General features: G+C 45.3%; 7 protein-coding genes across 14 annotated transcripts in view; 5 read left to right on the top strand and 2 right to left on the bottom strand.

The window, feature by feature from the left end:
- Positions 1–512, top strand: part of CSGALNACT1 (chondroitin sulfate N-acetylgalactosaminyltransferase 1) — a 41,517-nt gene extending 41,005 nt beyond the window's left edge. For both annotated transcript variants that reach the window (XM_015625344.2, XM_015625343.2), the window contains one exon: positions 1–512. This exon is cut by the window's left edge and continues 974 nt beyond it. The gene's annotated coding sequence lies outside the window, so the exon portion shown is untranslated.
- A 3,109-nt stretch (positions 513–3,621) lies between these two features.
- SH2D4A (SH2 domain containing 4A) lies at positions 3,622–13,503 on the bottom strand. The gene is made up of 9 exons (XM_015625348.2): positions 12,953–13,503; positions 12,038–12,197; positions 11,360–11,522; positions 9,218–9,283; positions 8,663–8,798; positions 7,225–7,441; positions 6,690–6,820; positions 6,066–6,286; positions 3,622–4,553 (listed from the first exon to the last, which is right to left on the bottom strand). Exons 1-9 carry the CDS (start codon positions 13,125–13,127, stop codon positions 4,461–4,463), a joined length of 1,362 nt encoding a protein of 453 aa, XP_015480834.1. The 5' UTR covers positions 13,128–13,503; the 3' UTR covers positions 3,622–4,460.
- An 8,463-nt stretch (positions 13,504–21,966) lies between these two features.
- On the top strand, positions 21,967–23,168 carry AP5S1 (adaptor related protein complex 5 subunit sigma 1). Its single transcript, XM_015625667.3, has 2 exons — positions 21,967–22,204; positions 22,604–23,168. Exons 1-2 carry the CDS (start codon positions 22,047–22,049, stop codon positions 23,028–23,030), a joined length of 585 nt encoding a protein of 194 aa, XP_015481153.1. The 5' UTR covers positions 21,967–22,046; the 3' UTR covers positions 23,031–23,168.
- A 125-nt stretch (positions 23,169–23,293) lies between these two features.
- On the top strand, positions 23,294–30,091 carry LOC107203477. The gene is made up of 16 exons (XM_015625662.3): positions 23,294–25,170; positions 25,245–25,370; positions 25,475–25,572; positions 25,670–25,796; positions 25,909–26,003; positions 26,089–26,269; positions 26,380–26,486; positions 27,315–27,414; positions 27,529–27,760; positions 28,445–28,596; positions 28,779–28,907; positions 29,002–29,099; positions 29,206–29,332; positions 29,410–29,504; positions 29,580–29,760; positions 29,839–30,091. Exons 1-16 carry the CDS (start codon positions 25,026–25,028, stop codon positions 29,949–29,951), a joined length of 2,106 nt encoding a protein of 701 aa, XP_015481148.2. The 5' UTR covers positions 23,294–25,025; the 3' UTR covers positions 29,952–30,091.
- Positions 30,092–30,412: 321 nt separating this feature from the next.
- LOC107202731 (sulfotransferase family cytosolic 1B member 1-like) lies at positions 30,413–32,583 on the top strand. Of its 2 annotated transcripts, none has more exons than XM_015623651.2 (7): positions 30,413–30,589; positions 31,098–31,249; positions 31,478–31,606; positions 31,695–31,792; positions 31,972–32,098; positions 32,177–32,271; positions 32,347–32,583. In XM_015623651.2, exons 2-7 carry the CDS (start codon positions 31,102–31,104, stop codon positions 32,581–32,583), a joined length of 834 nt encoding a protein of 277 aa, XP_015479137.1. In that variant the 5' UTR covers positions 30,413–30,589; positions 31,098–31,101. The 2 variants fall into 2 exon arrangements, with proteins under 2 accessions (XP_015479137.1, XP_033369598.1); XM_033513707.1 differs by having other exon boundaries at positions 31,101–31,249.
- A 581-nt stretch (positions 32,584–33,164) lies between these two features.
- On the top strand, positions 33,165–49,583 carry LOC107203168 (UDP-glucuronosyltransferase 2A1). Of its 3 annotated transcripts, XM_015624772.2 has the most exons (9): positions 33,165–33,257; positions 36,853–37,747; positions 39,498–40,087; positions 42,585–42,627; positions 44,131–44,279; positions 45,514–45,645; positions 46,080–46,167; positions 46,783–47,002; positions 48,238–49,583. In XM_015624772.2, exons 2-9 carry the CDS (start codon positions 37,012–37,014, stop codon positions 48,512–48,514), a joined length of 2,235 nt encoding a protein of 744 aa, XP_015480258.1. In that variant the 5' UTR covers positions 33,165–33,257; positions 36,853–37,011; the 3' UTR covers positions 48,515–49,583. The 3 variants fall into 3 exon arrangements, with proteins under 3 accessions (XP_015480258.1, XP_015480255.1, XP_015480257.1); XM_015624769.2 differs by lacking the exons at positions 39,498–40,087; positions 42,585–42,627; XM_015624771.3 differs by lacking the exons at positions 33,165–33,257; positions 36,853–37,747; positions 39,498–40,087; positions 42,585–42,627 and adding an exon at positions 43,272–43,290.
- A 1,543-nt stretch (positions 49,584–51,126) lies between these two features.
- The window catches only part of YTHDC1 (YTH domain containing 1), a 20,807-nt gene continuing 3,909 nt past the window's right edge, over positions 51,127–68,024 (bottom strand). The window contains exons 2-18 of one of the 4 annotated variants that reach the window (XM_015624765.2): positions 67,886–67,987; positions 66,962–67,290; positions 66,490–66,844; positions 65,149–65,238; positions 64,580–64,633; positions 63,879–63,973; positions 61,949–62,057; positions 61,731–61,848; positions 60,738–60,822; positions 58,684–58,850; positions 56,116–56,198; positions 54,688–54,724; positions 54,556–54,595; positions 54,391–54,453; positions 52,788–52,922; positions 51,934–52,141; positions 51,127–51,543 (exon numbers count right to left, since the gene is read on the bottom strand). In XM_015624765.2, the coding sequence (XP_015480251.1) occupies positions 51,494–51,543; positions 51,934–52,141; positions 52,788–52,922; positions 54,391–54,453; positions 54,556–54,595; positions 54,688–54,724; positions 56,116–56,198; positions 58,684–58,850; positions 60,738–60,822; positions 61,731–61,848; positions 61,949–62,057; positions 63,879–63,973; positions 64,580–64,633; positions 65,149–65,238; positions 66,490–66,844; positions 66,962–67,290; positions 67,886–67,987 (2,120 nt within the window). In that variant the 3' untranslated portion in view covers positions 51,127–51,493. Of the gene's footprint in view, positions 52,142–52,787; positions 52,923–54,390; positions 54,454–54,555; positions 54,596–54,687; positions 54,725–56,115; positions 56,199–58,683; positions 58,851–60,737; positions 60,823–61,730; positions 61,849–61,948; positions 62,058–63,878; positions 63,974–64,579; positions 64,634–65,148; positions 65,239–66,489; positions 66,845–66,961; positions 67,291–67,885; positions 67,988–68,024 lie in introns of all 4 variants that reach the window. The other 3 variants (XM_015624767.2, XM_015624766.2, XM_015624768.2) reach the window with 3 other exon arrangements.

A 68,024-nucleotide genomic window follows, 5' to 3' on the forward strand; every position in this document is an offset into this window, starting at 1 on the left:
TCTTCTCTGTGTTCAGTGAACCAAAAGCAATGAGCCACATCTGTATCATGTGAATAAGTTAGTGTTAGTGTTATTTCTGCTTTAGAATGCTGTATGTATTTCAAGATTTATTTTTAAATGAAATTTGTTTGCCTTGGGAATTATTTTGCTATACTTCAGGTTTTCTACTTTTCTAGCCTTAGTAGGAAATAGTACAGCCTTCCAATGCTTGGAAAATTCTCTGCAGATCTGTGTTTCTGTGGATGGGAACTGGGTTCAGATAAATGATTTTTCTACACAACCTGGGCACTGGAAGGCAGAAGCTTTATCATGCTGAAGAAAAGGAAATACATATCAACTTGCAGTACTGATTTAGTAGGAGGCTTTAAACTCCAAATGCCAGATACCAACAGTGATGAACATTTTCTGGTTTTATACCAAAGTATTTCTTCTAAACCAAATACAGAGTCTTGCCCAGGGTATGGAAAGTTTTTTGTAATTAACAAAATAAATTTTTGTGATGGACTACTGGACCCTGCAAATTCTCTTATGATATTATAGGTACTAATTGTAAAAATTAGCCATCTTCTTAATAGTTTTCGTTGCAACTGCCTAAAACTGTTGAAAGTCTGAGTTACTGCTCTTGTAAAGCATTTTCTTTTAATGCTGACAGCTATTTACCATTTTAATATATACTAGCCAACAAAAACTGCATGGGCTTGTAAATCCCATTTTCTCACCTAAATGCTGTTTCTCTGAGCAGTCTCTTTATTTTATAGATTCAGATTAATTCAAAACTGAATCAGATTCTAATTTGATTTTTGGCTTGTAAAAGCTGGGGAGAAGAAAGGTAGCACTGAACAATAAATGAACCACTCTTTGTTGTGCAGCTCTGCAGTAGAAAGAGCACTATGAACCTCTTTTGAAAGCACTGTGTGCACGTTCTGCAGACAGAGACCATGCTGCTGTAAGTACCTTTTCCTTGGACAGGTTTATATGTGTTTGTCTTTTGTTGGTGCAAAGGATCTGCATTGCACTTGGCTTGCAAATGACAAAGTGTCCAAAAGCACAAAAAGGATAGAAACTTTGTGTACTTTAAAACCTCAAGCCCCAAAATACATCACTTTCGATAGAAACTTCAGCAATCACTCAAGTAGATCCTCCAAAGAACTGTTTTGTTCCCAGAACACGTGAGAAATTATTTATAAAGGGCTTTGTATTGATGGAGTAACTTTACAAACATTATGCAATTGGAGGAGACAGGTATGGCTTGTTGAGTGCATATGAAACTTGGTAGCTGTTTCAAGGCAAAAGTTGTTCCTTCTGTCCCACTTAAACCTGAACTTTAAACTGGGTGTTGTATACTATGAAAGTTTCGTAATCATAGCCTACCTCAAGCTTCACCTTAACTATTTCCATGATGGTTTTATTCAGTGTTCCCTGAGCCTCATTCATAGAGCAGGACTAGACCAGATGATTTCCAGATGTCCCTTCAAACCTCTATTAGTCTCCAGTTCAAAGCACTGGGCAGCTGTAAATTCAGCACTTCATTACTTGGGGTACCTTTGCAAACACGTCATCTGGATCCTGTGTCAGAGTTTCGCAACTTATGTTTTTAAATAGCACCTTTGTGATTTTCATGTGCATCCTTTTCCACTCAGATGCCATTCCTCTTACCAGGAATAATACTGTCTATGCAGTTTCCGTTCCTTGGCTGCACGAGCCAGTTTTGCAAGAACTGAGATGGTATCAGTGATGGAGAGATGCAGCCATCAGTCATTTGCCACATCTGTGATGTGCAGGGCAAACAAATCACAGCAGAGATCTGGCAGGGCTCACCTAGAGGTGGAGACTGCACTGACAGGAGAGGTGAAGAACAGCATGAGAAAGGGAAGCTGCTGTTACTTATGTTTCTGTCGGCCAAGTGGGGCTCTAACTGAGTCTTCCAGCCCAGTGAGAAAAAGGTGAAGTCCAAAAAGAGCAGCCAACAGAATAACAGATTTTGTTATGAAGGTCTCTATCTTCCCTGTGCCCAAACCAGCCTGTAATCTTTCTCAAAATGACAACTGATTGGATCTTGGTTGAGGAGGGGCTAGAGATGGCCCTGTGCAGGTGGGGAGGCCATCCATCCAGGGACTCCTTGTTTTGCTTTTTGATGACTGCAGCATGCTCTGGCTAAAGGCATTGAGCAAAACAAATCACCATGCTCCTCCAGGATTCATGATCTCTCTAGCAAGCAATTTTCAAATTGACTCCTCTTGTAATCCTTGCACTGCATCCCTTGAAGAAGGAAAGATTCTACAGAGAAACTGCCAAAGTCATGTCATCACCCTTCATTCTCAACTGCTGCAAGACATCCTCGTTCCACAGACTTTCAGAGTAACTGGATTTCGGAGCAATGGAAGAGCCAGCCTTAAGGGGATCTGTTCTAGAAATGTAGCTGCCTTTTCAGTCAGTGCAGTAATCTAAATGTTCATATTTCTTGCCTCACAGCAGAAAAGTGGGTCTTTGAAAAACTGAGGCATGACTCAAACATGTGGGATGATGTGAACACGTATAGTGGTTTTTCCTGGGCTGTACTGAGACAATATTTGCAAATAAGTAATCTAAAGGCAGTGAATCTACTGGTCCACTTGTCAGCAGGTTCAAATCCTGAGGAGTTTTACTAAAGACCTTCGAGCTAAAATTTATTATGTCCTGCTATGTCCTTGCCAAATCGGCCTGCATATTATTTTGCAAGTTAACACCCTTCATCTCAAAATGCCTTTTTAGACCATATTTTTCCCTTGTCTTTACCAGCCCATAGGTCTGCAAAATACTTCACAATTTGTCTCAAGGAAGATATCAGCTATGGCACATTCTTCACATGAAAACAGATGTTTTTCTGAAAGACCTTCCATTTTTGACCATATTTTTAAAAGAAACAGTTCATAAAGAGGGAAAGAGATATTTTTTTCGCCCCCTACAAATAATCTATCATTCTTTCTCAGGATTGATGCAGATTATATTGAAATTATCTCTCTGATACATGTGATATATTGCTCTAGAAGCTCATTAAGTCATTTGCAGAGGCAGAGTGTCTACACTCAGAATTTCAGTTTATATTAAGGCTTTATTTCTAGCAAGTGACACCTGCTGTAACTGGAGTGCAGTTATCCCCTCTTTCCTGGAATGGAAACTGCTTATCAGCATAGCTGTAAATTTTAAGACCAGATGATCACAATTTCTTTAAATCTGTATTCTGCAAAACCCAGATTAATGTAAGGCTGAAAGATCTGACTGCTCCTTTAAGTTGAGTAGCCCTGATCTAACAGAAAAAAGGGAACAGGTATAAACAGGTAAACAACTGAAACAAGATCAACTCTTGTTCACTATTTGAGGATTGTGCCTCTAAAAAATGATGTTTGCAGATTCACACCACAACCCTCAGCTGCAGTTTGTCATGTGCAACAACATGAGGGAGCCTGGATGAAGACTAATTTGTTATGTGATTCTGTCCAGGCTCTCCCACAGTCTCCAGAATGATGTATTTAAATAGCATTGTAACAGATAAGAAGAGAGAACATTATGTTGAAAGAACAAGTTCTATGATGAAGTTTACACCAGATGCATCTCAGTAATCAGGACACAACTTGCAATAAATAGCTACATTTTGGAAAATAGCATTCTTTACTGGCAAAAACTCTTCTGTAAACTGCATTAATACTGATATAGGTGTTCCTTCTTACATTTTTAGGCTCTTTACATGTGCTAGTCATTCACACAAATGCCTTTGTCCCACCTCCTTTCTTTTTCAAAAAGGATAATCCCTCTCAATGCAGAAAGGCCTGTGTGGGAGTTAAAAGGTTAAAAGAGTAAGGATTCAAAAGCTAGAGGAGTTTTAAAAATGCACTCTTCATGGAAATCTCTTGTCACAGAGAGCACTTTTCACTGAAAGGCACTCAGGGTTTGCTTGGATGTTTGGCTGAACATCCTTCCTTCCAAGGACACAGCATTTTATAGAATTAAGCTTCACATTGTGCAAATTATATATCAAGATCAATTCAACTCTCCAAGTGGTTTTGTGCCTTCAGGAAGGTATAATCTCATTCAATTGTAGGTACTAATCTATTTCCCAGATGGCACACAACCTTGCATTCAAGAACAAAAGGCAGAAATCCTGCAGTAACATACAAAATACAGAAATCCTCCAAGTAACGTACAAAACCCACTGAAAATCCATGGCAGTATCTCCCTGTTCAACTGATTACTTCAGCAACTCATTTTCTCCATCTTGTGGGATGTATTCAGGTGCTTTGCAGCTTGCTGGGCTGATGCATCCTGTAGCTCACAACAGTACTTATCCTCCTACTATTTTTTTGTGAAGGATACAAAATAGAGGCACATATGGTTTCAGGAACATATCAGCAGCTCTAGTTCCAAGTTCAGTTCCAAGTTCTTTGTGAACACACATCTGGGGCTGCCCAGTGAGATGGGGAGGTTTACTGAAAGAGAGAGATGTAATCTGGCTCTTGGTCCTCTTGGCCACATGGGTAAAGCAGCAGCTCCTTCCCCAAGGAAGTGATGGGTTCATCCTGTTAATATAGGATATGATCAAACACCAGCTTTCAAACAGACCCTGCCTGTCTCAATTTCACGAGGTGGACAGCAGTCTTCCTGCCTCTATTATGGTATGGATGTGTTCCCACCACTGTGTGATACAGCTCAATTCCCTGGAGAACTCAGGAAAGGGCCCTCTGCCCTCTGTCTCCATAACACACTCTGTGTGCTCTGTGCCATAACTCAGTGACACAACTCTGGCGGTTCTAGGAAAGAGCTGTGCTCATCCCTGAGGAAACTACAGCTTCTCTGACATGGAGTGGTGCCCTGCCTAGAAAGTGCTGGAGCCAGGACTGTGCAGCATGCAGGTAAAGCAGAACCAGGGATTGTGGACTGTGCTTTTGGCTGTTTGTGGGAGGGACAAGGGTGGATTCTGGACAGAGCACACACCCTCTACTTAGACAAGTCCTGTTCTAAGCAGGGAATTCTCTGATAGTACAGTCTCTTCTTCCACTGTCATTCTCCATCCTAGCAACAGATGCCTGTGGGGACTGCCTTCTTCCATGGTCACCTGGTGGTGACAACCAGAACAATGTGGCATTTTGGCAGAGTGGGTTCAACTGCCCACATGTGCTGCAGTGCAGGGGGTCTGCAGGATTCTTTGCAGACTGTGGGCTTGACTCCGTGTTTTATGTAGCTATGCACAGCCAGGCTTTAAATCCTTTAGCTCTGGTACAAATAGCTGTATAACTCTTGCTTCGAATACTTTCAGCCTGAACTGTAAAAACCACGCAAGAAGCAAGTTCAGGCAGTCCAGGCAGAGTTCCATAGAGCAAATGAGCACAGCTATTGCTCTCATGTCCAGTTTTGTTAAGCCATGTCTGTATTAAGCTAGGCACTTCTTTAAAGGAAACAGGGACTTTAAATGAACCCATGAGAAAAATTATTGTTCTGTCTCTGGACAGATCCTACAGTAAAGAAATGAACAATCCATCTGGCTCTCCTTGAAACCCATGTAACTGCAGTCAGTGCTGGTAAACACCACTGTTATTGTTGCAAGAGCCTAACAACCTTACTCCTTCCCTTCTATATTTTTACCTTTGCTCAATACCACCCTTTGCCTGCTTTGAGATTATAAAGATACCTTGCTGTCTTTTGTGCTGAAGCTGAAGGTAAGCAGGTTTTCGTGTTTACCCAACTTGCCCCTTAACCACAGAGGGAATACAAAAGAAAGGAGTTTGCATGAGTATGCTGTCACCTCTCATCAACATTTCTACTAAGTAGTTTGTAAGTAACTTGGGCCCTGCATGCAAGGTATTCTTTGTGCTTGAGGGTGAGCAAGCCAAGTCTAAGATACCTGTGATATAATAGATCACTTGGGCTGTACCAGTCAGGCTGACATACCCTTCTGGAGCAGCGCACAGGATCCCCAGCAGCAAATAAAATGGATCTAGTTACTTACTTCAAAACAACTGAATCTATTCTTTCTTATTTCAAAGTGTCCTGAGGCAATTAAGCAGTTAATGAATGCATTGCTAGTTGTTCACCTTGTGGTAGTCTACAAGGTCAGCCAGCATTGAATGTTGCAGCTGGTCCACTCCCAGGAAGCTGTAGGAATCACTGGAGGCATCAATGAGGAAATGTTTACATCCTTCCACAGACCGATAGGAGAGCACATAACCTTTGATTTTCTCACTGACCCGGATCAGAAAACTCCCTGGCACTGTTTTATTCAGAAGCTCTTCTGCTTTCTTAGAGGTTAGGATACCTATTCAAAACCAAAACACAAAACTGAAGAGAGAAAAGCATTTGTGCAGGACTGGACAGAACAGTTCTAACAAGAAATCTGCTCTAAAACCAGTCCATGGCACTTCCATCACTTTCACTGTTTTCTTGCCCAGTAGCCCAGGAAGGAGAGTGCTGCCATTGCTAGTAACAGGCCATGGCCAACTGCTCTTTGTTAACTGTTACACTCTTGGCCAATGATGAATGATAAGCGTGGAGAGCTTGAAAGGGCTGTTGCTGTGTTATGAGAGAGAATGGTATTGTAGTTGTTGTATGTTGATTCCAGTATAGAAGCTTTACTCCCAAGCCCAGCCTGTGTTAGCAGCCATGTTAGCAGAAAAAACTCCTTGAACACTTGGGTTGGGTTGGAAATTCCCAGGACTCACCATGGAACCAAGGTGCTATTTTGTCTGTAGTTTTCAGATAGCCGGCTCGGAGAGGGAATTGCTCCTCTTTGAACCACTTTATGATGCTTTCTTCTGTGGAATTGGAGATTGTCCTCTGGACTCCCTCTTTCCTGTTAGAAAAGACCTCTGGTTTGTGCATCTGATTCAAATGACAGGTTTTGAGTCCCTGTGCAGGACTTATATTTTGCTTAGGATTTTAAGACCAGTCCTAAACAGGCAGCTTACACCAGTTCAGGTGTATGGAATATGGTTTTCAGTGGTCTGTCATCATAGCAGCTCTATGTGTTCCAGGCTTAGGACACTCTACCAACCAAACCAGTTACCCTCCAGGAATGAACACTTGAAGGCCTCATCACACCCTAGGCTGGAATATAGCCGAGGCTCTGTATTTTTCCCTGCTGGGAGTCTCTTCCACACCAGGGGGAGAGCGAACCATTCCTTTCTCAACCATCCCATGCTAGAGCAAAAGAATCTCATCCCTTCTCCTTTCCACAGTGCACAGGGGCTTCTTTACCTAATCACTCTCCCATTTGCTGCAGCAGGAGGTGGAAGTTTAGGCTTGGGGGGAAGGGGTGGGTATTGAAGTGGTCGCCGATCTCCTGCTGTGGCGCCCTTGGAAATATCTGCCTGTTTCCCTCTGTGGATGCCCTGCAGTGAAAGTCTCCTGTAGTCATCTCTGGCTTGCCGTGCAAGGGAGCGTCTCTTCTCATCTGCTGCCTTGGATTTCCGCACTGGAACAAAAAAGGAGTCTCACAGGAGCAAACAAGCAGCAAGTTTAAAGCTTGCTACCCACCCTTCGACCATTTTCCTGCTTGATGAAATGGAAGAAATACCCGTTTCACAAACTGAAAGATTTACTCAGTTGTAAGACCATTTGCCACATGTCTCCCAAGTGTTAAGTGTCACAGTTTTTATTCTTTTAAAAGATTAAAACCCAGTTTTTTTCTGGGACAAGATTAAAAATCTGTGCACTTTTTCTTGGTAGCAGGTCCGTTTGTACTTAGAGACTTCTTGGTTTTGTTTCGGATGATGACTCCTGGTTCAGACATGGATTTCTGTAGTGCCTTTCATGTAAACTGTTGGGGGTGGGGGGTGGGCTTATGGAGTTGAAGCTGCTGAAATGACCCCAAATCAATCATTTGAAGGATTTGAAAGTGATAATTAATTTTGGAGGGTGGGAAGGAGCCTTGCTGAAACTACTATGGAAAGTGGAGAACTTGACTGTGTTTTTGTTTGGGTTTTTTTTTCCTGAAAAGCTGCTATGATTGTCTAGGTCCATCTCACCCTGGAGTCTGTACAAGTAACCAGCTCTCCAGTCAGTGTTTTTTTTTTTTATCAGTGAGAAAAATAAAACCCCTAGACTGAAGTGGAAACAACTGGTGGTACAGCATTGCCATCTACTGAGCAGCAGGAGAGGAGCTGGGAAGGAAAGTGCATCAGGTTCTCCTTTGGGAAGCATTTGGCAGCAGTGATGGATGCTACTGCAAGTCTCATGCTGTTTGCCATTTTTCTTTCTATCATCTGGATTCATTACATGAGACACTGCAGCAGGGCTTTACTTAGGTGGGATCATGCTGGAATGACAGGGAAGCCCATTTTGATTAGTCCCTGTTACCCATTATCCTTGTACTCAAGAGCAGTGTTACTGCAAAGACCTACAAAAGGCCAGCTTCTAGTTTAAAGGTAATTGTACTGGCTATGCTCATGTGGCTCCTATCTGTTACTTGTTTTAACATAGTGTCAGTTGGAAAAGTTTTCCATTTCCCTGCCAGGTCTCAATGCTGCATGGACCCAGAAATATTTCTGATAATACAGCCCTGTATTTCTTGGCAATCCTCTCCACCCTCTAACCTATTATTCAGTTCTAGTATGGCAGGAGAAGGGTTGAGATGACCCCACAGAGCCCTAGGATTTCTCAAGCCTTATAGGAGAAGGTAATTTTAAGATCTTACAGAATTCCTGCCATTCAGGCTCATTCTCATCTGATTTCTGCAGCGTTCTCTGGCTCTCTGTGCTGGAGTGGCTCTGTGGTATTGGCTCCTGGGGGGCTGTGATCTCTTCTGAATTTTTCCTCTGTGCTTCCTTCATCTATGAAAGAAACAGTATGTTCAGCATACTTTGTCTCAGGCAAGCTTTAGCCCTGCTTTTTAGCTACCCTTGAAATACTGAGAACTCCATTCTTTACAGTGAATCCCTCCAATTTCAACAATAACTACAACATAGAAACTCTCTGTCTTTACTGCAGGTAATAACCAAGGCAAGAATGAAAACCACCAAAAATCATCAGGAACATCTCCCTGTGTTACTCCCCAGTATGCCAGCCTGGCCTGCTTTGTATCATCTCCAAATCATCATGCCACACATGAGGAGCATGGCAGTACTGGATAAAACTGGTCCAAAAGGTGACAACATTCTTGGCTCACATGAGGCTCTGGAGCTGATTGGGACTTCAGGATAAAGCACTGACCCCACTCAATGTGTTAGGAGCATCATAGGTTGCCACTTACCTGTTGGAAACTATGCTTCCTCACATGGCAATCTGCCAGCATCTGATGAACATTTCTAGTTCCCCTCTGAGAAGAGCAAAAGAGTAGTGAGAAATAAATGTGACATTAGGACAATTGCTCCTTTTTTTGGTGCAATAGGTGTTTAAGGCAAAAGCAGTTATGTGACATTTGTTAACAAATTTTGCCAGCCTGCTCTGACAATCACTGGGGGCGTTTCCCGTCACACTTGGCCATACATGCCACAGGAGGAGAACTCAGGTGTGTCAGGATTGTCATAAGCATGCCTAGATTTGCTAAGCAATGCTCACAAGTGCTCCCAGGGAGCAGTCCCTTTCTTCCCTTCCTCTAAAGCAACCCCTTGCAGAACCTGCTGTCTACAGCTTTACCTGCCTGTGCATGTTTGCAGCTGTGGCTGGGTTGCTGCAAACTCATACTTGACAAACTGATCCAGCTGGCTGGATATTTTGTGTTCTCTCTTCCCTGAAAACCAGCCAAGCTGCCCTTCCAGCAGCCCCTAGCTGAGAGCTGCCTCTGCAGACAAACTGTTAGGTTTGGCTTTCAGTCAACACCAACCTACCTCCCCATCAGACCCCCCCTGCCTCCCACGGCACAACAACTGGTGAGTTAATTGTACCATACTGCTTACCAAGGTCACGCTTCCTCTTAGCTCCATCAACTACTTGGCTAATGTTTAATATGAACATGGCTTTGCAATTTCCCCTGTCCTCAACAGGAAACTAGGAACTTCAAATATGTGTGAAGCAGCATTTTTTCATAGATCATCCCTATTCCCTGCAGCATGATACCTGGATCCCTCTGGTTAAATCAGAACTAGATCTCAGCGAAAACATTTTAAAGCAGGAGGTGGGAAAAAGCCTCTCTAGGAAAAGGCCTAGAAAATAAAACAGGGGACTTCAGTCTGGAGCCCTCCTTCTAACAGCAAAAGGCTCGGAAACCTGGGAAAATTTACTAATGATATGACAGAAAAGAAAGGAAAATATACAGTCCCCGTCTATTTCCATGTGCAAGACTTTGAAGGGAGGTTAGATTTTTGGTGGTGGCTTGTTTGTGTTTGGTTTTTTTTGTTTGGTTGGTTGGTTGGTTTGTTGGTTTGGGGTTTTTTTGCCAGCTTTGACTAATAAGTTCCTTTGAAAAAAAATCTCCCACATAGTTGCTCAACTTCAGCAAACAGTGCAGAGGAAAACCCCATGTGACTCAGAGGGTTTTGATAAAGGAGACAATCACTCTGAATTCCATTCACTGTTTTGGTAGCAGTAGGAGAGCATTTTGCCAAAAGCCAACCTTCTGTTATCATACTTTTTCTACCAAAGTATGGAGTGGCTGTACGATAAAAGAATATACACTATTCATACAAGTTCATGAATGAAAACTGCAGAATGAGACTGGACTTCTCCCATTAAATTGGCAGGGTGTCCTGTTCCTTTTGTTCAACTGTGGTTGCATGGGTAGTTAATTTAACTCTTCTTTATTTCTTTTTTCTGAAAATGGCTTTTTGTAGCCAGATAAAAAGCACAAATGTATTTATTGCTGGAAAAAATAGTTCTGTAATGAAACACCACAGGAAAGCAGAGACTGTATTATGGCATTTGGAGCTGTCCTATGCTATTAAGGTCATAAGCTTTTTTCTGTATTAGAAGATAAAAAACCCCAAGAACCATCTAAAATATGCATGTCAGATGATGCTGGTAAAATTATCTTCATTTGTTCTTTTATAAAAGTAAATGATTTGTCACAAGGGCTGTGATCTTCCATTTAAAGATCCTAGGATAGCCTCCCTGGTCTTGCCCCAAAAGCAATCCAAACCAGCCAAAGTGCAGAAGGGAAGGTACTGCACTCCTTGTTTTGTCCACAGATAATGAAAGCAGTAATTAATCAGCAGAATTCAGGGTAATTTATCCATTGGTGCAGAGCAGATCTATCCCAGCTGAGAATAGCACAGGGACCTCCTGAGTCTTAAGGAAGGATGTAACAACATTGTTTCCTCTCTTCTGTAGAAGAAAAAACTTTTATAGATAGATGGATTTTTCCTTCAGATTTGTATTTACAGTAAGCAGGATTTGCTGGACTTCCTAGACCTCAGAAAACATGTGTCTTATAGTTTACGGGAAAATGGAAAACTACCTTTGTGAGCTCCTGGCTTTTTCCTATTGTATCAATATCAGTCATTCTTCTCCCATGTTCCTCTTTTTTCTCTGCAGTGTGTTTTTTATTCCCATGAACATCTGTCTCAGCCAGAAGTCCTGGCTGTGGGTGTAAAGACCATGTTGCAGAAGAGTCAGTCTCTCTGAAATGCAAGAGAGAGGGGATTTTAGGGGGAGTCACTTTCTGATGTCTGAGCATCTTGTGAGGAGGCTGCATGTGAGCAGAGCAGGGCTGCAGTTAAGTCACATGTGCACAGGCAGTTATATCTCCAGATCAGGTAGGTGAGTAATTAAATTAAAGACTTGTGGTGAGTAACTGTTGTCCAGCTGTACCTGCACACCTGCTGGTGAATCAGAGCGATCCAAGCCTGTCACCTGCTGCAGTAACAGCATCAGCATTTCCTGTGGTCTGCAGAGGGTCCCACACAGAAGCTGTGTCACAGGAGACTCAGTGAGCTGGGGCAAGTCTCAGGCTGCAGCTGGTCTCTGCTAGCATTGTGTGCCCTCTCAGAAAGCCAGCCCGAGACTTTTGCCAACAAGGCTAGTGTCACAGTGCTAACCACAGCCCCTACAGAGAAGACTCCAGCTCATGTGTCCTCAGACAAAAGCCTCCTCCTCCATATCTGCTCACTGAGTCCTTCAGCTGAAGGGTGCTTACCTGCCCTCCTGGCCTTGCTCTCTCTCTAAGCGCTTAGCTCTTTGTGCCTGGATCTCTTCACAGATGGCTGCATAGGATTTATCTGAAGGATGCTCACCCATCACCCAGACCCACACTTCATTGTCAGCACCAAGTTTCCACGTCACTGACTTCCTGTTGGCTGGAAAAGAAGCAGCTCTTTGGCAAATGCTCTTTGCTGGTAAGTCTTTGCAGGGTCTGTGTTGCCCTACCAGCTGCTGTTGGTGAGTCCCCCCAAAAGCAACTGTACATGAAAAAATCTTGACTGGGAGGCAGCCCACACTTGTCAATTTTTTCAAACCCTCGAGCCAGGTCAGTGAAGGAGGCATTTGAGTCTGGGAGCAAAGAAGAAGAATCAGCACTATTGCTTTTCTTGCTTTAATTCATGACCACTGTCCTCTCCAAACTGTGTGAGAGTGAGCTACCTGCAAATAGAGGATGTGGGGAAGATCTGGAAGAAGAGATCTCTCTTCCTAGCAGCTGGAATGCTGTGTAATCCTGGCAAGAGAAGTTCAGATCTAAAATCTCAGTGGGAACTGCCCATCAGATCTGGTGCCTCAGGAGAGATATTCAAATCCATGGTTATGTTAAAGACAGATTCAGAGGCACCATTTAGTGGGGAACTTAATGAGATGCATCTCCTGGGGGCAAATAAGCCGTGTCTTCCCAGCTAGGGCAGTTGAGCAATTTGGCCAAAGACAGAATGTCTGGGCCAGGGAATAAGCCTGGCCAAAACTACCCCTTGCAGGTGGATTTAGTTATGTTTGGAAATAAGCCAATGCAATGTCCCTTGGAGAAGAAATTGCTCTAAAGATACATTATTTCCTATTTCTAGGAAGCAGTTGACTAGGCTAGATAGGTGCCAGAGGATGAAGCAGCCAGGAGACAGAGACTTACCTTTTCTTGGCAGAGGCTTCTTTGCTGAAATCTTTTCTGCAGCAGCTTCTCTTTCCTCCCACCGTCTGATCTGTTCCTGCCTCATCTTGAAGAAAAGGATCTGCTTCTGCTCCTCGCTGAGCTCTGCCAGCAGCTCCGGATCGATGTACATGTCTGATAATATCTGTTTCAGCATGGCTGCAGGTTTCACTTACGCACGTTGGTGGCGATGGTCTTCAGTGATCAGATCCTCTTCCTGGCTCCGACAAGAAAGAGTGCCTGCCCGTCTGAGACTGAAGTAGGAATGCAGGCGTGCCAGAGCAATTATACTTCTGTCTCTTTCCTTTTTTTTTTTTTTTTTTTTTTTTTTTTAGCTCAGACTTCCTGCACAGACCAAAAAAAGTAAATAAGTAGCTTAAAACCTGCTGTTAAGATTCCTTGGAATAAGAGGTGAGCTCAGCTCTCATCCAGCCCCTGCCCGCTCTGCAGTGAGAGCTGGCCAGAAGGGGCGAGGCCTGGAGTGGGGAGGTTGTGTTGATACTCTGATAAACCCAGCTGATAGTATATCAAAGAGAGAGAGAACGGCCTGTTAGTCATCAGAGGTGCGGCTTGGCTGTGCGAAAGAAAACATTCTTGCTGGGCAGGGAATCAATGAACCCATGACTAGTGGCTCCTCCTCCTTCCAAAACAGGAAAACTTTGATGACCAAAAGCCCAGCCTGCCTCAATTTACCAAAGAAAGACAGGGAGGACCTTTGACTCTGCTTTTGAGGTGGGAATTTCAGGGTGCTCTCGTTCATCAAAGTCAGCCTCCCAGCAAGTCAAGGGAGCACAAGGAGGGCAGCTGGATTGAAGAAAGGTGATTTGGATAGCCAGTGTCCAAGACAGCTCCCACTCTGATCATCTTGCTGCTGCACCTGCCCACATGGTGAGCCTGGCATAGGACATTTGTGTCTGACAGGATGAAACTGGTGGGGAGAAGGGGCATCCCTGTTCCTGCCCAGGATACCGTCTCATGTCTAGTGCACGCTGGTAAGGTACTAACACCCGCACAGCCTTGCTTTGTGCTCATGAATTTACATTTACAACAGAGACTTCATTGAAAAATTGGAAGCTCTCCTATCACTTGGGAAGGTGACAAATGAGAAAGTAGAAATGTGGACTAAAGACCTTGAAAACAACTATTTTCCTTATCTTATCTGGATAATCTCAGAGAGATCAGGAGATTGGTTGGCAGTGCTTTTGGTGACATGGGGACTCTGACAGCCACATATTAAGTGCAACACCAGAGCAGGGTGCCTGAATGGCCAGAGGTGGCAGGGGCTTCCTGGACAAACTCTTGGAAAATGTTGCCATCAGACTACAAAGAAAGTTAAAGCAGTGGGACTGTTCATGTCCTTCTGCACAAATCCTGAGAGTCTAAGGAACAAGCATGCTAGAACATAGCACAGTAGGTTGGAGGCAGAGGGTTATGGAGGCAGTATTGTGGAAACACAAAGGGCACAGACATGGCAGAAGGACCTGTGCCAGGGTGAAGTGGGACTACATATTAAATCAAGTTAATGGGATCAAATCAATTAGCCATCTTACAGGACTGAACTTCTAGGAACCCAGATGTTGGAAGAAAAGTGCTGGGAGCACCTTCAGCTTCACAGTATGACTGCTTGCCTCAGGACAAATAAAATAACAAAGAAGGAGTAGTAGACAAGCCACTAAGTGCAATACTGAAGCTTTCCAAGGAGCACACACAGAGCACACAGTTATTTAGATCAAATGGGACAGCGCAACAGCACCCTTCATAAAGTCAGACTGTCAGAACAATATCTGCTGCATTGGTCCACCTACCTCCATCTTGCACCCATGCTGGGAGCAAGCAGTCTGTCCCAAGCATCCCCCTGCTTCTGAATATGGCTTTCCTTAAAACTGCCAGAGACAGAGCTGGCTGGAGCCCACTGCAGTGAAGTCCCCATGCACTTTCAGCAGGAGAAGCTTGAAAGGAGCTTGGAGCAGGGGAGGAGCTGTAGGCAGGGAGACAAATTGCTCCTCAAGGACCTCAAGGCAACAACAGTGCAGATCATGGTCGCAAACATGCATTGTCTGCAGCAGAGGCCAGGAGCGGGAGCAAGAGTTGTGGGGAGGGTGCAGTGACCCAGGAGTTGGTGTTGTCTTCTGATTTCTATTTTGTTTCTCTGATTACAAAATACTTTCCCTGGTAAAAATGTTAACTTCATTCTAGAAGGAAACATGAAGCTGCTATTCCAAATCAGTATGGATCTCATTCAAACAAATTATTTATTGATTTAAAAAAAGGTTTTTAGGGGAGGTGATCTGACTTGAGCAATGCTTTCTAAGTATCCACCTGATGGCAGAGTTTTTTCAGACAAAGGGTCTTGGGCTGTCCTTGAGCCATGGAGGTGGCAGCTATAGAGAGGGAAGAGTTTTCTGGGACATGACACATGAGAATCCATCAGTAGAATGCATGCACCAGCATGTCCATGGTGCTCTAGCTTCTCAGGAGTGGGAATGGCTTTGCTATGACGTTTACTTAAAAGGACATGATGTGCTCTGCCATGTGCCATGGTGACAAACCGGTCCTTCTTTCCATGCCTGGGGACACAGTGTGTTGGCGAGATGGCAGGATCCTCAGCAAATGAGCTTCTCAGTACTGATGCAGTTTTGCAGAGTTGGATCTGCTTGTAAGACTGGTTGTAAAGGGAGATTTATAATGCTGTATGCCAAAGGTACCCTTTAAAGCACCAGCTGTTTTAACACTGGGAAATAACATCAGCATCTCGAGAGGTTTGCGCTATTTCTGTTTTAGCAGTCATTTCATTAAAGATCTAGGAGCTGGAAATCCTTGTAATCCGTCATATACTGTTCCCAAAGCCTGAATCAAAGCCATGTTACTGACACCTGGCTGGAAGTGGTTTTGCAGATGCTGTACCAGCTGTAAGTAGCATATTTACAGCTCAAACTCAGCCAAAGACTGCAGTAATGGCAGAGGGACCTTCAAGCAGGTAACTTGCAGGAAAACTCTGGTAGAGGTCCTGTTAAACTTTCTACTGTTTGCATTTTTTCATAGGAGGGTAGGTGGGAGCTGGTTTTGTGGAGGAATAGAGATGGGAGTCACCAAAAATAGCAAAAACCAAGTGGGGGGATGTGGGAAGCCAAACCAGGGCTTTGGGGCTCTGCCACTCATATATAAGATATCCAGCCTGAAAGCCATAAGGATAAACACAAAGCCTAAAATTCAAAGCCTAAATGTGCAAGGTCACACAGCATTTAGATCTCCTACTGGAGAGCAGCCTCTGCTCTATGCTCCTGTAAATCATCTACCATGAACAGGGGAAACAAGTCTATGAATACACATGAAAGTGCAGTAGCTTTGAGAAGAGCTGGCACGAGCTCCAGCTCACGTGTGCAGTGGGTGACACTTTGGACAGGACAGGCTCACAAGACACTCCCACCTGGCCATACTAGTCCTGGTCCTCAGCATGATTGCTGCCAGCAGAGGAAAAGTTCCTCCAAGAAAACAATAGACAGACACAGAAAATCATAGATATGATTATCACCAAGAAATCAAACAGGACAGTGTAAATGTGCTTATTTTCAGCTATATATAAGGAGGCAGCTTATTCAACCTGCTGCACACATCTCCACTGTAAATGTGACAGTAATTGTAAACTAAAAATAACCCAAGAAACCCAACGGTGAGGAGGAAAGAGAACATAAGAAAGGCTGCTTCAGGGTACAGGCTGATTACCTAAGAGGATTTCTATTGTCATAAAGTAGTTTTCCCCTTAAAAGGCAGATAAGGCCACTTTGTTCAGTAAGTGGTGGACCTATATTATTTTAAGTCAAGAGCTTCTCCTTGGAGCTGATTATTTGTTTAGTGAGAAGTAGCTTCAGAGACACCATTGGGAATTATTTTCCCTGATCAAGAGGCTGGACTGTGAGAATGCAACTGAATTTCCTTTCACTTGCCAAATAGCCTTGCAGCACTAGGAGGCTCAGGTTTTACTGGATTTCTCCAGTTCCAGCCACTCCAATGTCCTCAACTCTCTTCCAGACTTTATGAAGGCATTTTTGATTTTTTTCAGAAGTGAAGCAAAGCATAATTGTAAAACCCACCTGAAATCAGTGTGGCCAAAAGTAATCATTTCCCCAACCTTGCTCTGAGTACACAAGCCTTCATGGGTTAACTGTTACACATTGGTTCATAATTGTGTCAGAAAACATTTATGTTAGCAGCTGCACCAGCAAGGTTAGTACCAAAATATCCTTCTGTGCTTTGGGGTTTGGCTGTTCATTTGTTTGTTTTGTTCTTGTTTGTTTGGGGCTTTTTACGATCCTCATCCTGTTCTAAATAGGGGAGTGATTAATTCTTTCTGTTTAATTTTGCTTCAGCCTACTGGTTTTTGTTTTTGTTTTATTTCAGGAAGGAAAACATCTACTTTGGGTATAACAGAAGGAAAACACAACTGCACAAGTACAGCTCCCGAAAGACAGAACCAGCCCTGTTTGTATCTTAGAATTATGGAATGGCTTGGGTTGGAAGGCACCTCAAAGATCATCTAGTTCCAACCTCTCCGCCATGGACAGGGCCACTACACCAGGTTGCTCAAAGCACCACCCAGCTTGCTCTTGAACACTTCCAGGGATGTTCCAGTGCCTCAACACCTTCACAGGGAAGAATTTCTTCCTGATATATAATCCATACCTGCCTTTTGTCAGTTTGAAACCATTCCTCCTTGCTCTATCATGCCATGCCCTTGTTCAAAGCTCCTCTTCAGCTGTCTGGTAGCCCCTTGAAAGAACAAAACCGATGAAGTCACCATAGCATAAACTACTTTGAAATTACCTATAGCTGAACGGACTTGCCCTCTAGGTCCCTGATATTGCTGGAGGGGGCAGCAGTTATCATGTAGCAGGTAGGAATGGATAGCAGTGACTAGAAGGAAAAATAATTTGATACAGCAGCAGCCACTGAACACAGTCTGAGGCTGCACGGCTCTACTTTCAAGGAAAGTGTATCTTCCCTGCTAGAAGAACATGCAAACATTTCTTGGATCATCTTCCTATATCAAAATTACTGAGGGAGTCAACAGTGTGGTGAAAAGGGTGAGAACTTCTATAGGTTAACACACAGGATCAGTTATGCAACCAAACTCAGTCGCTGTAAGAAAAGTTATTTCTTAAAGTAATTACGATATGTAATTTGATTTACTGTTCTGCACAGAAGAGAGATGGGGTGGTAAATCCCAGAGCCAGCACCCCAGGCACAACCTTGGCCTATGAAGTCTTACTTAAGTCATTACTTGGCTTGTTATTGGGTCCTCCTTTCTCTACTTCAAATTAAAGCCATTGTGTCCCAAGAAATCATTGTCCATGCTCGCTGAGTGGTGGTCTTTTTGCAGGGGGAGGTGCCTGAGCTGGGGTGTGTTTTTTATTATTATAGGGAGCAAAAGTTCATCACTGGAGCAAGTTCTCACTACAGAACTAGTCAAAACTGGGGATTTTTTTAGTTCATCATTACACATTCTGGATAAGAAGGGTGTTATCTTTCTGTGTTTTCCCTCTTCAAGAACCTAGGCCATAAATTTTCTATCTTCCACATTCCTGTGATTATTGCTTCCATTGCTTAACCACTTTGTTCTTTACCTTGTTTGGAACTTCATTCCCATTATTCATCAAGGTGGTGAGAGGAAAGGTGTGTGACAGTATTGATGTTAACGTCTTTGAAATGGGTCTTAATGTCTGTACTAACTTTGGGCAGCAGGTTTGTTGCAGACACCAGACAACTTGGCTCCTGAAAGAGCCAAGCAGGTCTGCACAAGCCTGAACTTCTGAACTTTGGGGTAAAAAAGCAGGTTCAAGGGGGGAATATGTGGTAGGCAATTTGGGAAGGCTGTACCTTCCTATTACCTCAGCCAGTGGGGAAAGGAAGAGGCAACATGAGGCTGCACCGTCCAAAACCTCGAGAGAAAACCCCACGGTTGTGTGCCCTGGTGGACTCTCTCTCTTTATTCAAATAAAGTTGAAGGACTTCTCTGTCTACTTTATAGACATAAACTTCTGGCGTTTGTAAATTTTCCTAACAGTGGGAACCAGTATGGGAGCGCCTGTGGGAAATCCCACTCGAGGTTGAAGGTCCGCTTGCATTGGTCCAAGAAGCTTAGTCCATCTTTAGACAAAGTACAATTATGTCCATTCATATTTAAGTTATGATTGTGATTGACTTGTGGCCCTGTCAAAAGCCAAGATAATCTGAACAAGCACAAGTAGTAATGAGCCAGAGCAGAACTGAAGTGGAGCCACAGACCAACTGAACATGGAAACAAACTGGAGCTACAAATAAGCTGAAGCCGAAATGAAGCCAGGGAGGGTGAAACCAAACTGGAGCCTAAACCATGCTGGAAGCACGAACAAACTCTGTGTGCTGAACCGGAGACAAACTGGGCACAGAAACAAATCACCTGAAGCTGTAAATGAGGTGAAGCAGAAAGCAGAGGGAATCTTCCCCGAGCAGGAGACGTAAACTAACTGGAGTCACAAAGGAAATGCGGCTGCCAGCTCCCCGCAGCATCTCTGTGCGGGATGAGCGGGATGTGCAGGATGAGGAGGGCGCTAGCAGGGCCGTGCTGAGGGCAGGCAGCAGCAACATCGTCCTCAGTGCAGGCATCCCGGCGTCTTCTCGGGGGATCCACACCCGACGCGGGTCGCTCGGGCTCGAGAGGCTCCGGGCGTGGCCAGTTCGAGCTATCCTGCCGGGTTACAGCAGAGCCAGCGCGGGACCGAAGGGTTTGTCCTGCCGGCAGTGGCTCTGGAAAAGAGCTGGGGAGAAGAAACCAGGTGAGGCCGGGTGGCAGGAGGGTGGTGACCTGCAGCTGCTCCCCGGGACGGGACCCCCGGCAAAGGCCCCTCAGGCTCCCGCGGCCCCGGGCGGCGGCGCCCCCTGGCGGCCGCGGGCGGCGGGGACTGTGCGGAGGCGCCGGGCGCCTGTCCCGCACCGGGCGCCGTCTGGCGGCCGCAGCACAGCACCGCAACCCCGGGAGCGGCTCCGGCACCCCCTGGCCGCACCCATCGAGGTGCAGCTCTGGGCCATGTGCAGCAAGGTTGCATGAGGATAAGGCTGGCCATCCGCTCCTGGGGGCCAGCACCAGAGAGACAGCTCCGGGAGGGACACTGTTAGGAACATGAATCCACCATGTCAGAGGTTTATGTCCAAAAAGGAGACAGAGGAAACGTGTGACTTTATTCGAATAAAGGGAGAGACCGTGGGAATTTCCCATTGTGTCTCTCGGATTGCTGAGGGTCACAGCTCCCTTTTTATCCTAAGTTCCTGGCTGCATCACCCTCTTCCTGGCTGAGGTACTTGGAAGGTGCAGACTTCCCAAATCGCCTCCTCTATGCCCCCTTCTAATACGCATCCCCCTTTTGTTATATAACAGAAAGAAGAAAATAAAGCTATTCACAATTCTATTAAGTCTTTGTTCTTTTTCTCTAGGTTCAGGAATTTAAAACGGCCTTGGCTAAGCAACAGTCCATGTTGATTAATAACATTTTCTAGAACAAATAGTTTCTTCTGTTACTTCCTTATCTATGAATTCCTAGGCCTATTTACAAACAGATTCACATGATCTTCTTGTAAAGACATACTCATCCCTTTCAGACATTATGCCTGGGATGGACACTATAGCCAGAATATGGGCACTGTAGTTTGAATATGGACACCATAGCTGGGATATCATGTCCCCAAACATGCCCTGCACACGGCAGAAAGACCCTCACACCCTCCCACCCCCACCTTCAACCCACGAATAACCAGCCACAGCCATAAAGAATTTGTGAAAAACCAGCTTTGCCACTGAAGTAACACAAGAAAGAAAACAAGTTTTCCATGGCTGGAAAGGTCTCACAGAAGAGTCTCATGTCTCCACCCAGATATGTCCCTCTCCATGGCCCCTCTAGCCATGGGCCTCTCCATGTCCCATGTGCCAGCCACACACTCCTTCTGCCTCACTCAAGACAAGATCTTTCCATGCTGGCCCTGGCCATGTTCCCCTGAGGCACCTCAAACCAGCCACATTTACCCTCGTGTCCTCTCCCAGCCGTGTCCACCCCGTGCCCAGGAACACACATTCCCTCCCGCATTTAGATCCCAAAACTGCTGTGCTGCGCTGCCACTGTGAGCCACGGACCCCGTGCTGCATTCCCGGTGTACGAGTATCACGATGGCCACATCAAGGGCCCCCTCCCGTCTTATTTCAAGTAATTCGTCCTTCTCTAAGCCAGCTGTGGTTAACCTCGGGGGACAGGAGGGGCTTCATCCCAACCCCAGAGCCAGGGTTTGGGGACGGTGAGCTGGGGAGGGCGGGGAGTGTTTTTTACACACTGTTAACTCCTTCAGGAGAGAAAACAACCCCGGCTCCTGATCTGTGAATGCACCTCAATGCGGCTGCGGGGGATGTGTGGGAAAAGGGAGAGCGACTGGCAGGGGCGAGGGCTGGAGCGATGGGAGCTTTCCTGGGGAGCTGAGAGCTCACTCAGGACAAGCACAGGTCCACTGAGAGCTGTCCCTGAGGGGGTGCCAGCACCGCGGGAGCAGCGGCTGACCTGGATCCCAGGCAAGCAGCACGGTGGGGGCTCAGAGCACTGCCCCGCTCCGGTGCCGGCAGCTCCCAGTGCCGACAGCTCCCAGTGCCGACAGCTCCCAGTGCCGACAGCTCCCAGTGCCGAGGCAGCGTAGCGGTACCCACGGAAACATCCCGGGGAGGGGACACGGAGAATGAAAGGCTCTGGAGCGGTTTCCGCGCTCCCTCAGGGGAACCCCCGCGGCCTTTCCCCGCCCACCGCCTTTTTCCCGCCAATCAGCTCTCGCTGCCCCCGAGCCCTGGCCAATCGTGCCTGCGCTTCCGCCGCCGCCGTGAGGGCCGCTCCTTCCGAGACAGCGCGGCCGCTTCCGGCGCGCCGCGGCCGGGGCCGTGTAGCGGTCCTGTGGCGGCCGTGTGGCGGCCGTGTGGCGGTCCTGTGGCGGCCGTGTGGCGGCCGTGTGGCGGTCCTGTGGCGGCCGTGTGGCGGTCCTGTGGCGGTCCTGTGGCGGCTCTGTGGCGGCCATGGTCCGCGCGTTCGTGCTGCTGGCGCCGGGCGGGCCCGCCGGCCGTGCCCCCTGCCGCGTGCTGTACGCGCGCACCTTCGGGACCCCCCCCGGGACCGCCCCCGCGGGCCCCCGGCAGCGCCTCCGCCGCAAGGAGCAGCTGCTGGTCGTGGCCAGGTACAGCCGGGACATCCCCTTCCTGCAGATGCTGGGCTCGGTGGGACACCTTGTGCCATCTCTTGAGCCCTCTGGACTTGTGACACCTCCTCCCTGTCCCTGGGATCCCCAGAGCCGTGGTACACCCTTTGTTTGAGGGGAGGGCTCTTGAGCTTTGCCTGGCCCCCAGGGCTGGGACACCCCTTGACTGTGGGACACCTTCCATTCCTAAGGGGAGCCCTTTTTGGGAGACAGGGCTCGGCGAGAACTCCAGGACCATGCCCCCACATTCATGGGATCCACCCTTTCTGGGGATGCTGGGCTTGGCAGGACCCCGGGACACTGTCCCCCAACAGAGGGGTCACTGTCCCTGGATGAAGTGGGGGTCCTTAACACGAGGGTCCCCCTTTTCTCTTCCAGGCAAGTGGCCTCCCAGTGTCAACTGCTGCAGTCATCCTTGGGGCGCCCATCCTCCCCACAACTTCCACAGCTGCCTGATGAGCCAATGTCACTCCAGGATGCTCCAGGGGGTCTTTTCCAGATGCCCCCTGGAGACCCATTCCCTGAGCGGGTGACAGTAGTCTGGTTATCAGTGCTGGCCCTCGCCTTCGCTTTGGTTTGTGAACCTCAAGAGAATCTATCATTGGCTGAGATCACCCTGCGGCGCCTGGCTCCCCGCCTTCTCCTCTCCCTGCGCCTCCTTGGCCCTGGCGCTGATGTCCTGCTCCGTCCTGATGCCGCTGATGCCCTCCTGGACCGTCTCCTGCCCCATGGGCAGATGCTTTTTCTTAACGAACATTTTCTCCAGGCAATGGACCGAGAGCTGGGTATCAAAGCATCCCGCTGAGCTATGGATGACATTCCTGCCTACCACCCACAGATATTTTTGGGGGATGAGAGACAAGGGAGGGATGTAAGATGGTTGCAAAGCCCCAGTGGGATGGATAAGAAACAGTTCAGGAATAAAATGCAACGAGCTAGCTAAGAGCAAGGTTTTAATCCATTTATCCCCCAACACCATCATGGGAGAGCTAATAGCTATCCCCATAAGTCCTCCTGGAGCTGGGATAGTGCTAAGTTCCTGCGCTGTTTTCCTGCAATGCATTCCTGCACCACTCTGCGTGCACACAACAGCAGGTGGGGAGACTGCACGTGGCTGTGAATGGACACTAAAGTTGGATCCTGGGTTGTGGTTACCCCAGCTGGGCACTGTGGGGGAGGCAGGGGGTCCCCAGCAGGGGAGACATGGCTCTGGGATGGGACCTTGCCAGAGTACATGGGGCAAACAGGGGTGTGCATCCGGCCATGGGGCATTGGGGTCTCTGTGTGGGGGATTAGATGAACAGGCAGTGGGGCAGGATGTAGCCGTGTGCCTGGCACAGCAGGGTGGCTGTCCCTAGATGGTGCTGCTTGGGGCCAGGGGACCTGTGTTACATCCTGGGAGGTGGCAGTAGTTGGGACCCTATCCAGCTCTGCAGGATGCAGTGGGGAGCAGGGTCCTACCCTAGCAGTTTCTGGAAAATCCAGAGCCAGGAGCTGGGGTGCACAGCTTTTCCACCAGTGTGCCAGGAGCAGTCTGGGCACTGCTAGGCCATGCAGAGGGGCTGTCACGAGGCCAAAGCCCAAAGTGCTTTCCCTTGTAACTGCACCAGTAAAGCTGGAGCACCTGAGGAGGGGTGCTGGGAACTTGGCTTCAGCCATGATGTGTCTCTGTCTGTGCTGGGGGATCTCACTGTGCTGGAGGTGTGGGGGCATTGGAGCCCACTGTGACATCCCACCCTTAAGGAGAAGGGAGCACTGTCTTCACCTTCCCATGTGATAGCAGCTGTCACATACTGCACCCACAACTGGCTTGAACACAACCAGGATCCAAAGAGTGTTTCAGTTGAGTGCTAGCCATTTATTGTTGATGAGAATCAACTGGAATCTGAATGTATGGGCCATTATTGTGTATGCACTGATAGGATTCCAATTGCTGGATTTCAATGTCTCCTGGCTTACGGCCAAAATTCTCTTGCAAATCAGCCACCTGAATTGGATCAAATGGGATAATTATTTGTGTGTGATTTTCCTTTCCACCCTGAGGTCTAGTAGATCCGGGGGAGTTGAAAGAGATAAGGAATCATCTTCTGAAGGATAACCCAGGAAGGCAGAGAGGGAAGTGCCCCCTCTTTGCAGCACCCTCAGCCAGTCTTGGCCAGTCTGGTCCCCAGGACATGCAGGGACACTGCAGGACAACACAGTGCTCATGAAGCTGTGGGGGCAGGGAAGCAGAGCCCACTCCAAAATTGTCCCATGCCCCAGCTGCTGGCACTTGGAACCTCCTTCACGTCCTGTGTGCTCAGTAGCTGAGCCAGCTCTTGTTAACCTTTACAGCTTGGGTGTGGTGGGAGGGTGGAGGTGCCAGGGCTCCTGGGCACCAGAGCACATGGAATCCTGAGGTACAGCTGGGTAGCAGAGCTGTCCCTGGAGCTCCACAACCTCATGGCACTCATTAAAGGGGCTATAGATGTAGGGGAGAAGTGCAGACAGGTGGGAGAAGAGGTGATGCTGGACTCCATTCTTGACCACTCATGGCTTGGGCTTAGTGCATGGCCAGCATCCATGTTAGGGCAGTAGCCTACCAAGGATCAGGGCATGTTCCTGTGGCACTGGCAGTACCTCTGCCACGTGTGATCTGGGCTGGACTTTGCCTGATGGGGCACTGCCCTGGGCACAGTCCTGCCACAAGAACCAGTACTGCCCTGGCACAGTCCTGGCAAAGGAGCCAGCTGATCCCAAGGTTGTGGAGGCTGCCAGCAGGGACGACAGCCAGTTCTGCTGTCTGGACCCACTGTCGGCCATGGAGCAGGAGGATGCAATCAGGCAGGGGCTGGGAAGTCTCCATGGCATTCCCCTCTTCAAGAGCTTCATTGAGGGCTGGCCACAGGTGAAGGCTTTCCAAGCCCGTCCAGATGACTTGCTCATCTCCACCTACCCCAAATCAGGTGAGTGGTCCTGGGGAAGGGTGCAGGGGGGATGGTGTGACACCAGCCTTTGAAATGCTGTCCCTGTGGTGCAGGCACCACGTGGCTGAGTGAGATCATGGACATGATCTACCACGATGGCAACGTGGAGAAGTGCCGACGGGATGCCATCTACAACCGTGTGCCCTTCCTGGAAATGAAGGTCTTCAAGGGTCCGAGTGGTGAGCTTCCCCAGTCCAGCTGCCTGGTTTGGGTGGAGAGGGAACACAGCCAGCGGGGGGGTGAGGGTGCTGGGGCTCACACCTCTAAGTCCCCTGTGCCACAGGCGTTGAGCAGCTGGAGAACACCCCATCCCCACGGCTTGTAAAGACCCATCTCCCAGTCCAGCTCCTCCCAACCTCCTTCTGGGAGAAGGACTGTAAGGTAACATGGGAGTTTCCCCCTGTCTCTCTCCCCATCTGGGTTGTTAGGGAGGAGGCACCACTTTGTACCTCTCAAACACATCCTTGGCTCTCTCCAGATTATCTACATGGCCCGCAACCCCAAGGATGTTGTCATCTCATACTACTACTTCCACCTGATGGCCAAGGTACACCCTGACCCTGGCACGATGGCTGAGTTCTTGGAGAACTTCATGGCTGGCAAAGGTGTGGGCTGAGCCACAGAATGCCCACCCTGAAATGCTGGTGGGAAGGACATCCCCTGCTACCCTCCTTTTTAGCTAATCCCTTGACCAAATCCCACAACCAAATCCCGCAGTGGCCTACGGGTCCTGGTACGACCATGTGCGTGGATGGTGGGAGAAGAAGCAGGAGAAGAAGATACTCTACCTCTTCTATGAGGACATGAAGAAGGTGAGGGTGGGATGGAAAAGGAGGAGACCTGGTTGCCCCCCCCCCCAGCTTTTTTGCCAGGCTCCTCATGTCAATCACCCTGCAGGACCCACGGCGGGAGGTGCAGAAGATCTTGCAGTTCCTGGGCAAGGAGTTGGCAGAGGAAACAGTGGAGAGGATCCTGCACCACACCTCCTTCCAGGAGATGAAGAAGAACCCTGCTGCCAACTATGAGACCATGACCTTCACGCTGATGGATCACAGCCTCTCCCCCTTCCTCCGGAAAGGTGATGGAGGATTTGGGAGAGATGTCCCTGGATTGTATTTCAGCCCCCATCCGTGGCTACAAATATTTAATGTGTATGAGAATTTATCCCCATTATTATCTTGCCCCCAGGGATCACTGGAGACTGGAAGAACCACTTCACTGTGGCCCAGAATGAGCGCTTTGACCAGCACTACCAGGAGCACATGGCAGGCTCTGACCTCCACTTCCAGATGGAGGTTTGAGGTGCTCATCTCCCTTCCCAAGAGGACTGCGCTTCTCCTTGCTCTCCCAGTGGGGAGGGTGGATCCAGATGGAGTTTCTTTCACTAATTCACTTTTCCCCCTGCAATAAATTGTGATAAATGGACGTTGAGTCATTGCCTGCATGGAAAATGAGGGTGGGGCCTGAAACCCCTGAATCTAGGCAGTGTCCAGGGTCACCTTCATGGTCACCAGGAGAGAGGGTGGGCACATAGTGATGGTCAGGCATCACCAGGGATTTCTGGGGCACCCTCCCAGAAACCACCACTGGCCCCTGTCAACTTGAGCTGCTCCAGCCTAACAAGGTACCTGGAGGGAACAAGATCCACGACGAGTGGAAAATCCCCAGAGCACCAGCAAATCCAGTGCTGCCGCAGCCCTTGCGTGCACAGAAGCTTTCATGCCTCTGGGTTGTGGCAAGTTTCTTGACAGAGCGGGTGGTGGTGAGGCTCTCCTTGGCCCAAGCTGGAGCTTGGCAGCTTATGGTCTGTGGAACAAAGGTGAAGGGAAACTGCAGCCAATTTTGCTGGCATATGGACAGCAAAACACCTGAACACCTGGCATGGCATGCCTCCTCTCACCAGGAACTTGGCCCTGGAGACAAATCAGGGACGTTTTTCTCAAGGCTGCCAACAGCTGATCTGCTGGCCCTGCCCAGCTGCCAGCCGTCCTGCCCTTCTCACTCCCTCCCGACTAAGGTTAAGGAAGAACATTTCACCACCATCAGCACCTTTAAACACTTTTCCCAGGAGCACTTGTGCTTTGCAAACCCGCAAACTTTGGACCCGTATTTGAGTGGAGTAGGGGTACAACCAAAGCCTGAACCCCACATCCCGCTCGCAAGCCCCACGTCGGTGTGAGGAGCTGGGGACGTCCACGCAGGTGACTCTTGGACCAGGACAGGGTGATGTTCAATGTCCCGGGATGTGGGTTGGGATTTCTTCCCCGTGTTTACCAGTGCGGGTGGAGGGGGAAGCTGTGACTTCCGCTGTCCGTGCACGTCCCGACGGGCGCTGAGCACGGACAGCTCATCACAGGCATCTGGGGACCGTCCTCATCCCCGCTCGCCCCTTCCCTGCACTCCTCCCACCGCAGCACCGGGACCAGGTCGCTCCAGGCTCCTGTCCCAGCGGTGTCCCCCGCCTCCCTGCGCCTCCATCTTCCATGCAGGGGAAGGAAATTAACAAATCCCGCCCAGTGAGCGGCGGGCAAAGTTTTGCCTCCTCCCTGCCAGAGCACCCGGAAAAGAGGCAAGTAAGCGGGGCGCTTTTAGCCACCGTGGTTTCGGGGTGCCCTGGCCTCATAAGCGGGGTGGCCTTTGGGGGTGGGTAAGGGGGCTTCGTGTCCCCGCAAGCCCCCAGGAGGTGGAAGCAAGACACCAAGCCTCTCTCCAAAAATCTCAACGTGGGGGTTTTGCAGCTGGCATATCCAGCGTTTCTGTCCTGGGTGGTGGGTGGAAAGGCTTCCTAGGGAGAGAGTCCTGTGAGCCCTGCTCCTCGTTCCTATCTCTGTCGAACCCGCCCTCAAGCCCCTTGAAAGCAAGGCTTCCTCCGGTGCTGCCGTACAACGGAGAGATGGGGAGGAAAAAGCAAAGAAAAAGCAGCCTGCAACTCCAGCCAGGAATGCCCCTGAGAGTTTTTACACCCAGAAACAGCGCTGCCAGCTTGGTATGGGCAGCTGCGCACTGCCTGTCTGACCTGCGCCCCCCAGAGCTGGTCATGCCCTTGCACTCTCCCTGCACTGCCACCTGCGCACCAAAATCCCCGCGGAAAACAGGTGCCGCCTCCTGCGATGCCAGCAAGCAGGGCATGGTTTCCTTCCTATGGCCAGGATGGCTGGTTTCAGCAGGGATTTTTTGTGGGCCCCCAGGGAAGGAGGTGTCCCTGTGAGGTGGCCCTCCAGCCAGCCCTGCCACATGTCCCTGTCCCCAGCAGGATGGCTGATTCGGACACCACCTACCTGCGGCAGCCCTGGCGCACCGTGCACGGCATCCCCATGGTCTGCGCCTTTGCCCACAACTGGGAACGGATTGACACCTTCCAGAGCCGCCCTGATGACATCGTGGTGGTCACCTTCCCCAAATCTGGTGAGCATTCCCAGGCACCAGAGAGAGGCCATGCTCAGGAAAGGAGGTACCATTCTGCGGATGCCTGGGCTGGGACTGGGGGCATGCCAAAAGGCAACACTGGTAGATGGTGACACTCTGGTGCCTGAGATGGGGCTCCAGTGGGAATGCTATCAGCTGGACACCCAATCTTTCCCCAACAGGCACCACCTGGGTCAGTGAGATCGTGGACATGGTCCTGAAAGGCGGTGACCCAGAAAAATGCAAGCAGGATGACATTGTGAACCGGGTGCCCATGATGGAGTGTGCTGCCCCTGGGAAGCTCCCAGCAGGTAGTGGAGCGGCAGAGGGTGCTGGATGGGGACAGGTTTGTTTTTGTATGGGAGTGCACCGCAGTGGGATCACTTCTGGGGGAAATCCTTACAGGCGTAGAGCAGCTGGAGACCATGCCATCCCCTCGCATCATCAAGACCCACATCCCAGCTCACATCTTGCCCAAATCCTTCTGGGAAAATGGCTGCAAGGTAACAGGCTGGAATGAACGTATTTGGAGGGATCCAGCAGACCTAAGGGGGCTGCCTGCCCCTTTGGGACCTTGCAAGTCCCCACATGTCACCAAGCTTTCTGCAGATGATCTATGTGGGGCGCAACGCCAAGGACGTGGCTGTCTCCTACTACCACTTTGACTTGATGAACAAGTTCCACCCACATCCCGGAACATGGGCCCAGTACCTGGAGGAGTTCATGGCTGGCAGAGGTGAGACAGGGCACCCCTGGGTGCGTGCAGGGGACCCTGCAGGGGACCATCACCCACTGGCTGCTCTCCCCTTGCAGTGGCATATGGTTCCTGGTATGATCACGTCAAGGGCTACTGGGAGCGCAGGAAGGATCACCCCATTCTCTACCTCTTCTACGAGGACTTGAAGGAGGTGATGGGGCGGGGTGGATGGTGCTGTGGGGTCTGGGGGTGGCAGGAGGGGTGAGTGTTGGCCTGTGTCGCACAGGACCTCCGCCGGGAGATTGCCAAGGTGGCCCATTTCCTGGGGCAGAAGCTGTCGGAGGCGGCGCTGGACACCATCACCCAACACACTTCCTTCGAGTCCATGCGGGACAACCCTGCCACCAACTACAGGCAGGCACCCTCTGACATCATGGACCACAGCGTGTCCCCCTTCATGCGCAAAGGTGAGCATGAAGTTCTGGGGGGCCTCTGGCGCACTGTCCCCCCCGGCCCCTGCTGAACCCCATCTTGCCTGGCCACAGGCATCACGGGAGACTGGAAGAACCACTTCACCGTGGCCCAGAACGAGCGCTTTGACCAGGACTACGCACAGAAGATGTCAGGCACCGACCTGTGCTTCCGCACTGAGATCTGAGGAGACACTGCCAGACCCCCCCCCCCAAATCTGCAGCTGTGATGGCACTGCTATCACAGTGCTGCCGTTCCTTCCTCTCCCCTGGCACTGCTGGAGAGAAATAAAATGTGCTCCCTGACTCTGCCATGGGGTGCTCACTGTCCTGAGTCTCTGCTGATCCTAACCCTGCTGTCCCCCTGGGGCTGCTGTCCTTTTCTTGGGTTGGGGACAAGCAGGCGTTGCCCCTGAGCCGCTGTGGTGGGGGGATTGCCAGCAGCAGCTCATGGGATCACAGAGAGTTTTGGCAAAGCTGTGTATGGGGAACATGTTGTGTGGGTGTGGGCAGTGAGAGGTGTCCTCCCCACCCTGACACATTGGGATGTTTGCTGGGACTGTGGGGCAGAGCAGGACTGGTGGTGCTGGAGATGTCCACTGTGGCCCTGCCTGCAGGTCAGTGGCTGCTGTTTTCTCCCTGCACTCGCTCCTCCCTCCCTGCAGCTGCTGGGCTGGCAAACATTACTGGCCTCTGCGCCCTGCCTCTTTCCTTCTCCTTCCCGTAACAACCACTGTGAGGCTTTGAGTCTCCCCGTTCTCTGCTGTCGCCTTCCTGGTGTCACCGTCCCAGCGTCACTCTCCCAGCGCAGACCAGCAGGTCTTAGGTGAGACGGGTGTCCCAGGGTGCCCTCTGTGTGTTCTGCCCATGCTCAGTCACACAGAGCTGCGCGCTGCAGGGTCCAGGGTGGTGGGTTTGGGGCATTTTGTGTTTGTGTGCAATCAGCACCCTTAAACCGTACCCTGACCTGTGGTCTCCTGCAATAACTCTAGGGACACAGTTCCCTGCTCCCCTGGGGTGCTGAGAAAAGGGAAGAGGTGCTATTGTAGTCTAATCCCCTAGGTCTGGGTGATGCCAGCATACTGTGGGCACCCCTGCCCTTGCCAGGGCTCTGGGTGGGCTCCTGTCCCCGCAGTTGGGACCCCTGTTCCCAGCGGTGGGTGCAGCGATGGCTGCGGTGACCTCTGGTCTGTGCTCTGGTGCTATCATTACTGCTTCCTGAGCAGGCACAGCGCCAGGTGACCGGGCTGCCCTGGCTGGTGGCTGCCCTGAGAGGGTTGGGGGTGGGGTCCCTCCCCTCATCAGCCAGCCCTGCAACGAGTCCCTGTCCCCAGAAGGATGGCCAGTCCAGACCCCTATCTGCGTCAGCCCTGGCTCACAGTGCACGGCATCCCCATGGTCAACGCCTTCGCCCACAACTGGGAACGGATTGACACCTTCCAGAGCCGCCCCGAGGACATCGTGGTGGTCACCTTCCCCAAGTCTGGTGAGCATCCCCAAGGCAAATAGATCTGCTGATACTGGGTGGGCAAGTGTGTTCTTCAGCTGAGACCCACTGCCTGGAGGCATGCAGCACATTTAGGGGCTGTCAGGACAGAGTTGTGTCAGGATTTCCCTTTTCCCCTATGGCCTCTGGTTGAGGTCTGAGGGACTGTCAGTGCTAAGACACCCAATGCTGCCCTGGCTGCTCCTCTTGATGGGTTCCTTTCCCCAGGTACCACCTGGGTCAGCGAGATTGTGGACATGATTCTGCAAGGTGGAGATCCTGACAAGTGCAAGCGGGACATTATCAGCAGGAGAGTGCCCATGCTGGAGTTCACTGCCCCCGGGAAGATGGCAGCAGGTAGGGAGGTGCAGGGGCACCCTAGAGGGGCCAAGTCCCAAGGGCCTTTGTGAAGGGCCCACTGAGAAAGTGCTCTGGGATCCTGCAGGAACAGACCTGCTGGCCACCATGCCCTCACCCCGTGTGGTGAAGACTCACTTGCTGGCACATATCCTGCCCAAATCCTTCTGGGAAAACCGCTGCAAGGTAACCTACAATCCTGGTCGCTGCCCTGGGGGGAATTACAGCTCCCCTCTTCCCCTGAGACAGGACTCCCCACTGCTCCCTTCAGAATCCTAAGTAGCCATGGGAGTTCTAGGAGCTGGAGTGTCCTCCCTGTTGGGGGTCCTGGGGCTGCCCCTCATACCTCCACGGCACATCTGCAGATGATCTATGTGGGGCGCAACGCCAAGGACGTGGCTGTCTCCTACTACCACTTTGACTTGATGAACAAGTTGCAGCCGCACCCTGGGACATGGGCCCAGTACCTGGAGAAGTTCATGGCTGGCACAGGTGGGCACAGAGCACCCCTGGGTGCGTGCAGGGGACCCTGCAGGGGACCATCACCCACTGGCTGCTCTCCCCTTGCAGTGGCATACGGTTCCTGGTATGATCACGTCAAGGGCTACTGGGAGCGCAGGAAGGATCACCCCATTCTCTACCTCTTCTACGAGGACTTGAAGGAGGTGATGGGGCGGGGTGGATGGTGCTGTGGGGTCTGGGGGTGGCAGGAGGGGTGAGTGTTGGCCTGTGTCGCACAGGACCTCCGCCGGGAGATTGCCAAGGTGGCCCATTTCCTGGGGCAGAAGCTGTCGGAGGCGGCGCTGGACACCATCACCCGACACACTTCCTTCGAGTCCATGCGGGACAACCCTGCCACCAACTACAGGCAGGCACCCTCTGACATCATGGACCACAGCGTGTCCCCCTTCATGCGCAAAGGTGAGCATGAAGTTCTGGGGGGCCTCTGGCGCACTGTCCCCCCCGGCCCCTGCTGAACCCCATAGAAGATGTCAGGCACCGACCTGTGCTTCCGCACTGAGATCTGAGGAGACACTGCCAGACCCCCCCCCCAAATCTGCAGCTGTGATGGCACTGCTATCACAGTGCTGCCGTTCCTTCCTCTCCCCTGGCACTACTGGAGAGAAATAAAATGTGCTCCCTGACTCTGCCATGGGGTGCTCACTGTCCTGAGTCTCTGCTGATCCTAACCCTGCTGTCCCCCTGGGGCTGCTGTCCTCTTCTTGGGTTGGGGACAAGCAAGTGTTGCCCCTGAGCCGCTGTGGTGGGGGGATTGCCAGCAGCAGCTCATGGGATCACAGAGAGTTTTAGCAAAGCTGTGTATGGGGAACATGTTGTGTGGGTGTGGGCAGTGAGAGGTGTCCTCCCCACCCTGACACATTGGGATGTTTGCTGGGACTGTGGGGCAGAGCAGGACTGGTGGTGCTGGAGATGTCCACTGTGGCCCTGCCTGCAGGTCAGTGGCTGCTGTTTTCTCCCTGCACTCGCTCCTCCCTCCCTGCAGCTGCTGGGCTGGCAAACATTACTGCCCTCGCCTCCCTGTCCCTGCCCGTAAAAACTGCTGCCGTCACCCTCCCGTTGTCACACACGCACACGCTCCTGGTGTCACCGTCCCAGCGTCACTCTCCCAGCGCAGACCAGCAGGCCTTAGGTGAGATGGTTGTCCTGGGGTGCTCTGCCCATGCTCAGCTGCACAGAGCTGCTTGTGTGGGGGTCCTGGGTAGTGGGTTTGGGTACTTTGGGGTGCAGTCAGCACCCCTAAACTTTCCCCTGATCTAGGATCTGCTGCAATAACTCTAGGGACCCAATTCCCTGCTCCCCTGGGGTGCTGCAGCAAGAGGAGAGGTGCTTGCTCTGGGTGATGCTGGCACACTGTGGGCACCCCTACCCTTGCTGGGGCTCTGTCCCCGCAGTTGGGACCCCTGTGGGTGCAGCGATGGCCGCAGTGACCTCTGGTCTGTGCTGCGGTGCTATCACTGCCGCTCCCCAGGCAGCAACAGTGCGAGCTGATGAGGCTGCCCCGACCATTGCTGTCTGCCTGGTCTTTGCCTAACTCCTTCCTGCTGCAGCAGCAGCAAACTCTCCCACAAAACAAACCATTGGCAGGATGACTGGGTAAGTCACGGGGAAGGGCTTGCCATGGGAGCATGAACAGCAAACATGCATGAAAAGGTGGAATGGAGAGAGCAACTCCTCCTTTTTTCGGCTGGTGAGCCATTAGAAGAGTCCCATCATGGCCATGCTGATGGGATTTTCAGATTTGCCCATCACCATAGTACGAAGCTTTCTTGGGAGGTTGGACAGATCTGCAGGGAGCTGGGTAAGTCTGCTGCTGCTCCTTGCTGTAGAACTGACAAGGACAGGGTGCAGCATTTATTATTTCACCAACAATGCAGATTCCTAGCAGGGACACCAAGCTTGGCCTGAACCTTCCCTCATTTCTTTAATGTTTTGGCTTTGCAGAGTGGAAATGCTCCCATGCCAGCCACCCTGATGGCTGTTTACCTGCCAAGGTGCCCCTGCAGCATTTCAGCAGCAGTGAAGAGAGTTTGTAGAATCTTAAACTGAATCAAAAAATCCAAGTGCAATGCTATTAACCTAGCCCCTGTTTTTTTTCATCCTGTGGTAACAGTGCAGAGGTATAAAGATACAATTTATTCAAGTAAGGTGGTCATGGTGAGGCTACTTCATCTCATTAACTTTTGCTGGAGTTTCCCTATACCCTGGGGATTACAAGTCTTTTACTGAGCACACACACATGTGACTGCAGAATTGCTCAATCCTGTCACTTCTGCATGTAGGGATGAGCCAGCTTTGAAATTTTCCCAATCTAGTATCCTCCCTTCCTCTTGCCAAACTGCCCCCCCCCCCCCAAGAGAAAAAGAAAAAAAGGTAAGTTAAGACTTTTAAGTCTGCTTTCAGACCAGAAGCTGCTTTGTTGCATTAAGTGAAGGGGAAAGCACAGAGTCATTTGGTGCTTCTTCAGCGCAAAAGCTTCCCTTTTCCACCCTGGCCCCGAATTTCTGAGGTGCTGGCTGGCATCGAGGTTTCCTAGAAATCAAAGTGCCATGCACACCCCCAGGCAGCCAGCACAATGGTGAAGAGACAGACCCGTGTGTGGAAAACATGAGTTTGCATTGCCTAACTTCTGCATGAGGGCCTTAACCTTGAAAAGTCTGTTGTTTTTTAACAAGGCTGGAGGTTACATCATGGTCTGCAGCACTTCTGTCAGTAATGTTAGAGGTGTGAAATACAGGCACTTAACACCATCGACATTCTTCTGCCCCACTTCTCTCACATTTACTGGATTTTGTTCTTTAATCCTCTCAAAATTCTTATCTTCTCTGATCTGAGTAATCTGAGTATCATCTTTGGAGCTGGCCATGGAAATAAGACAAATTGAACTCTTTGGTTTCCCAAACAATTGCTCTCATTTGCTATGAAGGAATTTGATACTAAGGAGTGGGAAATAAAAAACAAGTTCCCATCTAAGTTTTTATTCAGGGAAGTGGTCACAACACCAAGCCTGAGGGAGTTCAAGAAGCATTTGGACAATGTTCTCAGGCACATGGTGTGATTTTTGGGGCTGTCCTGTGCAGGGCCAGGAGCTGGACTTCAATGATCCTTGTGGGTCCCTTCCAGCTGAGGATATTCTATGATTCTGTGATCTGCTCTAGCCCATATGAACATGGCCTTTCAATAGTTGCTGGAAAAACTTTAAGTTTCTTATAGGACTTTACAAAATAATCTAAATTAGCCTGGAAAAAAAAAATCATATTCTGTATACAAAGATCTGTAGAGAGACTGTAGTGAAATTCCTGGCTGTAAGGCCAAATTATGGTTGAAACATGTTGGCATAATAGTCCTGGATTCTGAGGGTTTAGAAAAAGCCCTGTTGAATATTATGGACAATACTTAAAAATCACTGATTTTTAATCACCTTTAGATTCCTAGGTTCTAGGTTTAGATTTCCAGGTTATTAAATACTTGCCTAGATCTCCAGAATCAAAGGCCACAGAGCCAGCACAAGTAACATCGCAACTTTTGGAAACTCACACATACAGCACCAACTTTTGAAAAGCTCTGCAAACAAACCACAAGATTCACTCTTTGTTGCTGTTGACAGTTTATAAACATATCTACCATAAAACAAACAATTTTGTTTTGCTGGGGGGTAAAAAAGTCTTTTTAACACTTTAGTCAGACACCATATTTCTTATCTCTAGGATACAAAGTCCTCCTAAGAAGCTGGCTCTGTAATAACATTATAGTATATCCTGGCAAGGGAAAGACCATCTCAACCATTAAATTCCCAGAGCATAACAAAGCAATGAATTAACACGGAATACATTCCTTGTTGCCATTATCCAGTATTTTATTACTTCCTCCTTTGGAAAAGTCCAGTTCAGAGGGTAACCTACTTAAGGTCCTTTTGTCTGATAACCAATCCTGCTGGAGCAGCCCAGGCACAGAGGAGGGGAGCAGTAAGGAAAAGCAGCAAAGTGGTTTTGCAAATCGCACCTTGCAACTCAGAGCACAATGTTTATGTACCTTGGAAGACTCTGCTAGGTAAGAAATTTTTGCTGCATAACCCAAATTGTGTTAGATCAAGTGTGTCATTATATGTGTGGGTTTTAGTTGTCATTTTGGCTCCAGGTGGTTAAAGAACTGCTTCCAGGCATGGTGTTTATATTCAAGGGACAGCTTTCCAACTGAGAGCCATCGCAGATGATTTAGGTTTTTCTCCTTAGAGGCTCAGTCCCATGTTTAGACACCCAAACTGAGCTCACAACATGACCAGGTTGGTGGTGACATGCCACAGGCAGTAGCAACGGACCCACTGTGTTAAAAGTTTTCTGGGAGCAGTTGGAAGCTACTGGTGACATATTAGAACAAACTGCATGTTATTACTGGCATTATCATCAACCAAATGATGGATTTGTTGACTTCCCTCAGCATAAGAAATATCAGCACTTTTAGCATCTCACTGTGAAAAAGGATGCCAAGTCAGCCCTGTGGCCTCTCGTTCCTTGGCCTGTCTCTGACATTGCTAATTCATGGGAAAAAATGCAAGGGATTTGTGTGAGTCTCAGGGCTGGCATCCAGGGGACTAACTCCTTTGAAAGCAGTCAGGACTGCTGTTATCCTCCTAACAAGAAAATAGAACTCCTTCAGTGGGAAGCTACCAGGGTAGAAGGCAGAAAGGGAACAACGAATCACCAAACTTCTTTTTTTTTTCTTTTCAGAGCTCAGATGAAACACAGGTTATAAAGGCAATACCTGTGCAACAGCAAAGTCTCACTTCTGCTAAGAGTGCTAGTAAAGAGCCATCAAACACAACACAGAGGTGCAGCACTCCCAACTGGAAGGGAAAATTCCCAGACTATCTAGCCCTTAACTCTGCCATGGCCATGAAAACAACAGGTTCAAAGAAATACCTCCAGCTGCTCCTTTTTCAGGTTGCTCTGCTAGGGCCTGTCTTCTGTGGGAAGATACTGGTTTGGCCAACGGAAGGTAGCCACTGGATGAACATGAATGTAATTATACAGGAGCTCATCCGCCGTGGGCACAGCTTTACCATCCTGGTATCCAACGCTACCCTCTACATTGAACCCAGACCTAAGGCCACAGAGAAGTTTGAGACCTATTATGTGCCCTTCAAGAAAGATGTTCCTGAGAACCTGATTAATGGAATAGTGGATCTGTGGCTCAACAACAGGCCAACTGTTTTGACCTTCTGGCAGTTTTATAAGGAGCTGGGAAGACTGTCCGTAGGCTGGCAGGAGATGAACAAGATGATGTGTGATGCAGTGCTGACCAACCAAGAGCTGATGGCACGTCTGCAGGGGTCTGGCTTTGACCTGATGCTGTCAGACCCTGTGACCCCCTGTGGGGAACTCGTGGCTGTCAAGCTGGGCATTCCCTTTGTCTACTCACTACGTTTCTCCCCAGCCTTCACTCTGGAAAGGCACTGTGGCAAGATCCCAACCCCACCATCCTACACGCCTGCAGCCCTGTCTGAGCTCACTGACCACATGTCTTTTGGGGAGAGAGTAAAAAACTTTGTGTCTTACCACCTGCAAGACTACGTTTTCCAGAGCTACTGGGGACATTGGGATATCTACTACAGCAAGGCCTTAGGTAAGTCTTCTGATACTTCACTTCTCATTACACAGTCTCTCCTTGTAACCTGCAGAGCTAGGAACCCACCAGGGTGGCAAAGTCAAGAGAGAGGTCAGCAAAAGTTTGTCATCATGTCCCTAAAAAGGGGCTGAGCCGCTAGCAGTCAGGGTGCTGTGCTGCTATGCCATTGCACTGAGACACGATCAGGGTCATCCCAGTTGACAAATTTGACTTTTGTCATATTTTTAGTGTGGAGTTTGATAGGACTTCCACACCATACAGGGTGCTCAGGAAGGGTGACTGCTTGCACAGAAAGCAATCAAGAATGGAGCCATTTTCCTCATCCAGAGGATCATAACAAGGAGGGGGGAGCTGGTGAATTACAAGCTGAACTTGTCACCCTCAGCAGCAATATTTAAGTGCATTGTGGCTTTGTAATAGAGACTTCACTTATGTCACTGGTCATATAAAACCAATTCTCTCTGCACAAAACAAGTTTTATTTAGAACATACCCTACCACCCACAGAGCAAACAGTGAAAACAAATCTTTCTCTGCAGGCTTTTCTTCTGGACTGTTTTGAGTGATCATGTAGAAATGTTTATTATTAATCACATGCCATTTCCACTGCCTTCTCACTGAGCTCTTCAAAAAAACCTCTTGCAAATCTCTCAGGGTTCAATTGCCTGCAAATACCTTCATGATGCGAGACTCCACAAGTACACCAAGCTGGTGTCATGTGTGCAGTACATGAGTTACCTCAGCTTGGCTCCTCACAGTCCAGTTGTTTCCATGACCCCACAGTTTTGTCCCAGAAAGGGTGCTCTAGCCAGCATGGAAACCATACCGAAAGCCTTGGATGACAACATTGCAAAACCATTGTGTAACAGCACTGGGCAGAAACCCTGTAATAATGATTTTTAGCACAGAAAAGAGAACTTACAGTATTTCTTAATTGCACATCAGGAGGGACCATATAAATAAAGCTGTTTAATAGATTTTCTGGTTCAATTTATAGTGCATAATTGGCACTTAGTGGCAGGCAGGAAGCCTGCACTATCTCCTCCTGGTCTCCTCGTATTCTGTAAGAGGCAAGTTCACATGAGGACAGTCTTATTCTGATACTGGAGTAATTTGCTGCGTAATATCATTCCCTTCAAGATGCAACTTTTTGGCTGCAGCCCCAGATCACCACTTTAAGCATGTTCTAAAGGGATGCTTAGTGGCTTTATAAAAGCAAACAGGTGCCCACATAATCAGTGAACATCTTTGCTGCCTACCCAGCTGTGTTTCAAAGAGCCAGAAGAATGAAAAAGTCACCTCTTCTACCACACAAGTAACACAGAGACTGTAGCTAGATGAGCATGAAGGATGGGATTAGGAACAGGATACAGTCCTTGCTGGACTGAGCCCCCCAGGGCTGATGGCTCTCCCTGCTGCTCCAGAGGAATCACATCTTCCAGCTTCAGCAAGGTGTTTACCACCAGAGAGTGCCAGTTGGCGCCAGTCACATTTTCAGTGCCCTAGGAAACCATGACATTAAGCATGCTATTACCCAGTGCAGGATTTCACACCACCTACCTTTGGCTCCCTGCCCTCGGGATCAAGGCAGTGTCATGCGTGCCCAGCCCAGCTTGGGAGTGCCACGTGAAGGAAGGCACAGGGGCATTGCCACACAGGGCAAGCAATGGCAGGGAAGGAGGTGGCAGCGCTGTTGCTGCTGGCCGTGTTGGGCTGCGCATCTGGAGGGAAGGTGTTGGTCTGGCCAGCTGACAACAGCCACTGGCTGAACATGGAGCACATACTACAGGAGCTTGTGGTCCGGGGCCACGAGGTGACCGTGCTGCTGCCTTCGTGCTTCCTCATCGTCAATCCCACAGAGCCCTCACCCTTCCAGTTTGAGGTGATTGAGGTGTCAATCACCAAAAAGGAGATGGCTGACTTAATGGAGGAAATTTTATATTTTTTTTTTTATGAGGAGAGAGAGCTACCTATCTGGAAAAGTGCTTACAAGATAGCTCAAAAGACATTGCAGATGAAGAACATAACCAAAATAATTTGTGATGGAGTTGTGAAGAATGAGGCACTGATGGAAAGACTGAGGGCATCAGCCTTTGATGTCTTTTTGGCAGACCCACTGTTCCCCAGTGGGGAGCTGGTTGCTGAGAAGCTGGGTATCCCCTTTGTGTACACCTTCCGGTTCTCCATGGGCAACACAGTGGAGCGGATCTGTGGAACACTCCCAGCACCTCCTTCCTATGTACCAACCACCCTAACCGGCCTAACAGATAGGATGACCTTCTGGCAAAGGCTAAAAAACTTCCTCAGCTACGCTCTCCAGGATTTCATGTTTCATTATGTTCTCTGGGCAAGCTGGGATCAATACTACAGTGACAATTTAGGTAAGTTTTTAGGCTCTCTTTCTAGAAATTATATCTGTTGTACACACAAGAGTGAATACCTAGAGATGAGAGGTTAAGGCACAAATCAGGAACAAGACAGCCCCAAATTCACTCCTTCCTTCAAAATTCCTGCATCAAGTCAAACAATCCAGGCAAGTACAAACATTGCCTGTTAATCCTGACCTGCTACAGTGGTAGAGCTACATCTGTACAGGCACTTCCAGTATATGTAAATCAGTACTAAGGCACTTGAAACAGGGCTCATTAGTCATATTCAATAGATGAATCATGACAAACACTAAGAACAGTAAAATACTATATACCCACCAAATACTACGACTTTTTCTCCCATAGTACACTTCTTACTTGCTACCTTGTCTCAAAATTAGAGACAGTATCCTCCTCAGGACCTTTAAAAGTCTGGGACATCAGATGAACCCCAATTCACAGTGATAAAAGACGCTCTGCAGAGATACGGTTCTTTGCTTTTCTGAAAGTGTATAGAAACCTCCTAGATTATAGTTGTATTTATCTGTAAGTGGTTCTTAATTTTTAAAAAAATAATAGTTGTGTAATTGTTTTCCCATTTTTGCTCTAGGTGATTATAGTAATGCTTAGGAGGAAACAGGCCAAACATATGCATTGCTAGTGGGGAGATAAAATGGGTATTTCAATACGAGACTTTAAAGCGTTTTTATTTACATTTCACTAGTAAGGTGTAATTCTGTTGAGAGAGCCAAGTTATTAAATGATCCTACTCTTAAGAGAACCTAGCTGTGTGTTGGTGTTGCTTATCATGTTATAATGACAGATACTAGGAAATCTTGTGCTGGCTGAAGCATGGTTTGGTGTCTGTTGTGTAAGCCTCAGAGCTGTTTGGATCTTGTGGTGTTTTTTTATTGTGAACTGTGGGGTTTAGCATTTAAGGCTCCATGTGCAATACCTCTTTTGTTAGACTGCATGGGCTGCATGATGGATTTGTGCTGTAAAGTTTTGATAACACAGGGATGTTTTAATTACTGCTGAGCAGTGCTTAGAGTATCAAGGCCTTTTCTGCCTCTTACCCCACCTCACTAGCAAGGGGGCTGGGGATGCACAAGAAGTTGGAAGGGGACAGAGGTAGGAGAGCTGACCCCAACTCACCCAAGGGACACCCTAGGCCATGATGATTTTGTGCTCAGCAAAATAAAAGATATGGGGCAAATGTTGTCAGGGCTGCTGTTTCTCAGGGACTCACTGGACACTGGCTGGTAGTGAACAACTGTTCTTTTTGCATCAGTTGATTTTCTTGCTTTTTTTTTTTTCCCTTTCCATTTCTGCCCCCCCCCCTTAAGTTGTCTCTGTCTCAATCCATGAGTTTTCTAAGTTTTGCCCTTCCTTTTCTCTTCCTTCTGTGGACAATATAGAGGCTCTATGGTGCCTAGCTGCCTATCAAGCTTAAACTACAATACAGGGTAAAGCCTTCTGGTCTTCACATGCTGCAAAATGCACTTTGTGGTGAGCAGATAGGAGTTACTGTAATTTTAAGACTAACTGTGGGTCTGCAAAACACTCCAGAATGGGATTTGCTGCCTGCCCAGTCCTTCCCTGTTTTTTTTCTTTTTTTGTGTTCGGACATTCCCACTTGTCATGTTTGCCAATCTTGTCACATTTGCCAGTCTAGTCATCAAACAGGTGTCACTTTTAATTGGTTGGCTCTACAGTGTTTGCACAGTGAAAAGCAGTGAACTGCTTCCAGTTCAGTCAGACTAGAGTTGTACATGGAATGCTGAGATGTTGGGGTCAAAGTTCCTCTGGCTGCTCTGTGCCTATGCATGCTGCTGCAGCACTGGTTTTTGTGGGAGGGTGGTGGTCTGGCCCACCGATGCCAGTCACTGGATCAATATGAAAGTGATTCTGCAAGAGCTCATTCTCCGGGGTCATGAAGTGACTGTGTTGGTGGCCTCAAGCAATCTGCTCATCAACTACCAGGATACCTCCTCTCCTTTCACTTTTGAAGTCCTGCAAGTCCCCTTCAGCCAGGAGACCCTGGATGCATCCATGGAAGACTTCCTCAATTTCTGGATGAATGAAGCCTCTAATCTCTTCCCCTGGGAGATCATGTGGACGATGAAAGAGCAACTGGAGGTCTTTACCAATATGTCGAAGCAGACCTGTGACACCTTGGTGATGAACTCTCACCTGATAGCAAAGCTGCAGCAGGCCAAGTTTGATGTTCTGATCGCTGACCCCCTGTCTATAGGCGGGGAGCTTGTAGCAGAAATCCTAGAGATCCCTTTTGTCTACAGCTTCCGCTTCTCTGATGGGAATGTGGTAGAGCGGCTGTGTGGTGGGCTCCCGTCCCCACCCTCCTACGTGCCTGCCAGCACAATGGGGCTGACTCACCAGATGTCCTTTATGGAAAGACTACAGAATTTCCTCTTTTACATTTTCACTGATTTATTTTTCATGAAGTTTTGGCGAGCTGAATGGGATGGGTACTACAGTAACGTCTTAGGTAGGGAAGCTGTTGACAGGTTTCTTTTCTTGCATGAGTTGTGCCTTTTGAATGCTTTGGGATCACCATGCTGTTCTCTCAAAATACTCTTTCTCAAAGGCCAGCAGAGGTGGCAATCTTGAAGTATCTTTCAGCTCTGCATAGTGCAGGGTGCTGAGTGTGAGTTCAGATTCTCAGCAATAAATGCTGTCACCTTTCCTTTTCATCCACCATTCAGGGCTTGAAACAGTCTCCTTAAACTACATACATAGCTGAAAATTTTGCTCAAACATAGTACAGCTCAGGCATGATTCAACATTTAATAAAGAGACCATTTAGTTCAATGGACTTTGAATCTTGTCCAGGGCATCTAAGTTCAGGCAGATAATGAGTGAACAGCAAACACAAGGGCATCTCTTATCTCTTCTGTCGCTGTCCAGTCTTTTTCTGCATTTGCAAAGAGGCCTTTGTGCTCTGAAAACTACTCCCTCTTCCCTGGACTGAATTTTTTAATACCACATAAAGACTTAATTACACCTTTATATCACTCTACTTGTAATGCAAACTTAATTTTCACTTCAGCAACTTTGTAACTGACTCATTGTTCTTTAACTTAAATACAAAGAAAAAATTACTGGTGCAGATTATTATACTGACCAAGTAGTAGAAGACGACACCCTACAGGTAATTTTTATCTTGCTGCTTATTTAGCTTGATTCCTGGTTGCATTAGGCTGGCTTTGGAAAACTATTTATCAATACTTCTAACCCTTTTACTCCCCAGTTTCACTTTGTGGAGAAAATACTGCAAAAACAACTTGCAACATGTACCTAAGAATATATATTTTTCCAAATGGTAAACTATAAAACATCAGATTACCATTAAATTCTTTTTTTCAGATGGATTTCTAGAAATATTGGGGTTTGCATAAAATGACATTAAAAGTATCCATGGAGTTGGCAAATTTTTCCCAGTATGTGTAAGAAGCAGCTGATCCAGTCCTTAAGAAAACTAGAGATGTCTGTACCTGTCTTTTATTGTTGTCTGAGCAGCCGCTAAATGAGTCACCATTTGAAAAATGCTACAGAACTTTGTTTAAAAACTTTCCTCCTGTCAGGCGATCATCACTTTGTCATTCATTTTTTATTGAACTAAATTTTCTGTGATTCTTCTCTTCCCCAAGTGTTCTCTGTTTTTACTACAAGCACAGGTAATAATTCAGCACCACAAGAATTGCACTTCTATATTAGATTTGAAATGCTTCTTGCTTGTATTTCTCTAAAGTAATCATGAAGGTTCAAAATCCTTTTAAGCATTGTACTCCCTTGCTCATGGCCACCAGCAAGAGCTGAACAAAGGGAAAGGAATAGATCCAGATTTGTGGATGTTTTCATTTTATGCATGGTTTGATAAACTACACTGATTGGGAGTGCCAAAAGACAAAGGTAATGCTTCTGTTTCACAATCTAGAGCAAACAAGGTCACTCCCATGCACATTGTTAATCTCTTATACCTTGTCCACAGGAAGGCCCACAACCCTGTGTGAGACGATGGGGAAAGCAGAGATTTGGTTAATCAGAACATACTGGGATTTTGAATTTCCACGCCCTTACCTGCCCAACTTTGAGTTTGTTGGAGGACTTCATTGCCAGCCTGCAAAACCATTACCAAAGGTATCCCAACTTCATTCTGCTGTTGGCTGGTTTGTTACAAAGACTGTTTCTCTCCCTGCAAGCCATGTCCTGAGAAAGCTCATTCTTAAAGATGTTCTAGTGCTGCTGGGGAGCAAGGAACTATTTAGCACCCATCCATACTTGTCCAAACTGAGGGCTGCTTTACAACCTGCAGTCTTAAAAGAGGATAGCTGATATCAGCACAGGGTAATACAGTGACTGTTTTAGGAAAAATAGCTGCTACCTCGGGGTACTTAAATGTAATTTTTTAATTCTAAGACACAGACTTGCTGCCCATGCTAACACTGAAATACCTGATGCCAGAAGGCGCTGTGACAAGACAAATTCTTTAGGTAAAATGGGGTCAAAACTTGCAGAAATAGATGAGTGATAAACGTTTTTCAACTGTATCTTAGTTTAAGACATCTTAAAGGGAGTGAAACACTGAGCATCTCCAGCCTATGCTCTGCTGTGAATTGCAGTATTCAGGTGAACTTGAAACTCCCAAATACTGAAGATGACTACATGACAAGCTCTGGTGTAGCTTATCAATCCTGTAGGAGCCTTGGAAGATATATGCCATCTTAAGTGCAAGTTGTCTACTAAAACCTTCTAACTCTCCTCCCACTCCCCTGTAGCATGGGTTGAGCTTGGGGAAAATGGATAACCATTCTCTTTGGCATGTTACTGCTCCCGTTCACATGACACTTACTAATAATAGGAACAGGAAAACCTATTGGTCTGATTTGTAGAAAATGTTTTGAGCAATGTGGTACACTGTATGAAATGAGAACTGTCTGCAAAGTGATGGTACCAACTTGGTGAATCTGTGATCAGGATGCTGAAATACCCTCTCAGGTTTCAGCAGGGCTGTATAATGCAAAGTACTTGTTCCAGGAAAATCCACAACCATGACCATGCTAGGGAGAGTGTCACAGAGAATGTACGGCCTGCTCATGATTACACCAGGATTCATTCCTGCTGCTTGAAATGTATCCTGAAACTTGCTTTCAAACAGACAAAGCATCTGTCACCTGTCTCAACTTGTCCTGCTCCTCCTTGGGGAGAAACTGACCATTTTCCACAGGGCCAAGTCTGTCAAGCCCTTCTGTCAAGAGGTACTCACACCACCATCATTCCCTTAATAAGCTGAAAAGGTTATGCTCTCTAGTCACAGAAATCTGTTTAATCTGCATTGTGTAATTACCGCTGGTATGTTTTCTGTCTCTCCTAGGAAATGGAAGAATTTGTTCAGAGCTCAGGGGAACATGGTGTCATTGTATTCACTCTTGGGTCGATGGTCCACAACCTAAGTGATGAAAGAAGTAATGTGATCGCCAAAGCCCTCAGTCAGCTTCCACAAAAGGTGAATTTCTTTTCAAGCCTAAAACAAGTTGCCTTGTTGCCTTGCTTTTTTCACTTTCATTGCTCTCTGTGAGCCTCTTATGTTCAGAGTGGCCTGTTCTTTATCTGCATCCCTGATGGATATGATACAGCCAGGAAGCTTGGCTCTCTCAGAGAGACAGACTGCCGAGTTACCTCATGGGGAGTTCTGGTGTTTCACCTCCTCTGAACCAAATGACGTGGACCTGTGTCTACAGGCCAAAATACAAAAATCACTCCATGCATTTTTTAAATTAGTACATAATAACCAATCAAAGAGTTCAACTGGAGCCAAAGCTATTTGAATTACTGGGAAAAGGTATGTGGGTTTGAGATAAAGCTCTAAAGTACATGTAATAATACAGAAAGGCATATCACATGCACCATGTTTACCACCCTATTCTTCCTTTGTTCAAGGTCCTCTGGCGGTACAAAGGGAAAAAACCAGAAACTCTGGGCTCCAACACCAGGATTTATGGCTGGATACCACAAAATGACCTGCTTGGTAAGACTGATTCTATCTGGGATGGACTGCACCCTTGGAAAAACGGTTTACTTTGTTTTTCAACCAAAATGGTTAATTCAGGCAACAGAACCATGTAGTGCTTGTGGATACACTTTATTTCACAGCTTAAGCTGCAGAACTTTGCTCTTGGGAGCCTTGGTTTCCTAAAATGCCCTGACTTACAGAGTTTGGTGGCAGCTGCCTGGAAGGGCTCAAAAACACCCAAAGGCAGGAGTAAATACCAAAGTAGAGATGTACTCCAGAGTTGGAGTTGGCTTCTGCAGTTCATCTCTAGCGCTCATTCTTCAAAATGCTTGACCTAAGCAAGGCTGAAGCATGGGGCTGTTCTGACCCTGGCACCATGTGAAAACTACAACTGCACAATAGGGGAAGGGCCAAAAAGTAACTGTGGGGTAGTCTGGAGGGACATGCTGATGCACATGTTGTGTTAAATATGACTGTGGGAAAGCTAAGCATGCAAGCTCTGCTGTTGATCCAGAGATCAGGGCTGTTCCCTTCTCTAGCAGTGCATTGTCCCCTCTATGCACTGCTCACATCCCAGTGAATGCAGTCTGCCACAGCTGCTGTAACATGCACCTCTCCTTCCCTTTCCAGGCCATCCCTTGACTAAGGCCTTTATCACACATGGTGGGACCAATGGGCTCTATGAAGCCATCTACCACGGGATCCCAATGGTTGGGATTCCCATGTTTGCTGACCAGCACGACAACATTGCTCACATGGTAGCAAAAGGAGCTGCAGTTCAGGTGGATTTCAACACAATGAAGACCCAGGACCTGGTTGATGCACTGAACACAGTCATTTACAATTCCACGTGAGTTTTGTTCTTGCCTTAATAGCCTCAGCCTAGTGTAAAATTCTGGGATGCTGATGTGAAAAATTCTGCTGGCTCTTCTAAGAATGGAAAATGCAGAAAATCTGAAGTTTGGATTTCAGATGAAAGTCATCTTTCCCTTCTGAGAATCACCATTTCTCAAAAAGGAGAGATCAGTAATTTGGTTTTCCTCATATTGCATTTTATGAGTGCTTTGAGAAAAATAGTCATTGGAAAGTTCAGAGGAGCTTTTGAGAGTTCTCTGCCAGTGTAAATCCTCTGGAGGTTCTGAATGACAGTTCTAGTTTAATTAGGTCTTAGCTGCCTATAGTCATAACAGTTCTTTCTCTGACCCCTGACTTAGCAGTATCCTTAGGTTACCATACCTATCAGTCAGGACTTAGAGGAGAAGGAAGCTGGGATCCCTTGCTAAGGATAAGACCACTGACAAGGGGATTGGAAAAATGCAGAAGTCCTCAATCTTTAGCAGCAGATCCCATCCAGTGTGAAGGACAGGTGTTCCTTCAAGTGAGAGCCTGCAAATTCCTGAAGCAAATGGACCAGCACTGATGGAGGTGTCTAGTATCTGAGGGAGTCAGCCATGGCAGAGATGATCTGTAACAACTTGGATGGCAGCTGGTACATGTGGCCTCCCCAGCCTTCCCCTTAGTTTTACTACTGAGCATGACACCATAGGGACCATTGAGTCAGTTGGGATCAGCTTTCCTTGATGTGTCCCCTCCCAATTCCTTGCACAGCCTCAGCCTCCTCGCTGGTGGGGTGGTGTGAGAGCCAGAAAAGGCCTTTGCTCTGCGTAAGCTCAGCAGTAAAGGAAACATCCCTATTGTATCGACACTGTTTCCAGCACAAATCCAAAAAATAGCCCACACCAGCTACTATGAATAAAGTTAACCCTATCCCAGCCCAAATCAACACACTCTATTATATTGGAACAAAAATGCTGCAAATGTTTCCATCTTGTTTTTTTTTAAAGGAGTATCTGGAATAATTTTAAATAACTTTTTTTTGCAAAATATTGGCTTTCTCTATTACTGTTCTTAACCCAAGTTTATGCATTCAGGAATAAATTGGACCAGTCTCAAATATAATTAAATATGACTAATAAAAATACAAGCAGGGCTGGTCCACCTTCCTCAAGAGGACTGCCAGGTGCTAAATGGTTTATTTCAGGAATAAGTGAGAAATCTCTTTGGTTTATTCCTTTTTTTCCCCAGCTATAAGGAAAATGCTCTAAAGTTATCCAAGATACAGCACGACCAGCCTGTTAAACCTCTGGACAGAGCCGTCTTCTGGATTGAATTTGTCATGCGTCACAAAGGAGCAAAGCACTTGAGACCAGCTGCTCACCATCTCACTTGGTACCAGTACCACAGCCTGGATGTTCTGGCATTCTTGTTCACCTGTACTGCCACTATTGTCCTCATTCTTTTCAAGTGCTGCCTATGTTGCTGTAGAAGATGTGGCAGGATTGCAAAGAGGAAGAAGGAATAGACACCTTGTTCCCATCAGCAGTTTTCTTTTCCTAGGCCAATTCAGCAAGGCATCTATACACATTCTTTGGTCAACAAGTTTATTGGGATATGCTTTAAGCTGGGCATATCATGAATGCACCACAACAAAGCTGCTGTTGGGCAGAGCTGCTTGCTTAGCCAGCAAATTCCTTCTGGTCTAAATAAAATTGAATTATAGTTGCTTTATCCCTTGGGACCGTGTTAGCTGATCACACATGGCCCTTGCCATGGTAATTTTTGCTCTAAGTTTTCAAATATCTCAAACATTTTGGTCTATTTAACAAATTCAGCCTTGCCCTATTTGGTACTGTGGGTCTGCAACTATGCTCCTTATTCTCTGTCCTCTCCTCTAGTGTCATGCAGGTTTGATTACTGCTTCACGACAAAAATGCCTCTCCTCCTGACAGAAAAGCTCTCTCCAGACTGGACAGTGAATCCAAGATCACAGGCTCCTAAAAAGTGTCCATCTTAAGGGCCATGATCATGAAAACTGGGAGCTGTAAGTGGTAAATGCACTGACTACTTGGGGCCTGAGGGGTGATGAGAATTCTAAGACCATCAAAGAATTACTTTCCTGAGAACAAATTCTCTTTCCCATTTGGTCTGGAATTCCTACTGCACGGGCCATCATTCTAACTGCAACATTGCAGGGGTGTGAAAACCACCTCTGTCAGGAACTTGCCCACCTTAACAGCTAATTGATAAATGCAGGGAAACTTCTTAGAGAGGGAACTTGCAAAGAGGTAACATTCTATGTGTGAACAGTGCAATAGCCACTTTCGTTGTCTGAAAAGCTGGAGAGAAAATAGTGCAGCCCTTGGGTCAGATAAGAGTGGTAGTATATGTAGTACTTCTTCAGGTCTTAAAGATGGCTGTAAAATGCTGCTAGTCCGGGCCTCCTGTTCTAGGTAAGGTTATTTCACTGCTGTGCCAGCTTACTCAAGAAAAAACCTGCTCGAATTTTAACTGATATTTTTAAATATTCTGGAATTGTTTTTGAACAGAACGTGATTATTTGTTTACATAATAAAATTCCTTACACCACATCAGCTTTTTTTTATTAGCATTGTCATGTTTCAGCATCTGCTTAAACTTCTTCACACTACAACAAGTACAAAAGCTCATCTGTTTCCAAACTAAAGAGGGGTGTACTTTCCTACAAGACTACTGCACCTCATGGCAATTTCTTGTATACTGTTCCTATGGTCCTGAAGGGATCACAACCAGGAACATGCACAGTGAACAGAAATGCCTGACACAAGGCCCCAGATCAGAAAAGGATTGCTTTAACTGTTCAGAGAGCTGGGTGGGTCTCTAGACACAGCTCCCCAAGCTGGATCACTATGAGCCCCTGTCACCCAGTTACGGAGATGTCAGAAGGCCCAGCAAGCCTCCCAGCACACTGCACAGGTATTGGTCAGTCAGGGTTAACATAAGACACTGGAAACAGGACAGGTGGGAAAAGCTGGACAAAGTGCTGCACAGTCCCTGAAAGGAGGTGCTTCATTTACATAAGCTACTCTACTAGAGAAATTATGCTTATCTAGTATTGAATTTAAAAAGTAAATAAACAAATACAAAATAACCCTGAACAAAAAAGCTCAAACAAAAACAACACCGCCTCTTCATTTTAGTCTGTATATAATGCAGAGAAATATATCAAAGTATGAGGGTGGTCTATGATGCATTTCTCCAATTAGACATAGAATGTACACTAAATCTGACAGACTGATTCTTCCAGCTAGCAGGCAATACCTCTCTGTGCACAAGAAACTGTGTTGAGGAACCCAGACACATATTCAGCCTCCTGTACTGCTTAAAGAATGCAAGCATACTTGTACATTGGAGGTCTAACTTTTTGTTTAACACATGTAGATGTTTACTGTGATTGTAGACTAAAATAAACAGCACAAATTACTGCCAGATCAAAAAACCACTTTTCCACAAATGCCACACAGTGCCCAGTCCTACCATTGCCTTTTATAAAAACAGCTGCAGCATCCAGCAGGGTAGAGCTGGAGGTGTTTAAAGCATTATTACATTACATGGATTTATTACATGAGAAGACAATGAAGGAAGTTTATGAAGTCCACCAAGGCAGTGCTAATTCTTTCAAGTTTTGGAAAGTTGGAAATTGCTAGATAAACTGAAGAACTTTCACTACAAGTTTTACTTTCTTTCTCCCCTCACAGTTTTACCATTAGCATTTAGGTTAAAATATTTTGTATTTAAGATAAGTAACAAGTGATCACTACAACAAACATGTGCAAACTCTGGATCTTGCAGGACTAACACATTCCTGAGACAGATATGTTGAGGCTGAGGACAGCCTCTCAACAGGCTTGAAGATCATATGATTGAGGTGAACATGTAGGGCCTTAACTCTGATGAGCTACAGGAGTTATTGGCTACTCCACTATGGAAACAGAAATGCAATTACCTTTTATATCAGCGGTCCTTTTCCTAAATCTGGCTTCAGATCAATTTCATTTACCACAAAGAACATCTGAACTATTTCTGAACATAGAACTTTTCCTAGAACTGACAGAATCTAGAAAAACTGTCAAGCTTAGAAAACCAAGAAACCCAACATGGAGTTTTAAACATTTCAATAGTTACCAATTTATTTTTATAAAAAAAAAAAATGGTAGCAATGTAGAATACAGCAATATTTTCTGGTTCCACGCACGCAGGTTGTGAACATTCCAAGCAATGTGTACATTTTGGAAAGAGACTAGACAAGAGAATTGACCAAAATGTTACTGAACACGGGAAGATTTTTTAAAAAGGCTAAAAATTAGGTATCAATAGTGTCTTCTTAATATTGCTTTCCTTACTGAAGACTGAAAAAAAACCACTTGACTTCACAGATAGGGAAAAAAAATGGGGGGGAAGGAGGGGGGAAAAAAGGCTGCTACAACACTGCCATACCGTCAAAAAAAGAAAAATAAATCATACTTCAATATTTGCATACTTGATAGCAGCATTCTCCCATCGAACCATATGAAACTACAGGAAGAAAACATCAAAGAAGAAAAAAAAAAAAAAAAGGCAGTTATCCATCAGTATTCAAAAACCTAGAATGAAGTCACTAAGTAGATGAACACTTATTGAGAATTAATCAGTATCTACATTCTTAGCTGCTTCCAACTCTGTTCCAATAGAAACATGAAGTTGAGTGTCAGCTTTGTGTATTTTATTTTTGGCCTATTTGAGTTTTTCCAGTTCATAGTTCACTGCATGCTTGGAAGTGAGAGGGTCATTATAAATCCTTCTACACAACGAACTTTAAGTAGACAGATGAAAATAAAATGTACTACTTGTAAACACACAAAAAAATACAAGCTTTTTTTGTTTCAAGTGAGCACTGGTTCCAGATAGATTATCTTCGGTATCTACCTCTTTCACCTCTGTCTCTGTCCCGGTCACAAATCCTCTCTCTCTCCCTTTCCCGATCACGGCCTCTGTCACGTTCTCTGTCTCTCCGATTATCTCGAGGCCGGTCGCGCTCCCGCTCTCGGTCCCTCTCCCGGGGCCGGCTTCTCCGACCGCTGACAACAGCTTGTGTGCGGCGAAGGAAGTCGTCTACTCTCATGTCATAGTCGTGCTGTGATGAAAGGACAGCTCTGCTATTTTCTTTCCCAGATCAGAATTCCCCCCCCTTAGCTCTAGCGCTAGCTGTAACTCTTCAGAAAGAAGAGTTATTTGACCTATTATTCTCTTTAGAACCACTATTTAAAAAGACAAACCCAACCAAGCATCCAGCAACCATGTGCAGAATCTGGGGTTCAAATGCCAGACTCCATCAAGAGACCTGAAAGCTAAGGAGCCCTTCAAGCCGGCTAACAGAAATGTAATAATCTGCCCTGCTTTCTGATGTGCCTGTAAGAAGTTTTAAAACACAAAATTCTGCTGATAAAGTGATTTGTTGCCCATAAGCACAAGCAAAGTTACAGGCATGTCCTGAACCAGGCTTCAGCATGAAAATGTTAAGAGGTGGACAGCTGGAAGCCAATTTAAGCAAACCTCAGTTTAAGAATCTGAGAATTTTTCACTTCTACCTCACCAGGGAGAGAAAGGCTTTTCAAATTTGCGGGAAATGTGTAGTCAATCTTAACACCTGATCTTTCCAAGGAACGCTAATGCAGGTCATAAAAATGCTGTTTATCACAGCCAACAAAGCTCACTCCTGGACCCCAGATTCCTACTCCAGCTTGGAGACTTGCATCCCCTCTGTCAGTGTGGACACTTACTACTCGTTTGTCTCTGTATCTCGCTTCATGGGGTACAGGATGATGTCCTGAGTATGGAGGGTGAGCTTGAGGTGGAGGTGCATGGTGCTGATAGTAAGGGTGGTGTGGTGGTTGCTCCATACCTGGATACGGTGGCTACAAGAAAGTTACAGGAAGTTTGTTGAAGCAAAGGAATGCACACAAGGAGTGCATCATTCAGATGGAAAACACAGCATCTAAACAAATCTGATCACAGCCTCCTAACTGAACAGCAGACTACTTTCCATTAGGCTGGTATGTTCTATTACCTCTCCTCCACTGCTTGGAGAAGTCTGGTAAACACCTTCCCCACAGCCCAATATCCCTTCCTTCCATATCTGCCTCAACATGACACTGTACATAAAACTTCTGCTACTTAAATGTGGCAGTTTTGGGTTTCTTTAAACCTTTGCATATAGAATGTGAATTCTTTCCAAACCAGAAATCTTATAAAAATAAGTCATTCTCATTCCTTATGAGTATGTTTCTATTCTAAATCAAAAAACTGACTTTGCAAGACAAATTATGTGACCAAATGCTAGAAGATTTTTTTTGTTTTGACACAAGATGTATTTTGGCTGATTTCTTCCATTTCTTCCATCAGCAAGGTCTTCCTTTGCCATAGTACCAAAGCACCTTTGCTTGCAGTTTTGTTACCAAGAAAGTAAATGGAAGCACTGGATTCTAGGACAACTACTTGGACTGCATGCACAAGAGGGGAGGAGAAAAAAAAACAACAAAAAAAAGCCTTATCATTACTGTTTCTGGAGGCTTAACTGTGTTTGAAAAACTCTTTTTCTTCCCATCTGACAATCTTGTATTCTTCCTTCAGTTGTAAGGAGCTGTGTTTCAGATGAGAAAACTGAGAGGCTATAAAAGCATCTCTTCACCTAGCACTGCTTTTTGCTCATTGCCAGTACAAACAAGAGCCAGAATACTCACTACAGTTATGCAAAATCAGGCCAGACTTACTAAATATAACCAAATAACCTCACTATGACCTCCTGACATGAAGGCAAAACCACAAGTGAACTATCTACATAGTTGTAGATATGCACACTCATGTATCTGCTCATCTGACTGGGAAAAAAAGTGCATTTCAGTGGAGGCTGTAATACAGGAAGACTTATTTTAATTAGGTTGTGCAGCACATTTTGCTAACTTCCTGCATGCTTCATTGCCATAGCCAAAAGCAAGCCACTGCACAATGCTAGAGCCCAGCAGTCCATTCCATGAGCCTCTTCAACAAGCCCACCTGTTTGATGCATTTGCTGTTTGAGAGCCAATTACCATGAACATGTAGCAGAATACAGAATGCGATCACACCCTCCCATCTAGGCTAAAGGAGGGTTCTGCTCCTTCCTCAGAGCTTACTACAAATGCCAGACTACTGTTGAGAGTAATCCAAATTTCAAATTACTTACTATCAATATTTTTCCCCTAAAATTTTCACATTGTTACAGCAAAGATACATTTTAGGAAAAGCAAAGAGTTGAGAGCACACTGAATATGCCAGGCTCCTTTAGGGGGAAACAAAAAGAAGATGTATGCTAAGGAGAAAAATCAAATTCAACAAGACACAAACCATTCCTTGCCATGGTGGTGGTGGTCCCATGCTGTGGAACTCCCTCACGTAATCATTGTAGGACTAAAATGAAAGACAGTAATATTAAAATTGGTGTTGAGTGTTCTTTGGAAGTGCAGAAAGCTGAATATAAAATTCCCCAAAAATTTGCATGCAACAACTTACCCCATTTAAAAATACATCTCGTCGAACTCCTGAAAATCGTCTGTTGGGAATAAAAATTTGCAGAACTAAATCCAACTTATCCATGCAGACAAGTTACCAGGGCATAAAATTAATAACATGAACACACCTTACCTGTCTACTTCAGGATATCTGGGATCCTTTATATACCCTGTTCGAACATCAAGCAGTATTAATTCAGTTTACCATCTCAAGTTAACAATTTTAAAAATTATATTCATTAGAAAGTGTCCTTTCATTTTGTGTCAGATACAAAATTATGTCTACCTGCCATTACCCTCACTTTTAAAATAACTCTTGAAAACTTACAACTTCTAACAGACAATGCAGACAAGTAGTATAAAATAATAACAAAAAAAGTTACATCGATAAACCCTTAAGAACTTGCACACAGTACCAACAAATATGCCAGAGGGAAACTGTGCAAATAAAGACTTGAAATGTAGTCAAATGAATTAGGAATGCACATAAATTTGAAGAGTACTGTTTCCAGACAGTTAGCATGTGGCTGTTACCACTTCCTAAGGGTGTATTCAGTAGAATGTGTTCAACTGGGAAACCCTTAAACTCATTTCCTAATATGTTTTGGATACAATGCTACACAGGAAATTAAAACAAACTAAAAAGTATCTGGAAAAGCCCCACAGGGCAGAGAATTTTTACAGCTTCAGTAAATCCCTTTAAGGACCTAAGGAAAGCAGTGCAAAACACCAGGCATGCTTGTGCTAAAATAAAATAGTGCTTCTGAGCTTCATTACTCATAAAAAATCTTGTTCTGTTTTTTAAACAATGGCCTTAGAAAGATGCAGAGCAGCAACAACACTTCTTGCATGAAAGAATGCAAGCTTTGCAGACAAGCTGGACAGATAAAGGCATGTTCTGAACAAGTTTAGAAATCTATGATTGAAAGAGCAGAATGTGCTTTTCTAAGGGATATGAAGCACAATTTCGTAGACTAGAAGGGACAATTTCATAATAGTTGCTTCTGAAGAAAAATAAAGCTGCACTATCACTGCAAACATTGATTTCTAGGGAATAATGAATTTACCTTCATCATTAGAGCTTCTTGTAAAATGCAGTGCAACATTCCCCCTCCCTAACTCAAGTTTGTAAAATAAATTATCATCTCTGAAAATGTAATTGAATGTCTACCACCATGTCCACACAAAGGCTGCTAGTCAGGCAGTCTTAGCTGACATTCCCAAGTGGAACTTTCTCAAACATTTTAATTTGATGATCAACATCTTGACAAGTAGGTCAGACCTACTCTTGTGCCCACATTAACATAGCACTTGAGAGGATAATTCACAACAATGTACACAATTCAAGGCTCTTAGAAAGGGCTCAGCCTAGGTTAACTCAGCTCTCAAACCAGTGAAACAGTGTCACTGACTTCTGTGAGAGGTGGGTTAAAGCAGCAGGCAGCACTTGGAACAAGTCACATCTTTATATCAGTATTTTACTTCTGAATTAACGAGGATATGCTAAAAGAGAAAACACTTGTGAATTGGTGCACACAAATCTTCATAGTAAGATATTAACCTGGTCTTTGGTGAAACTCAGGGGGATAGTCAATCCTTGGTTTCTTTCTGCTGTTATGAATATCATAATCTTCTGGTCGACGCCTACACAAATTAGATATCAAAGATTAAACAAGGTTGCTTGGAGCATTTGTCACAGCAGAATACCTCACAGGAATAGTCTGAGCTGCCCAGGATATCAGTGTAATCATTCTTAACTCTATTTGCTTCAAAATATTCTACAGCTTTAAATCTGAACTGGAAAAATCAGAAATAGCTCAATTACATACACTACACTGTTACTTCCTGTCTACAGGAATTCTGGTAGTTAAGGAAGGAACCCAACTGTACCTTCATACCAAACAAAAAGGAATAAATTTGTCTAAACCAAACTGAAACTTAGGCATCAACATTATACTTTCCACATTACATTTTGAAACAAGCTATTGGACAACAAAAAATTTCACAGAACATTGCAGTCAGAGGCTATAAAGACTACTGCATTTGATAGCTACAGGGTAAAGAATTCTTTAAAAGATCTACTTGCATAACATTTATAAATAAAACTCTGCATGCTTTGTGAAATTGCAACTTTAACTGTGACTTTCCTAATTTAATATGCCAATTATATTATTTCTAATAATTTCTGTTTTAAGCAACTTACTAGTAATCCACTGGGGCATTTTACAATTTAATAATGCTCAAGCTTCCTAATAATTAAAATAATTAGGGCTCTTTTCTATAAAAACAGCTCTCTGACATAAGAGATGTTAAGAACTCTGCTCTTCCTTATGAAGTTACATTCCAGTTGCTGTTAGGCTCAAAAAAGAGCTGACAACTGGCTGCTTATTTTGCTCCAAGGTATATAAACATTACTCTACTGGGAGACTCCAGTGCTAATATAAGTGTTTCTAAACACAAAGCAGCTACAAAACCATTCCCTTCCCACTCCCCTCCCCCTCCCCAACAGTATAATTCCTTATGACAAGACATTAACACTTTCTTAAATTGCTTAATTACTGTGCAACTTGCTGGCTGAGTAACAAGCTTATATAGCTTTTAGTTTTATAAATAGTGACATCTCCCTCCCTTCCCCAACTTCAGTCTTTAAAGCCCACCATACCCAGTTACTAAGCTTTTTAAAATGGAAGCAGATTCTTTAGTATGAGCAAAAAGCCCAAAAACCAAAGCAGTTGCATCTAAAGCAAATTCAGATCAAAGAAAATAAAAGCTGGTGTAAAGAATAAACATACCGCTTTCTTGTAGTTTTGAGAGTGCATTTACGACCGGTATAAAATATGATAGAAACAGTTCATATAGTAGTCCAACTACTGACTTTAAGCTGTAAGCCACATACATAAATGGAGGCCCTGGCAGGCTTGAGAAGGTGTGGTGGTGTTAAATGTATAGTTTGCAGTCCATTGCAAAACCTTCATTTGTATATACTTTATTGCACTGGAAACCTCTTAGCTTAACTCCAAAAGCCATCTTGGTGTTCAGTCCTTTAAAGCCAAAAATAGGGGGGGGCTGCCAGGTTTCCTCCTACCTACTTGTTACAGTGTCCTTTTTATTTTAAGCTCAAGGAAATGGGGACTCTTGTTGGGGCTCTGTACCTACCACAGGACATTTCCACAAAAAGGAAACTTAACCAAAGGTTTCAGCCCAAACCATACATCAGTCTGTATGCAAAGTGGCTACCACAGGGAAAAGGTGTTTGGCAGAAGGGCTAGTATCAGTTCTTTGCAAAGACTTCTCCAATTCTGTAACAAGTTATACCCCCTTTTTTCTGGAAAATGATGTTAAGTTCATAAAGCAGTGATCAATAACCATGTCGATCCTCTAAAAATACTTTAAGTCCACAGGTACTGCCAGCATCTGGAAAGGTTGTATATACAGACACAGCAACAGCCATTCTTTTTGGTTTGTTGCCGGGTCTCCAAGGGCCACTTGATCCCTTTTGGAAAGAACCTACTGTTTTCAGAAGCTCAGCAAGATGTGTGAATTCAGTGGTTACATGTTAGAGAATATTTGGCAATAGGGTTAACACATCACGGTGAAACAATTTGAAACAGTCCCAATAATGCTCCTCTTGAATATCAAAATAACTTAAATATTTTATCCTCAAAATGAGGCGGCATCTTCTGCAAAATTCTAAGTGATCCTTATAAAAGTCCCATATTTGATAAGGCTTATCCAGAGACACACCTGAAAGAAAAGGCTTTTACAAGATATTAACACATTTTTGCCATATAAATATTTCCTCCTCTCCATCTAGCCTGCTCATAATCAAGCCAAGCTTACCTATAGCTAGCATTACACGTTGCATTAGCTCAATAAATGATCTAGTCTAAACTAGAGACAGAACTTTAAGAGCTTTTTTCTGCAAAAGCAAAGATCCCCATTTTCCTCTTGAAAAATGACAGACCGGGGAACCATGTGAAATCCTCAATGAAGCCACAAACTTGTCCATGCAGCTTGATTTGAGGATTTTCTCTCTTCTTTGTCGCAGGGAAAGCTTTGACGAATCACATTCCTCCATCACGTTATTCTGACACATGTGCCTATTATCAGTCCAAAGAACGTTTCTAACCTTCCCACGTCCCGAACGGGATCTCGACGGGATGGGCGTCCTCTTGATCGGGGTTGTGAGTGCATTCTTCTCTTGTGCCTCATTTTATGAATGACTTGATACAAGTCAATACTTTCATCAGGAGGGAAGAGAAGACAAAGCTGGGTTCCACATTCCGGCTCAATTTCCTAGAATTAGTTAGAAGTTCAGTAGTGGTTTATAAACTGAAGAAATGAAACTCTCCCCAAATACACTGACAACATACATTTAAGGAAAAAAATAAAAGGACACTTCAAAGAGATTGCAGTATCACTACAGACAGCAAAATTCACTTACGTTACCTTTCACTCTTTAGGCACTACTTAGAATTTTCATAAAATAGTCCAACACTTTGGGTAACCATATCTTCCCATGAGACATACAGGCCACATCACTGTTTTGCTATAAAATCAGAGGACTGTTTTTCATCACAAAGAAAATGATCACCTATTACAGAAAGAAAAGTGACACACGTAGGAAAAAAAAAATCCATCCCAGCTTCACATATAAGGCTATGGCCTGATGAAGTTTACTACCACTCAGTATGAGTTCCTCATTGTATGGTAGACAGGTCCATGAGAACACCAACTCAATGTCTGACTGCAGTCAAAACAAGCAGTTTGTGTGTTCAGGGTTATTAGGAAAGGAATGTGGAATAATAAAGTCATTGTATCACACTGAAAGTTCATGTTCCACCCACACCTTAAATACGTGGTGCAGTTGTGCCCCTGCATGTCAAAAAATAGGGGGACAATAGAAATGGGAAAGTTTCCAAGCAGGGCACCAAGAATAACTGAACAAGTGCAACAATTCCTACATGCAATGACTGAGCAGGTCAGATCTCTAGAGCCTAGATCAAAAGAGAAATATGGGTATAAGGGGAACAAGATGGACATAACGGGACCGTTGGACACCACAAGCTGTCTGGAAGAGAAAGGGACAGACATGAACTTGCTGACTCACTCTTCCAGTACAAGAACTTTGGCTGTCATATAAATCTAGCAAGAGCCAGATGCAAAACAATCCCAAAATGTGCTTCTTCAAACTGGTGACTGCAGGCCTGCAGAACACCTTCCCAAATGATGTCACAAAGGCAGAATTTCAATGTACTCATCCTCAGAAGCCAGATCCATTCAGAGTTGTGCAAATACAAACCGATAAACAACAACCACTTCAGGAAATAAACAGACTTGAAAAGCAGGGAGAGCAAGCATCAAACAATGCTTGCATGCAAACCATACTAGTACAGTAATTTGATGAAAAAAGCTGGAACCCATGTCCAAATTGCCAGTCTACTGTGGACAAAACATTTAAAAAAAAATTTCCTTGACCATTTAACAGAAGCTAAATTACCTAAATTTTTTTTTTAAGTTCATACTAAATTAAAGACCAAAACTATTGTTTTTCTCCTGCTACACAATGAGGCAAACATATCCCTGGGCAAAACAACACAACAGAGTTGACATTTTCCATACAGCATGGAGATTACCTCCCACCTTGTCTTAAGAAAGCAAAACCTGTTATTTTACCCACGGCTTGGGTATGTGATGACAGCAGCAACATACGTGCACTCTAGTATGTCAGACAAGACAAAGATCCAGCCCCACTTAAAATTTGCCTAGTATATATTCTATAATGGGAGTATAATGGGAGACTATACCTTAAGCAATACAGCATATATAAAAAAAATGCAATGGAGAACACAACTAGAAACACCAGACCTTTTTCTTAAAACCTAATCCTATATGGTTTGCACACTATACGATGCAAGGCATATCACATTTCAAATTCAAAGAAAGTATCACACAGTTCTGAAGCAAACACCGTTTTTCATGAAGATGACAACAGAATTGGCACTGTATTGTTTCCTCTTCCTTCTTCCACAATGGCATTAGAAAAAAGCAGAGGGCCTTTGCCATGGCACTCTACTGCCAAGTAACTACCCTAAAAACATTCCTAATCTCCTACACATTCAAAGCTGGAAGCAAGCACTAGAGGATATCAGTTATAGAAAAAAAAAGTAAGAATTAACAAACCTGTCCATCGCGTCCAATCTTTACCGGCTTATGTTCGTTCCAAGGATTGGTCAGGTGAGCAGACTTAGTGAACGGCAATTCCCGCCTAAATATGCAAGCGGCACCATTTATAGTTTTGCCTCCGTTTTTTTAATTAAGAATTAAAAATGTATACAGTAGGAGATTATATATAAAATAATCCTGTTATTCTTTGTACTGTCAGGTCTCTGAACATATTCTTATGTTCTACATATGAGTAACTGAAGATTTCACTTTGACTTATTCCAGTAGTAACCAATAAGAGTCCATACAATGGCAGGCTTTCCTTTTAAAGAAAATGTTTTGGTCTTTGTGCAATACAGAGATTGTGCTTGTTTATTATCTCACCATCTGAATACACTGACCAGTCTCTACATGTGGTAGCTCTTGGCACCTACTGAAATAAATCCCTGAGCACTGACCTAACTATGAAGCTAGAAGTGCTTTAAGCTGGAGGTGGGAATCAGTAACTTCAAGAGGACCTTTCCAACACAGATTTTTCTCTAATTCAAAGTCTCAAGGCTTTTCCTGTATCTAGTCTTTCTGGTAGTCCAAAGTGCTTGTACAACCATGCAATATGTTCCACAGGAGTGCTGTAACTTTTTTCCTTAACAGAGATTTTAAAATCTTTTCTGTAAGAACATACTCAAATCGAAGAACATACTGCTCAAAACCTATACATTGTGCAATATTTGCACAATTTAATACGTTGGTTTAGAACAGTGGTATTTTCTTTGTTCAGTCAGATCAAGACAGATTTACATTCATTTTTAATTAATTTTTAATTAAAAAATTATAAAATTAATTACATTATTTGTTTTTCTTTTTTATCCACAGCTGTCTATTCAAGTGAGCAGTGAGGACAGATCCCCAGTTGAATCAAGTTTTGGAAAGATGCTGTTGGCACTTGAGTAACACAGAAATGATGTTACAATGCCTTCTTACTAACAGCAACATAAATGCATTATTATTTACCTGCAAATCCAGTCAATTTTAAAGACACCTCCCAACATTTTTGCATTCATTCCTGCAGGCAGCACCCAATGTATAGGTGATCCTCCATGATGAGACTCTGAAGATAATCTTGCAAACCCTAGAGGATTTTGTATGAATTGTAACAAAGATACAACAGAAAGGCTATTGCATATAAAACTCATTTTCAGTAACCTTGATAATAGCTCATTTTTCCTTACCTTGGAATTTGCCACTCTCTCTTACAGAAAATATCAAAATAACACTCCTTGCTGACCTAAATGCAGCATTAAGCTTCTTTTCATTCACTGGAAGTGTTGACCATACTCCCTAAAACAGAAAAACACCCACCCCATCACCAAAACATAAGAGTTAATCTCAAATGATTTAGCAAGCATAAATATATAATGTAGATGGAAGAAAACAAGACCAAGGTAGTGTACTGCAATAGAAGACAATAGAAAGGAAAAGGTATTGCTAAATTAATTTCCTTCAAGAAGTATTTTAGCTTGTCTTGTGCTAAGACTTTTAAAACATTGGTCTTTCAATCTTTTTTTGAACACTGAAGATGCATTTAGACCATACATAAGACTTCCATTGTAATTCTAATGATGGACAGATAACTTAGAAATAGTAAGGGTGAAAGTTTTCACATGTTCAAGTGACTTAGGCAATTTACGCATTACGTAACACACAGAAATAATGAAAAACCAAAAGATGGTCAGGCAGACTTGAGTATAATATTGCAGTTTTGTTGAGGACAGTTTGCAGACTTTAAAACTCTTTCAGTGAAATGCCAGCAACATGGAAGACACCAAAGTAACACTTTAAATTGGCAAGACAAATCAATTTGTTTAGCCTTACACATCTCCTCCTACTACTAAATAGTATCTTTTCCATTACACCAGGCATTATGCAGCCACACAAAAAACCCCAACCTGTTTTAAGGTACCAACTGAACTGAGATATAGAGATATAACAGTTTATTGAATTACCCCTTCATCCATTTTCTGGGCAAACAAACTTCAGCCTCAGAATAAGATCTACATACCAAAGTCAATGTTCCTTCCCTTACATTTTTCTAGCGAAGGTAAGTATTCATGCCCTACTCTGAACTCAGATCAGTGTTTGTCTGATTCTGGTAATTCATTATAAGTACCAGAGAACTATTGAGGTTTTTGCTAGATTTCAGTCAGAGTACATGGCTTTTGGCTGCTTGTAAAACCCTGCTGTGAACTGAACAATCTATTGCACTAGCACCACAAAAGTGAGTTTCATGGAACTCCATTGTCAAAACACTGATGGCTCTACACTGGGAGACAAAGCATCCATTCCAATAACTTCAGGAACAAGGATACTACTGCAGCTCCATGAATGGATGGAGCATAAAAAAGGACAGATTCCTTTACAGAGCTAAAGCAAACACCAGTCAGAATGGTGCTCACTGCACACTCAAAGCTGGAAGGAGGGATGCGAACCAACATGCCCAGGACTTTGAGATTTTTTTTTAATCATTTTAATGTATTTCCATCTTAATTTGGAAAATCTTCATTAATAGAATCACCCACTCTATGTATACTGTGTAACAGCAAATCAAGTATTCACTCTATAACTGGTTCCAAACAACACACGCCAATAAAAAACCACCAGAGTGGTGCAACAAACACCTAGTGCCAATTCCTCAACAGCTGAAATCCAGTGCTCTGGAATCCCTCCCAAAGAACTCACACCAGCACTGCCAGGCATACATTTCCACAGTAAGGCTTCAAATCCTGAATCACCTGACCCAAATTACTCATGTAGCATTAGAAGAAAGCCAAACAACCTTCTGAACCTTCTCAAAGTACAGCAATACGAACAGAGGTGCTGCTGGAGGGGAGAAAATGCCACCCCAGCATTCCCAACAGAGGTTGGCTTAGGATGTTATCAAACAGACCCCAATTCTTGCCAAGATAAATGGCCAATGGTCTAGGAAAAAAACCTAGAAAAGGTTACTGTGGAAACAGAAGGAGCAAGACACAGTAGCTTTTGTTGCTACATCTACCAAGATCCAAGCACTAAAGAAAATAATGCATCCAAATACACACTCCTCCAAAGTAAGGCAGGTATGTCTGAAAACAAATTAATCAGTTTGATGAAAGTTCAACATACCTTTGCCTTAGCAAGTGATACATTTTCATGGTTATTACTCTTGATGAGAAAGAATCTTGCATCTTGGAGAACATATTTAAGTTTACTTGTTTGGTCTGAAAAGAAAACAAAGTATCAAATAAGCTGAACTGTAAATACTTGCCAAACATGTTGCGCAAGTAGAGATAGTGGTTTGCTTCCTTCAAAATACACAGTATCCCACCCATTTCCTATCTATATGTTATCACAACCATTATCAACCACCCAACCTGAAGTCAAAGCTGCAGAGCACAAAATGCCAGGGGAAACCAAACCAAATTTAAAACTTAGATATCCAAGTAAAGAAAAAAGTAAAATAAAATCAGCATGATTCAGTGATGTTCCGATATGTAGGACTTATTTCCTTGCTTAAGGATCTTCACATAAATATTGGGTAACACTCGTAACAAGCACAAACTGTTCAACAGAGGATCGTGAATGCTGTTCCTCTTTGCAGTTTTAAGCACTTCCTTTTAAAATTTGCTGCCTCCACAAAGAGACTGAACTTTTTGCACATCGCTCTCAAAACATGCAAAAGTAGCTCAAGATTCAATTATCATGCTCAGAACAATGACGTGCTCAAATTGATTTATATCAGAACATCACTACTTACAGGTAATTTAATCAACAGAGACAATGGCTTGCTATGGGGCATGCATTAAAAATTCAAATTTAAATGATACCTTTTTGGACAGCACGAACGGAAGATGATAATTTCTCATGCTTCTTTTCTGAACCTGTGTTTAGCCAAAGTACATTTGTTCAGATTGAGCCTTAATAGAGATAATATACAATTTCTACAGCCTTGTCCCATACAATTTTCATTCATGACAAATTATGCTTTCTGGCGCGCACCCACACACACAAAAAATACTGTTCAATGTGCACGAGTGTTTTGTTTTGGTTTTTTTTTGTTTCGCTTTTGGGTTGTTTGATTTGGGTTTTTTAAAATAGTATTTGAACAATTTCCTACTCAGAAAACTAGTCACTGAATCATCATCTTCCAAGATTTAAAAAAAAAAAAAAAAAAAAAAAAAAAGGTGAAATTTCCACTTAAGCAACAGAATAGCATTAAAGTAACAAGAAAGCCTACTTCCCCCCAAAGGTATCCACACACAACATGCCAGAAATCAATACCAAATTATACAAAGCTACATACCCCATAAATCTCTACAGCCAGTTACATTTATTTTAGATTATACATTAAGATTTGATGCAAGTCACAATGACAAGCAACGAAAGGGAAGAATACCTGCATATGATTCTGATGCAGAACTTCCACTTCTGTCAAAAACAATTGGAGAGATACCTCTAGCTCTCTTCCTCTCCTTCTTTTTCTCGTCTAAAAGAAATCATAAAAAATAAAAGCCATATTTTAAACACAGGCAAAGTTGAGATTAAAAGATAATGAGACAGGTAAATAACATCAATAAAAGTGAAGTTACCATTTGGCTTGCACATTAGAATTGTGGTTGTTGCCACAAAACTATCATGCACAAGGGAAGCAAATGCTAGTTACTCAAGCTTTTCGTTCACAAAAGGAAGATGAATGGCACTAATCTAGTAAATCTGTGCAATGTTTAGAGACAGAATTTTTTATTGTATTTTTAGTAATGGTGGGTTAGCGCTTCTTTCCAGCCTTCACCCAAATGTGCAACATCTACTGCGTAGCAATAGTGATATGAGCTCATTTGTTCAGAGCTCAAAAAATGGTAAGAGACAGGAAAACAAAACACTGTGGCACACAGGCAATTATTTCCACTCTTAAGAAAATGTTACATTATACCCCAGAGCTTTTTAGAACAGTTATTACAGTTTCAATTGTCTTTAGGTTACACCTTGCTGTCTCTAACTCCAACCAGCAGAGCTGAGCTAAAAAAGGCAGCATATTAAGCAGGATGACCACCTATGGAGACTTCAGACAAGGAAGACACACAATAGGAATCTTAACAGGATTGCAAGCTGCTTTCCTAGAAAAAACAAACAACGAACAGCCAAACCCAAAAGTATTTATGTCATTAGCACTTCACATCTCTAAGTTAGGACCAGTTACAATATACAAACACAAACCAATTGTTTCTAGTTTCTGCTTAAAACATTTATTTCATTCTTAATTTGCCCTAATAGCTAATAATTTCAACTTAGGTTTAGATTTCCTATGCTGAACACAGCCACTATTTAACATTCAGCTATCCTTCTCCAGGGATATGGTGCTTTTACTACACCAGTCTACCTGGTCACTCATCTAGATAGGCACCAAACAGCTCAATACTGAATTAAAATGAATCATGTGGAAAATTAAGATTAGATTCTAAAGAAAATACTGGGTTTAGTGTTTCAAAACATTGAACAGCAAGGTCAAAGCAATCAAGAACACAATGAATCCTTAACACAGTGATCTGGATATTCACAATTTTGTTTTACCACCTTCCAGTACATTTTTTCCTTGCCTATGGTATTTCATAATTAACATCTTCCTGACTTCTGCTACCATGGCTTACTTTTGGCATGGTCAGGAAGTGATTATTTTTAAAAGTATTTTTAAACTTTCAGTGGCAAGGTATTTCACATTAGCATGCAAGATGCTGCCTACCTGATGCATCTGAACCAGACCCAGATCTGACTGACCCATCTGTGAAAGAGGCAGATTCAGAATCAGAATCACTGGCTTCACTCCGTGTGTCATAGTCATTTCCTTCCTTCTGATCCCTCTCATCCTGTTCATATTCTTCTTCATCTTCCTCTCCATCTTCTTCCACGTCTTCATCCTCCTCTCCTTCATCATCTTCCTCTTCTTCCATTCCTTCCTCCTCATTCTCTGTGTTGCCTTGTTCAGAGGAACCACTACTGCCAGTCTCATGATCAGAACAATATTCCTCAGAGTTCACCTCCTCTTTAGAAGAATGGCTAGATCTGCTTGGTCTTCTATCCACATCATGCCTGATTCTCTGATGTTTAAAGAAAAAGTGAATCAGCAGTCATATAACATTGTCAGGATGCACACACAGTCCTACAAAAGTCTCATAAAATTGCTTTATTTATAAGGCAGCAAGAACACTTAATACCTCTGAACCATCCGGTGTAGAAGACCTCGCCCTTCTGTCAATATCCCTCTTCCTCATACAAGATTTTTCTGGTTGTCCTTTATAAGGTTCCCTGGCACTGCTTGACATTCGCATCTTTCGATCAGCATCTGCACGCTTGTTTCTGTCAGACCTCTGATACTCCTCAGTCTTGTAGTCTGACACCGGCTTGCCTTTCGTACTCACTATTCTCTTGTTATTGCTAACTGATGAACTGGGAGGCTTTGGCATCATCTGCCTCGAGGAATGCACAGAAGGTTTTTGCCTCTTGCTTTCAGCATTTTCCATCCTGTCAGTTTTTCTTTTTGATCCTTAAATAGAAAGACATAACAAGTTTAGTGTTATTTCCGATATCAAAACAAAAACTGTACAGAGGCTCATATTTCCTCTATTTTAGATAATTACCCTGCTGCAGTCATAGGGAACATATTCCAGCTGCAGGCTTTGCAGTAACACTCAAAACTGCTTCTTAGGAACAGCTGATGTTCTAAAACATGTTCTAAACCTCTTTACTTCACAAGAGGTGTTTCTTAGATTTTATACATGGAAATACTAAATTAAATGGTTATGGGATTGGCCTAAAGCCAAATCAAGAACAGAACTGGAATTAGTTTGCAACCCCTTTGCTCCACCTGGCATCTCACTTCATTGAGCCAAAAAGGACCATCATTTTCTGACAGCAAATTAATTCAGAAAAAGCCAGACTCAGCAACTGCTCTCATGACAAAAGTAAATGGATTTGACTTGGAGGGCCAGGTGAATAAGCACATGTCCATGAAATAAAGACTTTTGGAACTCATTCACTCTTTGAATCAAGTTACAAAATCCACTACTTTGAAGACTAACAAGACAGACACTTTTTACTACTTATGTTCCTGCAGGACATCCACTACTGAAGTCACATACCCTTTTTCTCACTTTTATCTTGCTCACTGTCGGGGTTATACAACTCATCATCCTGGTCAGGAGCATCAGTCAAAATGTCATCCAGAACATTCAGTTCACCATCTGAAAATTCACAAAAGAAAGTCAAAGCCAACCATAA

Source organism: Parus major, chromosome 4 (genome assembly GCF_001522545.3).
Source record: "Parus major isolate Abel chromosome 4, Parus_major1.1, whole genome shotgun sequence".
Classification (NCBI taxonomy): domain Eukaryota; kingdom Metazoa; phylum Chordata; class Aves; order Passeriformes; family Paridae; genus Parus; species Parus major.

Coding starts and splice junctions, on each gene's coding strand:
- LOC107202731 (XM_015623651.2), top strand. CDS start 31,102: ATGGCCAGTCCAGACCCCTATCTGCGTCAGCCCTGGCTCACAGTGCAC. Junction 31,250..31,477: donor GGTCACCTTCCCCAAGTCTG/GTGAGCATCCCC, acceptor TCCTTTCCCCAG/GTACCACCTGGGTCAGCGAG. Junction 32,099..32,176: donor GAAGTTCATGGCTGGCACAG/GTGGGCACAGAG, acceptor CTCCCCTTGCAG/TGGCATACGGTTCCTGGTAT.
- LOC107203168 (XM_015624772.2), top strand. CDS start 37,012: ATGGCCATGAAAACAACAGGTTCAAAGAAATACCTCCAGCTGCTCCTT. Junction 46,168..46,782: donor ACCACAAAATGACCTGCTTG/GTAAGACTGATT, acceptor TTCCCTTTCCAG/GCCATCCCTTGACTAAGGCC. Junction 47,003..48,237: donor ACAGTCATTTACAATTCCAC/GTGAGTTTTGTT, acceptor TTTTTTCCCCAG/CTATAAGGAAAATGCTCTAA.
- SH2D4A (XM_015625348.2), bottom strand. CDS start 13,127: ATGCTGAAACAGATATTATCAGACATGTACATCGATCCGGAGCTGCTG. Junction 6,821..7,224: donor GCAAATGGGAGAGTGATTAG/GTAAAGAAGCCC, acceptor CTTTTCTAACAG/GAAAGAGGGAGTCCAGAGGA. Junction 6,287..6,689: donor AATAGCACCTTGGTTCCATG/GTGAGTCCTGGG, acceptor GGTTTTGAATAG/GTATCCTAACCTCTAAGAAA.
- AP5S1 (XM_015625667.3), top strand. CDS start 22,047: ATGGTCCGCGCGTTCGTGCTGCTGGCGCCGGGCGGGCCCGCCGGCCGT. Junction 22,205..22,603: donor CAGCTGCTGGTCGTGGCCAG/GTACAGCCGGGA, acceptor TTTCTCTTCCAG/GCAAGTGGCCTCCCAGTGTC.
- LOC107203477 (XM_015625662.3), top strand. CDS start 25,026: ATGGAGCAGGAGGATGCAATCAGGCAGGGGCTGGGAAGTCTCCATGGC. Junction 25,371..25,474: donor GGTCTTCAAGGGTCCGAGTG/GTGAGCTTCCCC, acceptor CCTGTGCCACAG/GCGTTGAGCAGCTGGAGAAC. Junction 27,415..27,528: donor GACTCTTGGACCAGGACAGG/GTGATGTTCAAT, acceptor ACGGGCGCTGAG/CACGGACAGCTCATCACAGG.